Source organism: Wolffia australiana, chromosome 9 (assembly GCF_029677425.1).
Source record: "Wolffia australiana isolate 7733 chromosome 9, ASM2967742v1".
Classification (NCBI taxonomy): domain Eukaryota; kingdom Viridiplantae; phylum Streptophyta; class Magnoliopsida; order Alismatales; family Araceae; genus Wolffia; species Wolffia australiana.
Window position 1 is genome coordinate 2,087,470 of NC_135843.1, and position 65,031 is coordinate 2,152,500.

The window sequence follows — 65,031 nt, forward strand, 5'->3', positions numbered from 1 at the left end:
AGTCATTTGAGTTATGCCTGATAAATTCAGATATTAATTGAGAACTTTTCTCTGATATTTCACTACCTTGGTCAAGGACTTAATCACATCATCTCCCTTTAGATGTCACCTCTTATACCAAGGGTGGATGATCCCATGTTGACCACTCAATCGTCTTCGTGAACTTCTTGATGCACCCAAACTAAGACTATTTTGAATCCCATGATTAGGGGCACGTAGGTCATAGTCAATAGTCAAAATATAATTGTCAATCCAGAAGACGTCTTTGGTGTCTCAAGTCAAAGGACCAATTACACAACCGTGACATGAGTCAACCTGATTGATAGTTTGGTATAATACCATTCCGAGATTCATACATATCAATTCAGTGGACTCTTTCCACTAAAGAGTACCCACTATACATCATTAGTGTTTCCACACTAATGGCTACGAGAATGGCCATACTCATCATATGAGTAAGGCTAGATAGTGTTGTTCTATCTGGATACTTCGATGTCCTTCTCGTGTCTCCTTTCAATAGGAATATTTAGAGCACATGCTTAAAGACTAGTGATCTCTGTATTACAATCTCATCATAATTCACTAATTCTGATCATATATCCATGGACTTCATTATAAGCATCACATGTGCACTATAATGAATATGTTTAATTAATGAAGACAAAATGAGATGTGGAACGTGTGATTGGTTTGTCGGCTACATATATTTCCATAAACACCGCCATCTTGTCCCTTCTTGTCTTCCATTCTCCTATATTGCATAAAACCAAAATGTGGTAAGCCTTAAATCATTAAACACTAAATCAACTGTTTTAACTGTCATCTCACCTCACCATCACCGCTTCACACCTTCTTACACTTTAGTCCTACTATCTTGAGAACAATCCATTACCAGTACTATACTCGTCCCATCTTCTTAAGTTTCTATCTTTGCCCATTCAACTTCTCAAATTCACCCCATAGATAGAGCTCTTTCCCTAATATTTCTTCCCTGTGAAGACGACCCTTGCTCATCTTTAACGAATTAAATTATTTTATGAGTAAATGTTTAAAAATATTATTTATTAAATTAAATTTCATGAAGATGATATTTTACCCCTAATTTTAGGTTTCTATCTAATTGGTATCTGTAAGACGCCATGAACATGGAAAGACACCAAATAACCGGATAGAAACTTAAAAATTATTAACACAGATAAGATATATGTCAATTTTCAAGGAAAACAGGAAGCAACTCTTTCATGACTTTACATGGACAGGGGATGACTAAAAATATTTATCACCACATATAAACATTCATGTTTATGTAAATCTCCTTCATATGATATTGGAGAATGGTGCATATTGAACTAGGTCTTTGTCACAGTCCATATTGTTGAATATGTTTGTATAAAAAATAGATAGATAGAAAGCAGGAAAGAAAAAAGAAAGAAAGATAAATTCATAGTTAGATAGATTGACAGACAGACAAATAGATAGATAGGTACATATATAGATTCATGGAAAGGAATTGCAAAGTTAAGCATGGGAAAGTGGAATCCTGTGTGAATTTGTGAGGAGCACCTTGCAAGATTAAATAATCCTGGTTGAATAAGGGTGGGAGAAATTTCAGATGCTAGAGAGAGAGAGAGAGATGGAGAGAGAGAAAAAGAAAGCTGGAGGGAGAGAGAGCTAAATGGGGAGAGAGAGAAAAAGAAAGCTGGAGGGAGAGAGAGATAAATGAGGAGAGAGACATGGAGTGAGATAGAGATCTAGATGGAGAGAGAGATGGAGTGAGAGAGAGAGCTGGAGGGGAAAATAGAGCTAGATGGAGAGAGAGAGAGAGAGCTGAGAGAAATGAGAGCTAGATAAAGAGAGAGAGATGGAGGGAGAGAAAGAGCTAGAGGGAAAAGAGAGAGCTAGATGGAGAGAGAGAGAGAGAAAATGCGAGAGCGGAAAAGAGAGAGCTAAATGGAGAGAGAGAGAGAGATAACTGAGGGGAAAAGAGGAGAGAGAGAGAGATCTGGAGGAAAAAAGAGAGCGCTAGATCGAGAGAGAGCTGGAGGGAAAAAGAGAGAGCTAGATGGAGAGAGAGGGAGAGAGAGAGAGAGATATGGTGGGAGAGAGAGCTGGAGGGCGAAAAAGAGCTAGATGAAGAGAGAGTGATGGAGGGAGATAAAGACGAAGGAGAAGAGATAGAGCAAGTGATGGAGGACCATCCAGAAGACCGGGCAACAGTTCATGAGCAGCCGCCGCGTTAAACTAGAGCTGATGCCAAGAATCCAAACCTCAAGTGTATGGCCTAACGACAGGCCTTCGCAGTTTGATTTTATTTTCTGCATTTCGTTTTTACAAATTGTATGGAGGCCATTGTGTTTTGGGCCCTCAACGTTATCATCTTTTCTCTTGTATGTGTTGACTGGACCATTAGGGAAACGTCCTCGTCATTCTGGACATTTTCCCCTAACTCAGACCGTTTGGACAACCTCCATATCCTATATAAAGGGAGGCATGCCCAAAGGACCTTTCGAAGTTCATTTGAAAATTGAAAAGTTGAAGTTTCTTCATCTCAGGTCCCGCCTCCCCCCCTCTCAGGAGTTATCTTTACCATTTCCTAGATAGATTCGAGAAAGAAGCCCCACGTCTACCGCAACCGCTGTGTTCACCATTGTCGAACCGCTGCCTCCACCGGAAGAACAGCCAACCCTGTCGACCGCAACCACTTCTTGGTCATCCGAAGGAGTTCATGGAGCATCTTGTTGTCGTATCAAGAACATCTCTGTTCTTGGACGCCTGCCCTTCACCGCCTTTCCTGCACCATCAAGAAAGGTATCTACCATCGTCCACGCATGTGCTCGCCGCGTTCCAAGCAGCCTCCTTGCCACAACATCTGTGCTGCCCCACCAGTGCTACTGCACGCCCAGTGCTGCCACACGCGTGCCCCCCCCCCCTACGCAGCCATGCGTGTTGTTGCACGTCCCCATACAGTTGCGCATCCCCACGCACCTCCCTGCCCACAGAGCTGCGGCGGGCCTCTCACGCTCCCTGTGCGCCCCCACCTGCCACATGCCTTCCTCGTGCAGCCGCATGTGCTCCACGCAGCCATACACGCCCCGCGCGCTCCGCGCAGCCATGCACTCCATCGCAACTGAGTCCAAATGCAACTGCGATCCGCACCGCCATGCGCTCAAGCAGGCGTGTTCGTACTGTACGTCTGCACAACCGCACACACCCACCGAGTTGGTCTCTGCCACAATTGTGCGATCGCTTGCCCCGAGCAATTGCGCCCACACCGCTGTTGTCCAGCTTTCATCATCTTAGACGTCCAATTCATCAATGTTCTCGTCTTTGTCCAGCCATCGGGCCCCGACCATCAGGTCACACCATTTCCCCCTTAGTTTGCAGTATTGTTATGTCTTTCAGTGACGTCCTTCAACTGCTCTGTTGACGTTAAATTTTCTGAATGCATAGGATTAGCCACCTATTTTGTGAGAGAGAATTTACGTTGTAGGTATTGAATTAGGGTAATTCTCGAAGGAGGTTGCGTCCAACCATCCGTCCGATATCTGATATCGGACAACCGATATCTGATATCCGATAGAAAACCGGGATGGTGTCTGATATTGGATATCGGATATCGGTCGATATCCGTCCTTTAGATGTAGACGGATATCGATACCGGATATATGGGGGTTAGGACAAAAAAGGGTATCGGATACTCGATATCCGGATATCAGAACCGGTATCCGGATATCGATATCTGGTATCGACAGGAAAAAAGCTTTTTCATATCAATATGTGACTTACGTACATCAGCATCGAATGATTTTAATATATTTTCAATCTCAGTTAATATATAGGGTGAAAAATTTTTATTTTCTTCCACATAGGATAACATGATTCGAAGTTAATGTAAACTCAGAATCCCGTTATCCCACATGGGAAAAATTAGAAACCTTTCTCTGTATATAGTAAATGAGTCCGACTATACATTAAATGGTAGAATAATATTTTAATCTATACTCGCTATAGTTAATGGACCTCAAATTTGTTTATTAGTTAATATAATATCACATCGTCCAATAAATAGAAGTGAAAAGTTCTATTTTCTTCCCAATGGGATAAAGGGATTCAGAGTTTAACACCAAACCCAAATCATGTTATCCCATATGGGAGGAATTGGAAATATTTGGCTGTATATATTAAACGAGATGTGTAAGCAATCAAAAACCTCTCCTATTACTCACTTGCCCACGTTAATCGCTGAATATATATAAATTAATAATATTTTTAAGTATCCTTTCGATGTGGATGTTGAAATCCGATAATCACACCCGATATCCGATATCGTCATCCTCCCCCTGAGACGGAGGCGGATGACAACATCGAGACGGATATCGGTATCAGATATCGGCATTGTAGCAACTGATATCATATACCGTTATCCGGTATCCGGATATCGAAAAAAATGAATACCCGAAATTTCGTTTCCGGTATCCAATACAGCATCTGTCCCGATACTGGCATCCGGTACCAGTATCGGGACGGGCGAACACTACTGTCCACCACCCTAGACCACTTTGTTTTGTTATCAGGTCATCGCACTAGTCAATGGTATCCTCTCGTATTTCTTATTAAATTTCAAAGCTTCCGCATCATCTTAACCCATTTGCATTCAACTCGTACGTTTCTCCTTTGGTGTAACACGTGCCACTCGATCCCGGCCCATCGTGTTACATCAGCAAATGGAGAGAACGAAAGCTGGAGAGCTGGAGGGAGAGAAAAAGCTAGATGGAGAGAGAGATGGAGGGAGATAGATATGGAGGAGAAGAGAGAGAGTAAGGTGGAGAGAACGAGTGCTGAAGAGCTGGAGGGAGAGAGAGTGAGGGGGAGACAGAGAGAGTAGATAGAGAAGGAGAGAGAGAAAGAGAGAGAGAGAGAGGAGGAGACAGGGAGAGAGAGAGAGAGAGAGAAAGAGAGGGAGGGAGAGGGGGAGAGGGAAGGGAGAGTAGGGAGAGGGAGAGAATAGAGAGAGAGGGAGGGGGAGAGGGAAGGAAGAGAGACGGAGAGGGAGAGTAGAGACAGAGGGAGATAGTAGAGAGAGAGGGAGAGAGTAGAGAGAGGGGAGAGAGAAAGAGGGGGAGAGAGAGAGAGAGAGAGGGAGAGGGAGAGAGGGAGAGAGAGCGAGAGAGGGAGCATGATGTAAGATTTGGATCTTGCTTCAAGAGACTCAAGAAGAAGAAGAAGAAGAAGAATAGAATAGAGAAGGGAAGAGAGAGAAGGGAACACGGAGACAAGATTTAAGATTGTTGTATTCCCACGAAGTTGAAAGTTTAACAAGGTTGGTATTTTATACTATAAAGTAGTAACATACATAGTCCGTTATAATCATAGCCATTATAATTGTTTGTAACGGCTACGCTGGATTTAATATTAGCCATCTATTCCTGTCTGTTATTTAAGTGTTCTGTTATAATCGTAGCCATTATATTTTTTTATAACTGGCACTCTTGATCTAATATCGACCGTTCATTCCTATCTATGTTTAACTCTATCTATGTTGAATCCTCTCTATCTTTGAACTTATATGAACTCCTAACAATCTAATCTCTAACGGGTATAATTATAAAAGCCCATTTATTACTAATCTAATATTGTTAAAGGTCCCTATTCAGCCGCTTCCATCTCGCAAGTCTTCGACTCCCTTTACGTGAGAGAGAGGAGAGAGAGAGAGAGAGAGAGAGAGAGAGAGGGAGAGAGAAGGGGGGGAGAAAGAAAGAGAGAGAGAGAGAGAGAGAGAGAGAGAGAGAGAGAAGGGGGGGAGAAAGAAAGAGAGAGAGAGAGAGAGAGAGAGAGAGAGAGAGAGAGGGAGGGAGAGAGAGGGGAGAGAGAGAGGGAGAGAGAGAGAGAGAGAGAGAGAGAGAGAGAGAGAGAGAGAGAGAGATCCTTCAATACCCCTGGTCGTCTGTCGGGTCGACCATTCAACCCATTCCTCGGCTATCACTTTCTCACTTTCTACTTCTCACTGTAGCGTACTCTGACGTGCGTAGCGCATTGTACCAGTTTAAGTAGATTAACACATTAAATAAACAAGTGTCTAAATTCAACGGACTTACTTTTTACTTCGTTTGATCTTCACCAATATTATAGTTTCTACTCGGTCTTCGCTTGCTCTTCCCCACTTCCAATTCCGGCGATGGGATCTGGGCGTCGGATCTTCTTCAACGCTCTTCTCTCCTTCATCTTTCTCTTCTCGGCAAGATTTTCTCTTCTTGCTGAGTCGAAGATTCAGCGGAAATCTCGGTACATTTCTTTCTGATTGCTCTTTCGATCTTCGGATCCGAGTTGGGCTTCTTTCTCGCTGTTTTTCATGGGCTTTTCTTTTCATGATTGGAGTCGAAATAACTTTTTTTTAGGGGGATTCACCTCAAGCAAGTCACCCAGCTCTCTTTGCATCCTAGGTGAGTGCTCTTCCATTTCTACTTCTATCACCCGTGCTGAAAATCTTGCTGGGTTTCGGTAATTTAGATAAATCTTTAATGTCTAAAGACTATAATAACTCTTTAGTAACGAATGCAAGGGATTATATCTTTCTTCTGCAGAGTTTTTCTGTATGAAGGGTTTCTTTCTCACTGTTTCATGGGTTTTTCTTTCAATCATCGAAGTCAAAATCCTTTTTTTTTCTAGGGAGATTGACCTTAGGCGAGTCACCCAGCTCTCGTGGCATCCCAGGTGAGTGTCCTTCCACTTCTAGTTCTTTCACAAATGGAAGAATCCTGCCTGGTTTCTAATTAGATGAGCGCAAGTGGAAGTTGTTAAATCTTTTAAGCCTATGGAATATAAGAACTGACACTATTGGGAGAAGATTAGTTTCAGGAACTTTCAGGAACTTTCAGCTGTGCTTGATACCCATGATTATGTCTTTCTGTGTCATTTTTCCTCGGGTTTGGTTTGTTTTTTCTACAGGGCGTTTCTTTATGATGGGTTTCTTTCTTCTGCTGAATGCGACCATATCATCCAATTGGTGAGAGAGAAAGATACCGATTTGTCCACATGTTCTTACTTAATCGTCTGAATTTCTGAATTTGAGTGAATAGTAGCCTGGTCTGAGATCATCTTCTTCGATTGGAGCAGGCGAAGGATAAGCTGGAGAAGTCTATGGTGGCTGACAATGACTCAGGAGAGGGCGTTATGAGTGAAGTCAGGACCAGCTCCGGCATGTTCTTGAGCAAACACCAGGTATCCGACATGCTCATATCCCGATATTTGAATAATGATATTTATTTGTAAATGGAATCAGTAATATCATGACACAACAAGATCTGAAAGGGTTATCAATCGAAATAACGGAATGCACCCGCACCTTCTAGGTGGAGATTCGTCGCAATGCTAGATCGAGCTGCAGAGTGATCCTGTAAAGCGGCCTCTAGTGATGATCTCGGAATCTTGAGCTCTTTTATCCCTCTTGTTACCTGGATGAATGCAGCCTCCTACCTTGAGGGAAATTCCCCCCAACTGATTCTCGAAATCCCCTTCCAAAAACTGATCATAATACTTTCCCCTCCCTCTCCTTTTATCCTTATGCACCGGCCATTATCCTCTAATGGGCTTTCCCTTCATTTTCCTTCTTAACAGGTCTGACTTAGCCCTTTCATTCCTAGGTCGTCATGTGCTGATTCGTGTGACGATCTTTTGTGCCCTTTTATGTAGTCAACTTTGGGTCAGCCCTTGGTTGACCCGTGTTGTGACTGATGTTGACCACTGCCTCCTCATTTTGCATCTCACCTGGACGTCCCTTCCTCTGTCTCTTGTATATGAGGAAGAGGACCCTATCATATTATTTGGATCATGATTTCATTGTTGATAGAATTTGAGAATATTACACGGCCATCTGTGCAAGATGATACCGAAGTAATGAGACGAGGTGCAAAGTGCGCCGTTGAGTAGTAGTGCTCCAATGTATTGAGGCCAGCATCCCTGTGAACATGCCTACAGGTACCGCCGCTACATGGGTGCCCCCAGGCCTGGCGCTGTGTGGCCGTGGGTCATGGCCCTTGGCGCATCCGCCGGTCGGTCCTACCACACGCCATGACAGTCATCTGCCGCACCATGCCTTAGTCTCTTGGCAGCATACTTCCTGCCGGCAGCCTGCACCCACAGCCTGCACGGCGTGTAACGCCGCGGCCTGCGCGCAGCCTATTCAGCCGCGTGTGCACGTCATGCAGCACCAGTGCCTACACATCCTCGGCAACCTGTGTGCACAAGCCACGGGCGCTGCGCATGCAGCGTACCCTGATTCGCTGCACTTGTGCACTGGCGAGCACGAGTACCTTATGGGCCTTTGCTTTAAAGATCAGGGTCGGGCGTCACCACCCGTGATACGTGTGGTGTCCATGCCATGGACTTAGTTTCCAATCCCGAGACCAAGTATGCGGACATATCCTCGACAGTTAGCATGTAGTCCTCTGCGTCGGAATGCCACCTACTTTGGGCCCTTAAAAATAATCATAGATACATCACTGGCGGGTTTCTGAAGAAGTTCAAAGCTCCATTAAAAGTAGGGTGCGACTGAAAATATCTGTTATCAGATACTGTGATATATGTTATTTTTGGAAAGGGGTACACTACAGTAATTAATATTGATATTGGATAATGATGACAGATATCAAGAGCCTGGAATGGGCCCTAGGGAATGGCTTCATTAAGTTGATTATGATAATGATATTGATATCTATCCTGTAAATTTAGGTATATATTTAGCTTATTTTTCATAGAAGAATATCCGACATCAGGTATCCCTTAACTGATATTAGAACCTGAAAACAAGCCAAAATCCAAAACGTTCATAGATTATGTAAACAATAGTGGACATGGTAAATGATTATTTGCGTTGGCCTTATCTGTTATCTGATATCAGCTACAAGATACGGATAATGGTCTTGCCGACGCTGTCGGGATAGTGCACAATGCTCTCACTGTTGTCAAGATCCGTAACAAACTAGTATCTGAACGATGGCACTCTACATGGAAAGGCAAGGACACCTAAAGAAGAAAAGCAACCCGAATAATAAGCTTTGAATTCTCTACACTATCTCTACTTAAAGCTCATCTGGTACTATTTCTTTGCCACCCAAGGGTATCGTCGGTGCTGTAGACCATTATGGGCGTTTTGGTCATTTCCATCTTGTGCAATCCTTTTATAGAGGTTGTGAGCTCTTTGGGACAGTAGCAATGATTGAATAACTGAAGTTGGATCGTGGATCAACCCATCCTCATCCCCTGCACCCATGAATGTTCAGTGGACGGTTCCCCCATTCACTGTTCAGTAATTCCCTTCTCCCTTGAGATCGCCTCACGAGATGTTCTTCCTGTTAATCCCTGATGGTGTCATATATGCGTGTTTAAAATTTTCGATATTTCATTGTAAAGAAACTTGAAAATATTGTTTCATAGTTTTGTAATTCATTGTCAGAGATCTTAGTTCCTTTTTGTTTTGGTCATTTTATTTACCTCAATCTGTTCCTCACAGGACGCAGTGGTGGCAAGGATAGAGCGCAGGGTTGCATCCTGGACCTTTCTTCCTGAAGGTAAATGGATTCCTTGTTTTCCAACCGAGCAGATAATGAAACTGAATGTGAACTGAGAGTTATGGAATAGGTGCTGATGTATTTCTTGATTTTCAGAGAACGGGGAAGCTATGCAGATTCTACATTATGAGCTTGGGCAGAAGTATGAGCCTCATTATGATTACTTCCATGACAAGGTAAATCAGGAGATCGGCGGCCACAGGATTGCTACTGTCCTCATGTATCTTTCTGATGTTGTCAAGGGCGGTGAGACCGTCTTCCCTGATTATAAGGTATGTTTATGCCCATGTCTCTCTCTGTCTCTACTCCATTTTAGTAATGTTTCTCTGCCTCAATCTGGATCAGTATCCCTATCTCTGTATCTGCCTCTATCTGGATAAGTATCTCTATCTCTATGATTATTTATCTGTTTATTTATTTTGGTCTATATTTTTATCTGTCTATTCCTATCTGGCTCTTGTTGTATCTGTTTCTCTGTCCCTTGTGCTTCGTCCATGGGGATATTTGTCGTTCCATCTTTCTCTATCTCTATCTCTATTTTTTTCTCTATCTCTTTCTATGCCCTGATCTATATTTTTCTCTCTATTGTGTTCCCTAGTTCTTTCCATACCTTGATCTCTATCTTTCTGTCTATCGCTATATTGATTCATATCTTTATCTTGATTTCTTTCTCCATCTCTATCTTTATATCTAATTCTAATTCATTCTCTCAAACGATCTTTTTCTTTTTCTATGTCTCCATTGCCTCCAATATCTCTTCCGTTACATGTCTCTATCTCTGTTTTTGCGTCCATGTACATACTAGTGCCTATGTCTATGTCTATCTCTACTCTCTGTTCTTTCTATAAATCAATATATCCATAGGCACTTCTATCTGGTTAAGTATCTCTATCTCTATCACTTTCGTTATCTTCATCTTTTTGTTTATCAGGATCCGTATCTGCATCATTGATCTTTATTCCTTTTTAAAAAATCAATCTCTCGTTATGGATCTGTGTCCGTATCTTCATCTTTATTTCTATCTCTTTCCGATCCTATCTGTATCTGTCTATGTATCTCTCTCTACCTCATGCTCTTTCCCAACCCAGATCTCTGTATTTCTCTCTATCTCAATATTTTTCTTTATCTCTATCTTTATTTCTACTCCTACTTCACTCCATTTTATGATCTATTTCTTCTCAGTATCAGTTTCTTCTCGTAGATATCTCTCACATATCTGGCATACCATTCACCTCAATGTCTATGTCTATGTCCATGTCTATCTGAATTTATACTATCTCTACGTCTCTCTGGGTCGGGATCATTATCTCGATCTCTATATTTAACTCTTCGGGATCATTATCTCGATCTCTATATTTAACTCTATTTATCTCTTTATCTATCTGAATTTGTATGCGTCTCTTTTAGACTTTCTTTTTTTTCAACTTCTAGCTCTTCTCTTAAGCTATATCTTCTCTCTCTTTCTTTGCTTTAGCTGTTCTCTGCTAATCCACTTGAACTCCAGGGAACAAAGACCCAAGAGAAAGATGAGACCTGGTCTGATTGCGCCAAGAAGGGCTACGCAGGCAAGTCATTCACCTTGAGAGAGAAAGCCTGAATAGAAAGATGATAGAGAGATATATGCATAGATAGATAGATATGGGTTTTTAGAGAGTTATATCTGGAAAGATATGTACAATACAAAGATAGATACATAGATACATGTAGATAGAGAAATACTAACGAATGAATGGATTGCCTTAATGGACTTGGAAATAGAGAAAGTGAAGTGGGAGAGGGATCGATAGAGTACGTAGTTATGTATAATGTACAGAGATGAATAGGTAGAGAGAGAGAAAGAATGATGGATCGATGGATTACATAAGCTGTCAAAGAGAAAGAAGCATTTCTATCCAATTATGTAAAAGAGATTAGTTGATTGGTCCATCGATAGGGATAGGGAGATAGAAAAGAGTGAGATATGGATTATTTTATGTAGAGATTCATACAGTGTGATGTCGAGGTAGAGAAATATATAGGTGGATGGATGGATGGATGTATTGATGACTTGTATTAATGGATGGACAGATAGATGGATTGCATTAACTGTGATTGAGAAAGATGCATTTGTATACAAATATATGGATATTTTAATGGATTGATACATATATAGAGATGATCTTTTATAGAGATGCAAATAAAGCGATGTAATTTATAAAACGTGACATAAGTGGATGGATGAATACATTGAGCTTGATAAAAATAGAGAACAGAGATTGTAAATGATTGTTTTGATGAATGATGGGTCAGAGAGAGAGAGATCAAGTCCACAATATGAATCCTTATTTGCATGTGTTAATATTATTTATCGGTGGCAGTGAAGCCGAGAAAAGGAGACGCGCTGCTGTTCTTCAGCCTCTACCCAAATGCCACAATAGACAAATTCAGCCTCCACGGCAGCTGCCCCGTCATTGAGGGAGAGAAGTGGTCAGCAACCAAGTGGATCCATGTCAGATCTTTCGACCAAAAGCCTCTTATCATGTCAGATAGCTCTTGTATTGATGCCGACGAGTTCTGTGCCACGTGGGCTGCCACCGGTGAGTGCCACAAAAACCCTTCTTACATGGTTGGATCCAATGCCTATCCTGGCGCCTGCCGCAAGAGCTGCAACATCTGTTCATCCTAGTTGCCACGTCATCTGGTCATGTATAGGTCCTGGAACTGCTTCCTTATTTCCCATTTAAAAACCCCTCTTTTATGAGTTTGATACCTAAAGCTAATTTTAACTCATACTTTTTTTTGAGGTTGAAGCATAAGACTATGTAGCTAATATATCTGTTGCTTGAGAAAATTAGTGTTAGAAACTACTACCAGCATCAAAGCCCCCCAAAAAATGATATTACAATAGAATCCTTCTACTGTAGGGTGTTTCATGTTTTTTTTTGTTTTTCTGGGGTTTCAGTTGGTTGGAAACTACTCTTTATGAGCTAAGCCCACCCAAAGAAATTTCTATTGTTAACCGTAAGGAAAAGATTAAAGAATGAGATTGTATAATTGGTCTGACTATCATTTGGGAAAGTTAATTTTTGAAATTAAAAATCATCCAGGCACAAGAAAATTTTGGTAAAATAGAATCCTATACTGTCTGGGTTTTTGGTGTCGTTTAATTTTATGACATTTAAAATGGTCTTAAGTTATTATTTTTATGAATTTAATTAACAAAATGAATGTGAACTATTAACCAGTGAGTGTAAGGTTGATGAAATATTAAATATAGTTAGTTTGTCAAGTGTTTGTCTATCCTTTTTTGGATTATTTTATGCGCTGAAAAAGCTCCCGAAAGCCTCATCTAAAGGAAATGGAATAAAAAATAGAACCTACGGACTTAAATGAGAAAGATGAAAGTCTAGAGGAGGAGGTGACTTTACCACCACACGAAGATAATAAGAGGACGTATTTGAATGAATATTATGATACATTGGAGAGTCAATTGAATAGTAGAGTTAATGACACTACTGATGAGTTTGTGGAATTCAGGATTGATCTTCATATTCATATATACTTTGTCAAATTTGTATGGAAAGAAAAGAGAAAACATATGCACATTTAGAGTGAAAACGCAATGTCATGAAAATTTACGAATTAAAGGATAATATTTAATTTTATTTTTTCCCTTTTCATTGAAAGATATTGCAAAATAGTGTTTTAGAACCATATTTAATATGAGTCCTGGAATAAAATTGACACTTACAAATTGAAGATGTAACATTCAGTTGAAAACAACAATGCCTTAGGTGAAGAATTTCCTATTTCACCCCAGGACTTCATGAATCATTAAGTGTAGCTTAGAAAAAAAAATACTTGACACAAAGTTTGCCCATCATTGTATCCCTAATACATTGATATTGTAGTTTTCCTACGAAAGATAATGGTCAAGATAAGACCATGTTTGAATTAGTTAGACAAACAATTTTCGTATGTGTAAGGATCAAGATATTAATCCTTCAGTTATAGTATGCAGCAACTTATTCTGTGATCCCAAACAGGTTAGTTTAATTATACTATTTAATCCAACCACGAGGTCATCTCTCTATGTTATCTTATGAATCAATCTAACCGTTCTTACAATAAAATGATCATATTAATGGTGTATAGAACTGATGTAAATGTATTTTATAGACCTGATGAAGCTTACTGTTCTCAACATACACGATGTTTATGTTATAAATGAACACTTAAATACCTTTCATAGAACTAATGAAGATTACCATTATTGGAACACAGAGCAAAAATTTGACTGCCTAAAGTGGAATAAATGATCTGAAAATAAAATGATGAGTTTTCGAAAGAAGATTTAGTTTTATAACATTTCATCAAATTTGTAAAGTTGGAGTAAGAAGGGCGTAGGTTGGGCAGGTAACGAAATGGAAATGTTAGATGGTCAACATCCAGGTAGAGTAGAAAATGTTAGTTTACTGGATGAATGTCTAATGTGAATAAATGATAGAGGAAGTGTTAGGTTCTTCTATATCAACGTTCGAGACAAGATTGACGTGACAAAAAAGTTACAAATCGAATCAGATTTTTGAAAAACTAAAACCCAAACCTTTAAATGACCATTTCACCTAGAGCAGACTAAAATTTTCTATCACTTGGTTCATCAAATGACTTATTCCAATCTGTGAGTATATTTATCCTCTAGATGTGTCCACACAGTCCTTAACACGTTAGATCTTCTTAATTTGCATGTCCAGAGATATGTGAGGTATTTTCACCATTTGAATCATACATGAGTGGTGATGAACTCAAATTTAAGGTAATAATTTTGCAGTTGATATTTGAGTTAACAATAAAAAAGTATAAACATTCATTCATAAATGAATGGGACTAGTTAGTGATGATAACGGGTTTTATACAAAGGGAACATATTTTACGGATTCAAATGGCACTCTTTAAATGGTAATTGGAGGAAGAGAAGAAATTTTTCATAAAATAGAAAATGCGGAGAGATGAGAAGGATGATAAATAACAACAAATTCAAACATGATAATTAATATATAGCAGCGGGCATTATTAGATGTGAATGGAAAATACATGGATGGATGACGTGTAATGATGGATATATGTGGATGGATGTTGATGCATGTGAATGGGTGGGAAGTAGATGGATGATGTCGAGAGCAAGACGGTAAGTATATTCTGTGAGTATCAAGGCCATTTTATGACAACGGGAGAGCCCCTCCACTTCTCCTTTTTTCTGACTTCAATTGATGGTGAACACCAAGAAAACTTCATGGATTGGGCCACCACTTTTATGTCACTTAGTCTAATAAAGAAGAATCAATTCTAGGATGATTTTCACACAAATTAAGGGATCTATTAATAAATCCAAATGTATAGATGGTAAGAGGAAGGAAAGACAAAACTATGCTAAAAATTTCAGCCCAAAAGATCTTCTGGATGTTAAACTATTGTTACTTTAAGTTAAATCATTCTCAGCGCTCTAATTTTTTTCTCCTCCAATTTTCTCTCTCTAGAATAAGCGTGGCATGCAAATTTAAGAATTTTGAAAAAAATCATAAAATTTATTAAATGATTCCAAATTTATTATAATTCATAAGTTTTTAGAAATGTATTTTTCACTTTAAATTTTAATATCAGAAAAATTCAGATATATATATATATCAACTTACAGAACTATTTTATTCATGAATATGATGTAAGAAAAATCCACAAAAATGCCCAACATCCATAAAAATAATAATTTCATTTTAAAAAATAGATATAATCATTTTAATATTGACAACACACATATAACTTATTTAGTGCAAATAAAAACAGAAAATTATGATATTAATATATTATTAGCGTGCTATTTTGGGGTGGGTGATCAGGGGAAAGGGAGAAGAAGGAGGATTCCAAGGTGAAACTTGCATGGAGGCCTCGCAATTGGGATTTAAACTTATTTTATATATATGAAGTTTTTTTATAAAAGACCCTTTTGTTTTAAATTTATCATCTTATATCTAATGAATCTTATGGGTATGACCCTCTAAGTTCATCTACAAGTCAAAATTAATGACTTTTTTAGCCCAATAATTTGTATTGGTTAAACCAATAAACTGATTAAATATTCATTGATTTAAACATGCTATGTCACATGATACATGAAATGTTCTAAAAGTTAAATAAGAGTTTATCAACTCTTTCATGGAACTTGTATATAAGCAGTTCCCATGCACATATAATCTCCCGTTTGCATAACACTCCTAACATGACTTGGGATATAGTCAACTATCAGACTCAGGATGGTCATCTCTATTATTATTGATACATTAGGAGACCATCGAAAAATTTGTTGACCAATGAATTCATAGTATTTTTTTCTCATATTTTTTCCCTCTCATACTAAGGGTGGATGACCTGTCATTGACCACACAATCACTTTCATGGAATTGTCATGGAATTTTCACAATATATGAGGTAGGACTTTCTAGAATCCCATGACTAGGTACTTCAAGGTCATAATCAAAAGACTAGATTCAATCCACAATATGCCTCATGTATAAGGACCACTTACAGAATTATGTGATGTATCAAACAATTTGATAGTTATGTTCAATGTAGGGATGGGAAAAAAAGTTTCGTTCATTCGCAAACATGCGAACGAACGAACACGAACGCGACACGAACACAAAAATTTAGATAGGAACATGTTCGCGAACAGAAGAACCGTTCACGAACAGGTGGCATTCTCGAGGTAATAAAATAATTTATTTTGCAGAAGTCGACAAAATGTAGAGAAAGTGAGAGGGAGAAAGGGGATCTCCCTCTCACTCTCTCCCTGTCGGCCCGTCCTTCTCTCCCCCCTGGCTCATTCTCCCCCCTCCCTCTCCCGTGCCCTCACTCTACCGTGCGGCGTAGCCCCCCTCGACCGTGCGGCCGAGCCACCCCTCTCTCTCCCCTCCCCCTTTCTCCTCCCTATTCAGCCGAGCCACCCCTGTTGCCTCCGACGGTGAAAACGAAGACAAACGAAGGTTATTTCAGTGCTGGTAAGCTCTAGACCCAGGAATCCTCTTTTTTCATCAAATAGTTGAATAGTCGATAACTTTCTCTCCCAAGTTCTCTTGCCATAAACGCAACCCATCAATGTTGAAAGCTTACTGATAGGTTTTTACATGTTTTGCATGTAAATACGGTCCTTTTCTATGACTCTTCTTAACAATGTTTGTCTGTATAATATTTTTTCATTCATTTCTTTGACGGTTAAAACTCTTCTAGCAAATCACTTGGGATTCCTGAATCTATGAAGAATATGGGAACGAGAATCATAGATTCCCCATTCAAATCTTATTTTCATGAATTTCGAACAAAAAATCTCTGTACAGTTATCTGCATGCAAAAGCCCAAACTCTACTGGGAGGTCAAATGTTTCTGAGCTAAGTCTGTCACGTGATACTACTATACACAACTCAACACTATCTAAACAATAATTTGACCTCTCATTTTTATAAGACGTAGGTATTAAACACGATAGACTAATTAGTCTAAGATGCTTGCACGGCCTTTTGCTTCAGTTGATCAGTTGACGTGATCTCAAAGATCTTGTCTGCATTCCCAACCTCAAAGCCGTCACGTCTGTGTTTCTCTTCCACCTGTTCTGATGCGGAAACAATCCCTCTTGTCAAGCATAACTTTGACCCCCCCATTGAATGTATCTACAATTCTCAGTAGACGTTAGTTTCCCTGATGCCATGATAGTTTCATTGCTACGTAATTTTTACCTATTGGATCGACTGTCGATCTAGCAAGTGATCATTCATCATTTTTAGATATTGGATCAATTGATCAGTTTTGAGATTCAGAATGGACGAAAATCGTGAATAAAATTGAATCTTAGAATATTTTTTTAATTTTTGTAAGAAATTTTGATGGACTGATAAGTTTGGAAAAGAAAATGGAAGACGGAACAACCGGGTACATAATCGCTCTTAGTTTAGAGATATTTAAAATTGTATTTCGGAACTTGATATAGGGGGCAAATCGAAAAAGTTTGTCCACAATGTTTTGTTTGCTTCAAAAAGTCTGTAATATTTTCTTTTACAGATTACGAGAATATCTGATTTATTTTTAGTACTTGCTGTTCTGATGGTAGTGCATGTTCCAAATGATACACTGATTTGTTGAGAAATCTTAGTTATGAAATACATGAACAATTGCATTATTCTTTGTTCTTAGCGGAGACGTCTTGGAAAATATTTTCATCTATGAATGTTGATGAAGGTCAGACGGGCAGTAATTCAAATCAGATGAATGTAAATATTGAAATGGCACAAGAGCGTAGCCGTAAACGAGCGTCAAGCACAACTACTCTGATTACCTCGCAGAGAAAGCGTCGTGGTCGAGAATTAGAGGCTATGCATTATTTTGAAGAGATTGATGTAAACCAGTATGAATGTATTATATGCAAGGAGAACACCCCTCCACGAATTACAACTATTGAGAGAAATAATGAGGGAACGACAACAATGTTTTGGAGGCACTTGTAGAAGAGCCATAAGGAGCTGCATGATCGGCTCAAAGGTAAACAAGTGCTAGAGTCAAAGGAGGAGCCGACTTTTGGAGGTCAACGATCTATTATTGGAATATTGGGTTCACCCGACGGGCAGAAGACCTTCTTACTAGGTATCACATTTGAGAGAACAAAGGAGATGCTCACCAGATTTATATGTCTCACCGACCAAGAATGGTCCATAGTAGACGACAGAAGTTTCAGAGAGGTGTTGCTTTATTGTGCGCAACACAAGATTAGAATACCATGCTCGAAGACCATTCGTGAATACGCAAAGGTCTTCTTTGGGCGAGAGAAGCAAAAGCTGGTCCGCTCACTATCAAATGTTAGAAGTGTTTGCCCAACAGTAGATGCATGGACAAGTGAAAATATGATTCCTTTATTAGGAATCACTGTGCATTGGGTCACGGAGGAATGGAAACTTGAAGAATGAGTTCTGGCGGTAAAGAAAAATTGATGGTCCACATAGCGGGAGTCACCTCGCACAACTTCTTCTAGAGGTCTTGGTTGACTTTGGAATAGGTAAGAAAGTAGTTGCTATTACGATGGACAATGCAAGTAACAATAGATCGGTGATTACATCCTTGATGAATGCAGTACACAAAGTTAATCCCAACTTTGATCGAAACCGGCACATGCCTTATATTGCGCATGTGATAAACCTTGCGGTCCAGGATGGCTTGAAGGCACTGGGAATTCCACCGCCACTTACACCCGATGAGGCAGCAGCGGTGCTAGTGGACACTGAGTCCAAAGAAGACATGAAGGCGATGGGTTGCCCGATCTGCCTCTTTGGGAGATTTGGTTACGCGAGTGCGGCAAATTGTTGCAGCCGTTCGTTCTTCGGATGAAAGATGGAGGAGCTATGTCCAATGGTGTACTCAATTAAAGATGTCAAATACTATAAAATTAGTGTTGGATGTAAGACTAGATGGAACTCCACGCATGAAATGTTGCAAGTCACATATCAGAAGAGGAAGGTGTTGTATAAGATGGCAATTTTTGAGCTAGAGAGCACGACGGAGAAGAACTTTGTGATAGATGAATATGAGTGGCAAATGGTGGCACATTTTGCTCGAATTTTTAAGTTGTTCCGTGAAGCGTCAGATATTGTTTGCAGCTCCAAAAGTGTGACGGCGGCAACAGTTTTATCATTGCTCCAAGTCCTTGATCAACATCTTCAGGAACATATTGATGCCATAGACCAAGGACTCATTTTCCCAAACAGTGTTGTCCCCACGGTAAAACAACATGCCTCCATCCAAATCACGTGTAGAGCCATGAGAGCAAAATTGTCCAAGTACGAGGCTCGCGTTCGAGGAAACACTATCTTCTCGGTTGCATCAGTTGTGGACCCGCATATTAAATTAGACTCCATTGCTACGGAAGAACGTGACACCTTGGTGACATATGTGCAGAGACTTCTGAACGGTGTTAATGAGGATGCATTCACAAATTTGAGGGATGACGACAACAGTGGAGGTGAAGGAGTTAGTCGACAACAACGCATGAATCATGACGAGGAGACCGGGATGGATGAGAGCTACATACAGTCCATTAAGACAAGGCCTCCACAAGTGTTCCCACGACAAGAATATGTCAGTCCATCCGTGGACGACGAGTTACATAGTTATCTACAGATGTCTCATGTCTCGACTGATGCTCTCCTATGGTGGCAAGGCGATAGTTTCAAAAGATTCCCTAAGCTCTCTGTTGGGCACGAGATTTTCTTCCCATATGCGCATCCGGTGCACCCGTTGAACAATTCTTCTCCGCTGGACGTGGAATTTGCATGTATAAACGTTCACGACTTTCAGCAGAGAACATGTCCATAATGATGACTCTAAAATGTTGGTTGAGACAACAACAACCAGAAAGCGACATATCAGAGTCAGTGCCTGAGATTGAAGAGGTCGAATTAGTCGAAGAGGATTCATACGAAGAAAATGTAGATGAAGGATGCTAGTGCAGGGATTCCAGGTATATTTCATTTTTAATCATGCTTATTTTTTTAATTTACTTTTACTTTTACTTTTAAATTTCACATTAATCATGCACATTGATCGTTTACTTTTCAATTTCTTACCACGTACCGAATATCATCATAAGTCGCATTACGAAATTTTGGTATAAGCGACATTTGGATGTCATTGGTTTTAAGTAAAACTCAATCTGAACGTTATTTGACTGACTTGGAAAATCATTACTCACAGAGTATTTATGCAAAATCTAAAAAAAATAGGTACATTGACGGCCACACGGAGGCAATGGAGGGAGCAGGAGCCGGAAACAGGTGCACACCCTAGAGGTGTATGCGACTAGTCTGACGAAGATTGGTACAACAACCCCAAGACCCGACTCCTATTGTCATCAACTCAGGCACCGAACTAGACGATGACGACAACATGAAACACACAAATGATACAAAGGGAGGCAACAAAGAGCAATTTTGCCCAGTTTAAGACATACTCTTTGGGGCAAGTACCAAGCACATCCTTACAGAAATATTTCCTCTCAAGCAAATAGACTTCATATTAGAGTCCCAAAATCCTTCAACACATGGAAGACAAGTGGTGAGTACTCAGTGGAATGACAGCACATTTTGGGAGCGTCACAACTTCACTCCAGCAATGATTCTTGATGTCTAACATAATGTCAGTCGTTTTGGAAATCGACTCCTTTGATGTTTATGAAACTAAGTTGGCCGAACATTGTTTTCTGTTTTCAAATTTCACTGAGATTTCTCCATCTAATTAAGATTTACATAATATTTATGAAACCAACTCCTTTGATGTTTAAGAACTTTAAGCTTAAAAATTAAAGCAATGGACTTACTATTGAAATTGATAAAAGCGTGAATAATAATTGTGGATATAATTTCAGATGTATATAAATATGAGATGATGAACATGAATAATACGTGTTGATATACTTTCAGAAGCATATAAATATGAGATGATGAACATGAATAATACTTGCGCATAAAGTTATATATTTTCAGATACTAGACTTGTATGAACAGTAATTCTTCGTAAGCTCTTTTGACTAATAAAATTTTTTAAAAATTTGTGAGTTTTTATAAAAAATGTTAATACTAATAATTGTAAAAAATGGGTATAAAGTATAAAGGATTCTGATTTTAAACTCTGAAGCTTTATTTTTGGTACTAACCGACGTGGTTTTCCAATTAAAATTGCACATTATTTCTCAGCAGAATTGATCATAGTTATATTTTTCTGATCCTCGACAAATACACATTTTATCATCATTGCAGCTCAACCATGCAATGTAGATGCATCGCATTATTTTTCGGTGAATTTTTAGAACACAACATAGAAGGGCATAAAGCTGTAGTATGGTGATAACAGATTTAATGAAAGCTATTAGATTTTCATTATAATATAAACTGACCAATTTAAATTTTTTTTCCATCTGTTTAAAGATGTATTAATGTTTTATTGTATTTATTTTTTATACATATTTTACCCGTACCATTTTTCCCTGAATTTTGGAAATCACGTGTACAAATAATTGATTGCAATTAGTTAAGTAAATATTTTAGCTGATTATTTAATTCATGTGAGGCATAACAATGCATTTGATTAATCAAATCTTAGTGGACCAATCAACCTTTTATTAGTCATTTAAAGTTATCATCATGTTCGTGTTCGTTTGCGAACGAACACGAACGAACCAAACACGAACACGAACACGAACATGGATTTTTGTCCGTTCGTTTGTCAACGAACAGTGTTCGTTCGTGGAAGAAACACGAAATTCCCATCCATAGTTCAATGCAGTCCATGTATTCAAACATATCAATTCAACAAAAGTTTCCTCTAAAAATAGCCCATTGTCTCTCCTTAATGCCTCCACACAAATATTTATGAGATCAACCATCCCCATCATATAAGTAAGAGTGGGTAATATAATTCTACAGGTATATTGGTTTGTCATTTTTAAATATCCTAGGAATTATAGTCTTTTTATTACATGCTTAAAGATAATAATGCATTTTAGTATGATCTGATGATAATTCACTGCTCGTTGCACATATACTTCACCTTCATTATCAATAAGGCACATGAATACATTTTTATGTTTTAATTTAATGAAATATGCAATGTGACATGTATGCCATGTAGTTCCATCACAAAAATTGGTAGAATCAGATGCCCTCATGATTTGATGGTTTATAGTTACATTTTTGCTGATATTTGTTTATCCCATGATAATCCATCAGTATGATTTTTGACTCAAAACTTAGTTAAAAATATCAAAATTTATGTATATACGAGATTGAGGTTAAACATTGTTATTTTCAGCAAATCATTTTTTTGTACAGAACAGTTTTTTGGTGGTTCATAATATCTAATAGAAAAATCAAAATGAAATAGGTGATCAGAGGTATTTGGGAATACTATCTAAAAGATAATGATTCGATCACTTCGAGAATAGTATATTTATGATTATATGTTTCATACTTATAAGTATGATGTAAAGTTGGTGATTAGAGGATTAAAAACTGATAAATAAACATTCTTGTCTCTTGAAATTATTAAATACTTGACCTATATTGATTTTTCACAAGTTTTATGCTAGTCCGTATGGTTTGATCCCTACTTTATCTGGAGTTATATATAACTTGGAAGTCCATATCATATTCTATATCTCGTTCAGCAAGTTAATATCACATTCTATATCTCGTTCATCATTATAATGAAGTATAAGGATATGTCCATTTATATGTGAATTATGATAAAATCATAATACACTAAATACTTATCTTTAAACATCTACATTTACTCATTTGAGGATAATGGTCAATCTCATAACCAGTTGTGTGAACACATTACTAATAGGTAATGGATAGTCTTTAATGTAAAAATCACTAAATTTATTTGAATATAACTGTTGATGTTTTTATACTTCGCTGTCAACGAGGTTGGTCCATATCACAGTTGGCTAAGTAATCCTTTGACATGAGACACCAAAGATATATTGTGGATGGACAGTTGTGTTTCGACTATGACCTTTGAACGTTTATCATGGGATGTTGATAAACTAAAACTTGGGGTTGATATGTTGTTTAAGGATTCTAGTCTATGCAACAAAACATATAGAAATTTTATTACTAAGGACAACATAAGAGTCGAATTAATAGAGAGCAGGTATTGAAAAACTGAACTTTCTGTTAGTATATATATATATATATTATAAGTGTTATTGTATTTTGTTGAACTAAGAGGGGGTGAATTAGTTCTACTTCTTTTATTTATATAGATTCCTTCTTTAACTCTCTCTTACTTCACTCAAGGGACAATAAATTTTTACCCTGCTTCGAGGCACTAATGTGCCCTTACTGCAGCCGCGCCTCGCCCGAGGAGTCGCCCTGACTCCAGTAATCACTTTGGCAAATGCAAAGTGAGAAAAACTGTTCGCGATGTACAATCGCTCGCACTGATCTCAAGTAATCACACACTAAAAACACTTGCTCGGTGCCGACGTCTTCCTCGACCTCAATCAAGTGCCTTCTCAGCTTCCAGCAACGTTCTGAGCCTCTCCTCAGTCCACTCTGTGCTGACGAAGTCCTCACGTCTCAGGCCACCATCCCGTGTTCAAGTGGATGTGATCTTTCTCCTGTTAGTGCACTTCCCTGAAAAGCAATATAATGAAAATATCTTTGTTGACCTTAAGTCAACTTTTCTCCTAACCTAGTTTTCTCCTAAATTCTGTTTTTCCACTTTCAAGTCACAAATCGTGTATCAAATGTCAATTGATGTCAACTACCAATGGATATGATCAAATGTAGTCAAAATCTAAACTTATATCAACTGGTAATAATTCTTCTCAATTGTAATAAGATAATCCAATGAGATCAATTGATGTTTACTAATATCAGAAATATTCAAAGTAGACAATCAGATCAATCAATATTAATGAGCAATTGTCTTAACTCAAGTTAAATGTGATTTAACAAATATCAATTCAAATAAAGTAATTATAGTGAGTCTGATCGAATGTGATTTAGAAATCTCAAATTAAATCAAAAAATTTCACTGTGTAAATCCTGATCGAATGTGATTTAGAAAATATCAATTCAAATCAAATAGTTATATTTTAAGTAATGTTTTTCGTTTTGATTTAAGTTTTTCATTTAAAATTATATAGATACGAAAAACATTACAAATAATACTACTATAATATTCACTTGATTCGGACAAGAAATAATACTATAGAAATAATACTATATGTTTTTCGTAAAAAATATTCACTTGCACAGATGACAAGTGGCATCGTTAGGATAAAATAAAGGGAAACGGCACAATAAATTCACCATTATTCCTTTTTACCTTTTCTGCAGGTACATGTGGCGGTCAGCAATTGGGTGTGACATTTAAATAAAAAACTGCTAAATATTAGATTTCTTGTCAAAATAAGGCATACATAAGGGAATATATGAAGGATCCCTTAAAATGCAGATTCGGACAAGAAATCATTGGAAAGCCAAATGTTTGTGTGCAACATTGGCGATCTACAAGAGGGGAGATAAAATAAATAAATGACCTTTTTTAATCCAACTTCATATCGTGTTATGTAACGATCTTGTAGAAGGTTAGGGTTGAAATATTGTGGATAGTTCCACTTAAAGATCATCTACACATTCATACTTTGATCTATAAATAGATCCCCCTTTGTTGTAAAAACTCCACGCTTTGATTCTATTTCTAATTTTGACCAGTGGAGTGTTTTGCTCATAAAAAAATCTCTTTCGGGTCTCCTCTTGTGTTTTCATGGGAAAGGTTGATAGACTGATGATCTTATCAATACACATTAAGAAAAAGGACCACTCAACTCATTGGATATGTCACAATGACATTATTGCGATCTTTAAATATATTAAAAATCATTAAAAATAGAAATTAAAATTAAAATTCACGTTCAATACTTACTCCCTATGGGTTCATCCATTGTTCAGTACTCTAAGGAAAATTATAAGTACTGTTGAATAAATCAGAAACCCTAGACGTAAACTAAACTTAAATTCTGGTTTATCAATGTGCACCATCTCTGGTGTTGAATTATATTTTGCTTATTCAATCTCACATCTGTTTGAGAGCAGGATCAGGCAGAGAAGTTGTTCACTTTTTTTATTAATGTGTTCTTTGAAACTTCTTTGATAAACACAAGGAATAAGTTAGAATTTAAGAATAGACCCATCAAGAGGATATAGATCAACCTCAACAGGATTGAAAGAAGACCATTATTAAATGATCTAATCCAACAGGGCGCTTAAGGGAAACCAAGGTAAGAAGTCATTTAGATGACTTCTTATGATTCTAATGTCCCTAAATCTCACCTATTTTTTGTGGTTTTCTAATTTTTAGATGGTTTTGTATGCATTTTTTCCCTCATCATATTCCTGGATTAGCTACTGAAAGTTGTAAAAGGAAATATTTTCCTTGAATTTAAGAGAAAAAAGCTTGATATTGGTACTAAACCTCTGTAGTTTTTTATTCCTTGATATAAATGGAAAAAAATAGAGGAATAGGTTGTTGTTTAAGAAAAATTCTGACATTCCACAGATTATCAGCCTTCCATTCCATTTCTTACGGGCTCTTAAAATCACTGATTAATGTGGATATTAAGTTTCAAAAAGAGTAAATGTGTGTTAAAGTCATAATTAATGTGGAGCATGACACTGCGTTGTCATGTACCACGTCTACATGTTTTCTTTGTTTATCAGTTGACATGCGGCCTCATGTCATGGTTATAGTAAAAAGTTAGTAACCTTAATATTCTCTACCATTAGATGATTGATGTGGTGACATTGTTTGCGATGCAACATTTACATGTTTTTGTTATATCCCAATCAGATGATGCCATATGAAAGCTCTGTAATTCTTGCCATTGCCACTATTTACTGTTATTAAACCTCATATTTTTTAATGCTGACATGTGTACTTCTTTTGTCTTTCTATATAGTTGCATCAGGTAATCATTGGCCATTGTAATCTTGCAAGTTACAGTGCCATAATGACATCTTTTTGCAATGATTAGCTGTGTATATCATTGAGAAAAACTATGATTGATGGACATTTGATCAAACTGAATGGTGACATCTGGGGAGCATAATTTGATATATTAGATAGATTTGATTTAAATAAAATATAAAGCATAAAAATGTATAACATATAAATTTCAACTTAAATGACAACATAATTTTATTTTATCCTTCACAATATCTTTGAATATTTTTTGGATCTTTTTATTCACCTTGTGAACGAATCATTAAAGATCTAAACTGTACTTTTAAGTAAAAATATCTACATATAATACTAAGAACACGATAGCAAAGAATTAAATATTTAAATTGTACTTTTAATTACAAATATCTACATTTAATGCTAGAACACATGTAACTATCCCTCATGGTTTTAGGAAGAGCTGGTGGTCATGACAAGAGAAGCCTACTTCACATTGGGTATGATACTATAATCCTGGAGATCCTCTGAAGGAACAGGGGCTTAAAGAAGAAAAATAAAATAAGAATAGAAAATAAAAGAATAATAACATAAGAAAAATGAGGGATAAATAATAATAAAAAACTGAAAAATAAAAGAAGAAGGAAAATAAGGAGAAAAAAAATAAGAAAAGAATACCATAGGATAAAGAAGAATAAAAGAAAGGGAGAAGAAGGAGAAAACAAAAAGAAAAGAATAACATAGGATAAACGAAGAATAAAAGAAAGAGAGGAGGAGAAAACAAGAAGAAAATACAAATAGAAGAAAAAAGAACAGAAGATGGAAACAGAAATAAAAAAAGAGAAAAATAAAAGAAGAACGAAAGATGAAAAGAAGAGTAAGAGATGAAGAGAAGAAAAAAAGAACAAAACAAGAATGGAAGGAAAAAAAATTAAAAGAAGGAAAAAAGAAGAAAAAAGAAAAAAAAATGAAGATGATGAAAATAAGAGAAAAGAAGAGGGAGAGGGCAATACCTCTGCCCCTCAGTCTTGCCTGACCTTGCCCTGGTTGTGAGGAACACAACCCGAGGAAAGGGGAGAGAAAGTTGACCAACTGAATAATAATTTTTATTCATTAATTAGTGTCTGGTCCGAGTCTAGTTTGACCATCGGACCAGATTCGATCTGACTGGTTGTCCAACGTGAAACAGCAGATGGCCGTCCTGTGAGATGGTTTGGTCCCAAAAATAAACCCTAAGTGAGAGGGAGAGGGTGTATGTGTGTGTAAGTGAGTTAGAGGAGAGAGACAGAGAGAGACAGATTGATAGATAGATTGATGGACAGAGAGAGACAAATAGATAGATAGATAGAGACAGAGAGAATTATAGAAATATTTTTCTGGCTGGTCTTAAAATAACTTGGGTATCTCTCTTGGGTCTGAAATTTTTTGTTTATTAGTTTACATGCCATTATATGATGGGCAATCCTGTGTTATTATCTTCTAAAAATTAGGGATGTGTGATGAGATGGGAGATGTGAAGAACTTCTGGACACGCCGTGGCTTGTCACTTGTCATCAGTTCCTTACGACCCATCTGGGACGTGCTGAACCTGATCAAAGTTGGTTATGATATTGCGAGAAATTTTACGACTTTACAATAATTTTTTGCAGGATCATCTAATTTGACAGAGTGACTGGGCAGTATATTAGCCTAAGATCATATAATACTGATAAATGAAACTAATTCAATGAAATTATTATGTTTTTTTTCATTTCTGTTTTACTTCTTCACGCTCCTGCTCCTCGGCTGTGATAACAAAACTTGCCTTTGTATCCAAACATGGAACTTTTTTATTATTGAAAAATAAAATAAAATAACTCCATATTCTCTAATGACAAGTAGTACCGAGATTATGTCAGTTTGACAATAGTATAAATTGACTCCAAGGTGGACCCCACAAAGCAGCCACCGCTTGCATCTGAACAAGTCAGCCACAAAGATCCGTCAAGGCTTACTATGGGGTATTTACTAGGTCCGTTTTGTCTTTAGACTAGATCCGTTTGACATAGTCTTAGTGGGCCCATCTAGCAAGGCAGCTGATGACGTATCCCTCGGATGACGGCTCTGGTACGCTTTTCCTAGACCGTAACGAATGGAACGGTGAACACATCATCATCCGTCCACGACCTCAGTCCAAATATGAGCGCACTGACTTCCAAAACGAACCAATTAATAAGAGACGTAACACCAGATGTACGGTTTAAATGCGTATCAAACAATATCAGATGTATCCGATGGCGTAAATTAGTGGGCCCATAGAGCACTGACGTGGCAACGAAGTTTTCCAAAGAGGGATAGACCGAGCTCCGAAAGCAGCCAATAAAAAAGTGACATGATGAAACACACGGTGTCCATGTGTTGCAATTTTCACTAATATTCTCTCCTACCTGTCTTAACCATACCCGTTAACACCCATACTAGATCCTTTCCACGGAAGACGTAAAGTGGGCCCCAAAGAGTTCCTGACGTGGGTAAAAGAAGGTACAAATAGGAATACACAAAAACGAACCAATAAGAAAGAAATATTGATGAAATGCAATGTTTGAGTGCATAGCAATTTGTAATAACCTTTGCATTGGGCCTCTATGGGCTCATTGGTGGGCTCCTTGTGGATTGCTGATTGTGGCTAGGCTTGAGTGCCGCGGGTTCATTCACCTGTAGCTGGCTTGGGCGCTTCTGCGCCCTGGCTTAGCCCCCGTAGCCCACTTATAACTGCATTTTTTATTGTATTTATATATTTTCCTCTATCTCTCTCTTTTTTATTTCTTTCTTCAACTTTGACTTCCTCCCTGCAAAAGAATAGATTGACATACTAGACTCATTAAAGTTAAATTTTTTTAAACTCTTTTTTACTATGAAATGCTTGGACTTGTAAAATATGTAGCAATTATATTAAAATGAATTGTTTTAGTATTTGCTTTGTTAAGTGCATGGGATGAAAATTATTGTATAGATGAAGGTAATACTCATAAAAGGATCCCAAAATGGCTTTAAAATGTGTATAATTGTATGCTACATTTTGGGTGCATCAACAAGAGAGAGAATTATAAAAATATTTTTCTGTCTGGTATTATTAGAACTTGGGTATCTCTCTCAAGTCTTAAAATGCCTTTTTATTTGTTTATACACCGCTGATGTGATGTGTGACCCAATGTTAGTATCTTCAAAAAATTAGGGATGTGGGATGAGATGGGAGACATGAAAAACTTCTCGCGACACAATGACTTGTCACTTGTCATTAGTTCCATTCACCTCATCTGTGATGTGCTGAACCCGAGCATACATAATCTGATCAAAGTTGATTATGACCTAATGAGAAAATTTATGACTTCCTTACTATTTCATTTTGTGGGATCATCAATTTTGACAGTGATTGGGCAGTATAATACTGCAAAAAATGAAACTAAAGTCAATTAAAATTATTTACGTTTTCTTTCAGTTCTGATTTTCCTCTTAACACTCCTACTACTCGCCCTATGAAAACAAAATCAGCCTTGCGATGAGACGCGAGCATTACTCACGCTGAGTTCCCACCGGTCCACTCCAAGGTGGGGTTCGGGGAACATCTAAGCGAACTTTTAGACATTTGAAAAGTAAAATAAAATAACTCCTTATCTCTAATGAGTAGTAGTACCCAGATTATGTCAGTTTGACCATACTATAAATTGACTCAAAGGTGGACCCCACAAAGCCGCCACCACTTGCCTCTGAACAAGTCAGCCGCAAGGATCCGTCAAGGCTTACTATCGGGTATTTAGCAGACCCGTTTAGTCTTCAGACTAGATCCGTTTGACGCAGTCTTAGTGGGCCCAAAAGGGCTCATCCAGCAAGGCGGCTGATGACGTATCACCCGGATGACGGCTCTCTTACCATTTTTTTCTTGAACGTAACGGAAGGAACGGTTAACTTATCGTCATCCGTCCACGAGCTTTAGTCCAAATAAGAGCGCACTGACTTCCAAAATCAACCAATCAATAAGGGACGCATCAGAGACGTACGGTTTAAATGCGTATCGAATTATATCAAATGTACTAGGTTTATCTCCTGCCTGTCTTAACCATACCCGTTAAGACCCAGACTAGATCCGTTCCACGGCAGACATAAAGTGGGCCCCACCGAGTTCCTGACGTGGCTAATAGAAGGTGCAAATAGAAGTACATAGAGCACCAAACGAACCAATAAGAAAGAGGTATTGATGAAATGTACGGAGTGCGTGCGTAGCAACTTGTAGTAAGGGGGTTTCTTCGGTCGTAAGGACGGGGTAGCGCGTTGTGGGGGGGATGAAAAGAGGGGTTTTTTCTCGGAAGGAGACGACAAGACCGAGTCAAGATTAAAAAATCGAGGCGTGAGTTTATTATTTGGAGGACATGGAGAGATCGAGATTTCGGATTCTAGGTTTTTAGCGGCGGATCTGCGCGAATCCGAAGAGATTTCAGCGGCGAAGGTGGAATTTTGAGGCTGAAATCGGCGGATCTGCGTGAATTCGAAGAGATTTGACCTGCGGAGGTGGAGATTAGAGGTTAATAGCGGTGTATCTGCGTGAATCCGAAGAGATTTGAGCTGCGAAGGTGAAGATTAGAGGTTAATAGCTGTGTATCTGCGTGAATCGGAAGAGATTAGAGCTGCGAAGGCGAAGATTGAAGGTTAATAACGGCGCATCTGCGTGAATCGGAAGAGATTTGAACTGCGACGGTGGAGATTGGAGGTTAATAGCGTTGTATATGCGTGAATCCGAAGAGATTTGAGTTACGAAGGTGAAGATTGGAGGTTGATAGCGTTGTATCTGCGTGCATCCGAAGAGATTTGAGGAGCAAAAGGGAAGATTGAAGGTTGATATCGGCGGACCTGCGCGCATCAGCAGAGATTTGAGCTGCGAAGGTGAAGATCGGATGTTAATAGCGTTGTATCTGTGCGAATCCGAAGAGATTGGAGCAGCGAAGGCGAACAACAAAGGTTTCGAATCTGAAGAAATTTGAGTTGCAAAGGTGAAGATTAGAGGTTAATACCGGTGTATCTGTGCGAATCCGGAGGGACTGGAGCAGCGAAGGCGAATCCAAAGAGAGTTGAGCTTTGGAGGCGAAGATCAAAAGTTACTTGCGGTGTATTTGCAAGATTCCGAAGAGATTTGAGCGTCGAAGGCGAAGATCAGAGGTTGATATCTGCGGATCCGCGCGAATCCGAGGAAATTCGTGCTGCGAAGAGGAAGATGAGACTTTAATAGCGGCTTATCTGGGATAATCGGAAGAGATTTGAGCAGAGAGGGAGAAGATGAGAGGGGGATGGGAGAGAGTGAGAGGGACGACGGTGACGTTGGGAGGAGAGCAGCAGGGCAACGGGAGCAGAAGAGGGGCGCTGTCTACGGCGCCCTCGCAGACGATTAGACTGGGCAGAGTTCAACCGCAGGCGCCGGGGCATAGAACTGTGTACTGCAACGACCGCGAAGCCAATCTCCCGGTCAAATTCAAGGTGGGTTTGTTCCTGATTCAGTCACGAGCTTCTGATTTTGGCCTGTTCTTCATGTCGCGAAGGTTTCTTTTCTAATTTTGTTGATTGTTGATATCCTCGTCAGCGATTTCTAGTAAATGATTTGAGGATTTGTAGTTCTAGTTCTTTTCAAGAGTGGGATTGATGTGAGTTGCTTGTTCTGCTGACATGATCCTTGATGGTGGGAAGATTTGAGATAAGAGGATTTCAATCAGTAATAGTGGGATAAGAGGATTATAATTTGTAGATTTGAGTCAATTTTGAAATAATATAGATTTAGTAAAATTCCTACGGCAAACTATGGAACGGTGTTCTTCAGCGAGCGCGGCGCTAATCTTCCCGTCAAATTCAATGTGGGTTTTATCCCTTTTTGAAGATTAACGTCTAATGACGTGTGATTTATTATAATCTGTTTGGTTCTTCATGCTGGGGAATTTTTTATACTTTTAATGTTTAGAAGCACTTGAGGAATTCTAATCACTCGAATCTGAATCATTACTGAACTGGTCTTCAATGACACAAATACGTGTCGCTGTACTGTTTTGCACGACAAATAAAAAATGTGAAGAACTTGCTCTGCTTCAAGGGGTTGTGGAGGGAGACCTTTATTTTGGTGATTGGATGAGGATACAATCGTCTACTGTTCTTGCTGGCAGTGGTTAAAAGGATTTAAAATTTATAGACTTAAATTTTATTCGAATCAACACGAAATTAATGGATCCCACTGCAAACAAAAGAACAGTGGATGGTACGCACATGTTTCTGCAGATTTCAAATTAAGTCTGTTTCTTAATCCCTCAACCGTGTACTGTTCTCATATTTTGGCTCATGCTTCATTCCTCTACCTTCTTTCTACATTTACTATTCTTTCTTCTCACCTCTTTTCTAGTAGCACTGTTCATTTTCTCTCCATCAGTTTATGTTGATAGTTCTATCTTTTTATGGCTGTAAAATTGTACAGTTGAACTCTGTACATGGAGTAAAATTTCATGATCGCTGGTTCTCTCTTGTAATGTGTTTTCCTTTTGTATAATGTGCCATTTGGGCCATCCCGCAGGATATTATGTATTTAAATTAGCTTTTTTATTTTTTCCTATTCAGGGTAATTCGATATCAACGACTAAGTATAATCTGTTTACGTTCTTGCCAAAGGGGCTGTTTGAGCAGGTACAGTTGTTCAAAATAAATGTTACATGTTAACTCTTACCACTTTCCTCTTTATGACGTATGTTATCCTTTCCAAATGCAGTTCAGACGTGTGGCGAATTTATACTTTCTTATGATCTCAATTTTGTCCACGACTCCTATCAGGTTGCTCGAGACATCAAGTTTAACAGTTTGATTGGCTTCCCAGATTCCTTCTAGTTTACCACATTATTTTTCTGTGTTTTTCCCTTATTTGGGCAGCATTTTTTCTAAGGCTCAATCTTTTTGACAGTCCAGTTAGCCCTATTACCAATGTGGTTCCTCTATCTCTCGTACTTCTAGTTTCTCTTGTGAAGGAGGCCTTTGAGGACTGGGTTAGTGCTTCGATGACAACATTTTCTTTTTCTTCTGTTCTTTTTTCTCTTGAGCTATTTTTTGAAAAAGAGGACTTCGCAAGAGGGTTGAACTCTTATTTATTTGACTGCACGCATACACATATGTTATGATGTCTCCTTTTTTTCTTCGCAGAAAAGGATGCAAAATGATAGGGTGATAAATAACACACAAGTCGAGGTTTTGCTAGATGAAAGATGGGAAAGTATCCCTTGGAGGAGTCTTCAGGTTGGAGATATTGTGAAGGTAATCATTTTTTTGTTTGGCAGATTGAAAGATCCTCAACCCCTATTGGGATATTTTCCTCATATTTTCTTAGTACGGTTCCCTCTTAATACTTGTTGCCCTTATCTAAGTTTTGAATGAACTGTAAGATTCCCTCTAGAGGGTGTTCAATCGGTTGATCTAGACCTTCTCAAAAAATACAATGTTTGATTTTTAACTGTCCGGAGAAGAAAATCAGAACTCGCCTTTGGTTATCATCGAAATCAACCTTTTTTGTCAACCTATTTGGACAGATCTATTTTTTTTCTCAAACTGCTAAAACTCTCTTTATCCAGTTCTAAGAGTTTCAAAAAACGGAGAAAAGGGTTCTTTTCCTTTTTCTCTTCCTCTCTACCCTTCGGTGCTCATTTCCAATGGGGACGTTCTTCCTCGAATCCTTGTCTTCCTTTTGCCTGAGCGGTGATCTCTGTGTTCTCTCCTCCTATCTCCCCTTCTACCCCGATAAGAACCAGAATTGAAGTTGCATATGGCCAATCTTTTGTAGTTTATCTCTCTACTGTTCTTCTGTGCCATTGAACTGCTTTTTCCCTCTCGTTTCTGCACTGGCTTTCTTTATTCACCTATTGGCTAGATCTCTGGCCCTGTTGATCCTTGGTTGCCTTATCTCTTCGGGAAGACAAATTTGGGAAAACGGGTCCTTACTCACTTCATTTTATATATCCCGTACATATGGGTTAAAACTAGAAAATCCTAATGGATTGAGACTTTTATGTCCCATATGGGAGTACAATTCTCGTTAAATCTCATGAGGGCATCTATATAGGAACGGAAGAAACAAAGGTTAAGAATAAAGAGTATATCAAGTAAAATCTAAAATGATACAAGAAGGAAAAAAGATGTTGTAGGCTGGCATTTATATGTAATCTTTGAATTTCTCTGCAGGTCAAGCAAGATGGGTTCTTTCCTGCAGATTTGCTTTTTCTAGCAAGCACAAATCCAGATGGCGTATGCTATGTTGAGGTTGGTTTCTTGTTTATCCTCTTATCTTTAGTTTTTCCTTGATTAATTCCATGTCATGGATTGCCCGCTCACTACCGTTTTTATTTTTGCTTCATTGTTTGCATTAGAAAGAGATGATTGTCTGATTTTGTTACTGATTATCAGTTATGGTTATAGACTTCTAACTTGGACGGAGAGACAAATCTAAAGATAAGGAAGGCTTTAGAAAGGACTTGGGACTACATACTTCCGGGAAAGGCAGCTGAATTCAAAGGTTTGATTTTTCTCGTTGATTTTGGCCATTTATTAAAGAATAAAATTTCATTTAATTGTTTTCAATTTATGCAGGTGAAATAGAGTGTGAGCAACCGAATAATTCGTTGTACACTTTCACGGGCAACCTTATTATTCAAAAACAAACTTTGCCCCTTTCTCCTAATCAGATTCTTTTGAGGGTATTTATTTTGCCTTTTCGGTTCAAATCTTGTTGTTTTACATTTTGCTTACCTTTTTTTTTACTTTAGAGTGTAAATATGAGTGTCTTATCTGTTATATGTTTGTTGTGTCTTGCACAAGCTATATTTGCTGTTGTTGGTTGTAGATCGGTTGTCAATGTAACTGCATAGTTATGCAGAAGGTTATACCTTGCTCAAATTGTTTTACTCAAGGTTGCTTAGTTGCTTGCTATTTTACCTTATTGCTATGAGGAAGTGGTAGTGAACATTATCTTTGTGGGTTTATGAAATGAGCTCTACAGTGGAAGATTTTACTTTCTAATTTCCTGCAGAATTGGTGGGTTGGATCATGAGATGTATCATGTCCCACTCTTATTTGGTGCTGGTGAATGGGCTCCATAAGGGGGATATATTCAACTGCAAAGGGAGGTCAGACAGGGATGCGTACTATCACCTCTTCTGTTTGTCCGTGCAGTGGACTCCCTCGATATAAGCACAACCAAGGCATGTTTCTATGACCTGAAAGGGATTTGGGACCCCAAGTTTCCCAGCGGGCATCACTATATTGCAATATGCTGATGACACTATGTTATTTATGGATGTATCCAGATGTCTCGACTGTATGTGTGTTGTTCACGAGAGATGACGAAGATTGTGAGCATTTATTTTTTGGATGCCCTTTCGCACGCACAGTTTGGGCCACCCAAGCACAGTTGGTGGTGAACATGTCATCAGAGGAGGCTTTTTGGGAGTCCATGCAGAGGACCCGTCCAGACATAGAGAAGTGGGGGGAAGAGCACTGACAGTCCTCTGGGGAATCTGGCTACACAGAAATGAGGTGATCTTCCGAGGGGGGAAGGCCTCTACAGACGGGCTCGCCCATGAGATAGAAGGTCTCATAGCATCATGGTTTTCCTCGTGACAGGGATGAAGAGGGAAGAGGAAAATGTATACATGTAATAGAGTCCTTAGGCTTGAACCATGTACTTGTCAGGTGGTTACCGATTTGTTCGGGTGACCGCCTCATATGTTTTCCAAAAAAAAAACTATATTATTTATGAAGGAGTCAATGGAGGAGGCCAAGAACCTCTACACACTGCGGACCTTTTTGCTGACTGTTCCAGATTTCATATCAACAGTGCCAAATCTGCTTTTGTCAGGTCTGGGTTATTGCAAGTGGAGAATGTCCTATGCTCTAGGACCCTGGGGATGGAAATTGGGTCACTATCCATGTAGTATCTAGTCTATCCAATGAAGGGGGGTTGTATCAAGATCACTGACTGGCAACCCTTCATTGAGAAGGTGGAGTGGCTTAGGGGGCTGGTAGGTCAGAGTGCTGTTGAGGGGGATCTGCGTGATGTTTTTGCTGTCTCTGCTCTCAGTTCTCCCCATATTCTACCTTTGGTTGTTGAAGCTACCTGCAGGTGTTGTCAAGCACCTTGACGGCTTGATGAAGTGATTTCTATGGAAAAGCTCAGGGTTGTATGAAGGTCGGGGAAGGACATCACTATCTTGGAACATAGTTTTCAGGCCCACCAACCAGGGAGGAAGGTAGGGTTGTTGCATCTACAAGATATGATTCTTGCCCTGTTAGCCAAGTGGGTGGGCCGACTTTTGGGACTGGAGATTGAGATGGTTACAAAGGTCTTGAAGGACAATGGAGGACCATGGATGTAGCGAGAGAGCCTTTGTCACAGTGCCTTTGATGTTATGGCAGGGGCTGAGGCAAGTTTTACCTTAAGTCCAAGAATTTTTTGGTGCCATGCAGGAGTCAGTTTTGCATTTTGCATTTGGCTGGATGACTGATCGACTGGGGGACCTCTATGTGAAGAGTTTCCTCATCTATTTTCCCTTGCAGGGATTCCTCATGCTGTAGTTTGGGACTGTTGGGATGGCATGTGGAATCCACTTTTTCTTGGCAACTTCTTAGACCAGATGGTAGTGAACTATAGGAGGAGGTTGCAGACTAGACTACATCTGTGATCTTAAGGGGGTACAAGATTGTTGGATGTGGACATGCATATCCTTCTCTGTCGGGGACATATATGAACGGATCAGAAAGGCAACGAGAGGAAGATCCGACAATAATCAGGGCATGCCAAGTCATGTGGTACCAAGATGTTTGTTTGTTGGTTGCTCCTCAGGCGTAGACTCGTGACATGGGTCCTGATGAAGATATGTCTACCGGAGGTCTCAGTGGACTGCGATATGTGCACAAGGGCGAAGAAGACTACTCCATCTCTTCTTCAAATGCCCATTCACCCAGGCAGTATGTGCCAGCCAGCCAAGCACAGGGGTGGATGTCTCATCAGCCGCAACATTCTGGGACTCTGGGGGGGGAACATCTTTTTGTGGTGACCTGGGCTATATGGCTGAAACATGTTGAGGTTATTTTCAAGGGAAGGGAGATGTTGCTTTTCCCCTGGACGTGTAAGACATATTGGGCTATATGGATGGCATCGTACAAGACATAATGAGTCTGGACTTTGGGTCACAAACAGAGGGTACTTGAAGTGCCTTCCATTTTTATGTATAATCTTCACATATTCTTCGCTAATGAACTAATCAGTAGTCTCCGTATAGTCAAAAGGTTGAGTTCCCTTGTGAGACACCTTCTGTCTTAACAATGATCTAAGAGGTTGCCAAAAAATTAAGTGTTTCTGAAATTGGCGTTCTGATCTGCGTTAATAAGGGAATCTCTCTCGTTAGGAATGACTGGGTCATTCAGTACGTCTTACTTGTTGTCTGACCATCTCTTTGGTGATTGCATGTGACTAATAGGGGGTAGTTATTGGAATAATATATTATGAGACTATACATTGACAATTGACTTGTTCTATGATTTTTTTTTAACAATCAGTCTTAATCAGGTGAATGTTTTCTATTTTGCAGGGTTGTAGTCTTCGAAACACAGAGTTTATTGTTGGAGCTGTCATATTTACCGGGCATGAGACAAAGGTTGGTGCGTATGTATTTCGTGATTGCATTATGTTCTTTTCTAGGCGCATGATCTAATTTTTGTGTCTTATTTTTGCTTGCATCATTTTCAGGTTATGATGAATTCCATGAATGTCCCTTCAAAAAGAAGTACTCTGGAGAGGAAACTTGACAAACTTATACTTGCTCTTTTCGGTGTCCTATTCTGCATGTGCCTGATTGGAGCGATTGGAAGGTTCACAAGTTTTTTATCTTTCAATTTTCAAGGGTTGTCTTTACTTTATGAGATCCTAGTACTTAATGACAGAACTTGACATTATGGTTGTGGATGCATATTTCTTTTGGTTAAGTTCAATGCCAGGGGATACTGCAGTATCGTCCAATGTGCTTTTGTTTGACATCGTTATTCATGAATTGATATGTTCTTATAGTTTAGGACTGTGTAAATTTAATGGTCCTTTACCTAGGGCCCTTAAATTTTACTGTTAACTGACTTCATTTCGGTTTTTTTGTGCTCACAGCGGCATTTTTATCAATAAGAAGTATTTCTTCTTGAATCTCTATGGAAATGTAGTAAACCAGTTCGACCCTGGCAACAGATTTGTGGTATAATGATTTTCCGTTTGGAACAAATATTTTTGTGAATTTTTTAATTATCATTTATTAATTTCTTTACTTTATTCCAGGTTGGTATCCTGACAATGTTTACTTTATTAACTCTGTACTCAACCATCATTCCAATTTCTCTCTACGTTTCCATTGAGGTAGGGTCTAAAGTCTGTCTGATCGTGTATTTATTGGAAATATTTGTGTGGTGACCAACACTAATTTCTTATTGTTTTTGCCTTTTCTCCAGATGATCAAGTTCATCCAGTCTACCCAGTTCATCAACAAAGATCTCCATATGTACCATGCTGAAAGCAACACTTCTGCATTGGCTAGAACATCCAACCTGAATGAAGAACTTGGACAGGTATATTTTGATGCATTATACGCGTCAGTATTCTATCGAGAAGGTGGAATATGATTAGATTTCATTCAAGACCAGTCTACTTCACAACATCATATTTGAGATTGCTCACAAGTTCTACGTGGATGTCACAATAGAGATTCTGATTTGGCTGACGATGACTAAGATGAGGAAGATGACAATGAGGACGTGAGTTTCCATCATCATCAGATGATTAATGAAGATAATGATGACTCATTTTGTTCCTCGTCAGCTGAAAGAGTAAAACAGAGTGATGATACGTCCAATTCGTACAAAAATACTTGTTGACATGGCGAATCAAAAAGGATTTGCAAAGTCTCGAATTACAGATCATGATCGTAAACTTGAGAAACAAGAACGAAATGGTATCTCTTTCTTGAGATACCTCCCTCCCAGCTGTGGCTACTCCCGCTGCTCCAGACTCCTGGTCACAAGGGCTGATTCTCTGTTCACTTCTTGGAAACAACTGCTTCTTGCCTTTCTTTTCCCGCTGTGATTTTTCTAAAGGATCTCTCATTCGTCCAAGTTTATTTTCAGGTGTGCATAGCTGGCAACTTTCCTCTTATGCAACCTGCGATATGTTCTTGGAAACAATTTACCATGCGACAAGAGGATGATGTCAATAACCTGTCATCATTGTTGTTCGTACCAGCTAGGAAATGATGATGATGACAATATTGTCGTTCTTGTCGTCCTCCTGGCACAGGCAAATGAGGACTATGATGAGTTGTCATCCTCCCCTTGCCCTCATCATTAAGGATGTTAAACCCTAACTCATTATTGTCGATTCAACTCGTATTTGAGAGTATGAGAGACAAGAGATAACACAGAGTAAGAGAAACAAGCAAAACAACTCCAAACAGTTCGTGTACACTGAGTCCATATTTAAATATATGCCCGATTATGGGCCTACCCGATAAGGGTGACTTACCCAATCTGTCAATTGGACCGATCGGGTAATGGGCTGATTAACCCAATACAAAGGAGGCTTATTCATCAGCCTTACAACAAATATATTCAACAATTATAGCTTCTCAGAACCCCAATCGTTTGGACTAGCTCTGACATAATATTTTTTCTGGCTAGCATAATTTTTATGCCCCCAAATGACACTAATTACCCCAAAAAAATACGAATTACTTCAACCCTTTCTCTTTTTATAGACTGCAGTAGAATTGCACCCTCCCTTCTAATGCATTCCTTGGTATCCTATTCCGGATTAAAGCATTTGGGGAATGTGTCATCGTATACTTCATGGATTTTTTAATATTCAGCCTAATATTTTTTCTGCTTCTCAGTTTTCTTGTCTTGTCTTCTTCAATTCCAGTTATTGCATTTCTTTAATTCGTCTTTGGTCGTACAGTTTTGTTTTCAAGGCATGTGAGAGATGGATTCTAGACCTTAGCTTCTGATAGATACCAGATAGGGAATTTGTCAGTGATCTAGTACATATACAAAGGAATGGGGAATAGAGGCAAGAAAAGGAGGAATATGATGTCAAGAACTGCCAAATACATCATTCTTGATCCTCCTGTCAAGCCAGTGCTGTTCCTTGATATCGAGTTACATCTAATGTCATTTGTTAGTCTGGATAAATCTGTGCCATTCATAATTTTATGTTTCATGAAACGGTTAAGTGCAGATAAATTGCTAACCGGGGGCTTTGAGCAGGCTCTTTGGGCCTCTTCTGATCAGTCCTATTGGAACTTTATTAAGTTCCAATAAAAAGTAACACTTAGAAAAACGATCTCAGATTTCAGGATATATGTTTGTCTTTTATTTCGTCATACATCCTAATATATTTTCTTTGATTTGTGTAGGTTGAATATATTTTCTCTGATAAAACTGGTACTCTAACGAGAAACTTAATGGAGTTCTTCAAGTGCTCCATTGGTGGAGTTATGTATGGCAATGGAATTACAGAAACAGAGAGAGGTCAGGCTCAGAGAAATGGTATAAAACTTAGTGAGGTATGTTTCCTTGTAAAACTGTTCTCGAATGAGTTCGATAGTGCGTAAACTTACCATCTTCTCCTCATGAATTTAGGACATGAAGTCAAATAGCCATTTCCAAGAGAAGGGATTTAACTTCGATGACCCCAGGATTCTCCGTGGTGCTTGGCGGAATGAGAACAATCTTGATATTTTTAAGGTACTTTTATTGCCTCTTTATCCTTATATATCACTCTCTGTTCAATAATCTCTTATGTCGGAATGAGATGTAAACTTATCAGATTTATAGATGCATTTATGTAAACTTATGATATATGGGGTATGCACCCATTTCTACATAGATAGCTTAGGTTTCAAATTCATTAATATATTGATACTTCTACACTTTGCTCGTTTTTCTTTCTCAAATATAGTCAATGATGAAGTTTTCTTAAACACTCATATGGTGATTTTGGAACTATTCTGGTCTTTTGTTTATTTTGTATTTGGTATGCTGCTGATTAGATTCTGAACAGAATTAAGGTGGTATTTGTTTACCTAGTCCATCTCAGAAGGTGGCTGCCCCTGCTATGGCAGGGATCTTGTCGGGGTCTGGCTTCATCATTTCAGCCTGATAGGGGCATTTTCACTGTATATTTCCCTATAAACAGCAAAGCCCTTCCTTCTGGAAGACAGGGAAGGAAATATATCAAATTCTTACACCTGGTCGGTTCTCTCGCCACGGCTCTTGATGAAGAAGAAGGATTGGCTTCAAGCTTGGAGTTCATTGCCTGTAGTTGTTGCATAATTCCAACAAGAATTTCAGCTGGAACTGGAATCTCATCGTTTCTGGCCTTGACTCTGTCCTCTTGATCAAACATGTCAATGATCTTGGAGGGATCTCGAATCCTTTCCCGACCAGATTGTTAGCTCTGATACCAGTTGATACGGTAAGAGACACATCAATTGAAATCTGGATATAGTTCCAATCACAATATCACGAAGATACACGGAATTCCAATGACACTGTTTTTATAAGGAAACCGCGAGCAGATAGACGACTTCGCTCTCCGGTCAGGCTCCTTTCCGATCAGATCTGGCGGCTTCAATTTCCCTTAGAGAAGCTCCTCCCGATCGGATCTGGACGTCCTTTGCCGCGATTCGAAGTTCCTTCCCGATCCAAGCTCGTATTGGCCTCTTCTCACTCTCCAGAAGGTCGGAGCTAGTTCCTGCCTCTGGCCTCTACCGACAAACCGTCAGACTTTTTCTCCAAGAAATGATCCTCCTCTACCTGGTCTCCTCGACTCTTATTTATAGGTGTACGTACCTTCCCTTTGTCTGAATCAACAGTTACTGGTCAACGGCGGTCGTTGACCCCTCTCTCCTTGTTCTTCCTGGCATATTTCCTTGAATAGAATTTATCAATTAGTTGATACGGTATATTTCCTTGAATAGAATTCTTTTCTTCCTGGCATATTTCCTTGTCCGACAGAAACTTCTGTCTGCAACTTCTTTCACAGGGAGAAACCCTAGAACCAGGGTTCACGAGTTGGAAGAACGTGACATTTCATTAGGTCTTTCTGGTTTTAAATACCAGAGAGCATAACTTACAAGTACTGGGCTGCTTAATGGGCCCATTAGACATAAAGGGAAAAACAAGAATAGAAATAACAAAAATAACTAACAGAATAGAAATAACAAAGGCGTCTCTGGCTGACACCCCCCCTCAAGCTGGTAGGTAGATGTTCTGCATCCCCAGCTTGGAATACAGCCGGTGAAATACTCCTCCTGGAACACCCTTGGTAAGAAGATCTGCCCCTTGGTGAGCTGACTGAATATACTTGATTTGAATTACTTTGGAATCAATCTTCTCACGAATGAAGTGTCGATCAATCTCTACATGCTTTGTTCTGTCATGTTGAACTGGATTATGAGCTATGTCTATAGCTGACTTGCTGTCACAATACAATACAGTGGCATCTCTTTGTGATATTGTAAGGTCTTGTAGAATACCTCTGATCCACAGAACCTCGCAAATTCCTTTTGCTACTGCTCTAAATTCTGCTTCTGCACTGGATCTTGCCACAACCTTTTGCTTCTTACTTCGCCAGGTAATTAAACTACCTCCAAGAAAGGTACAATATCCTCTAGTCGATTGACGATCCACGACGGACCCACCATAATCTGCATCTGTGTATACTTCAAGTTTCAATTCTTTACCTCTCTGAAATATTAAACCATGTCCTGCAGTTCCTTTCAAATACGCCAGGACTTTAAAGGCGGCCTGCATATGTGGTTCCTTTGGACAATGCATGAATTGACTCAAAAGTCCCACTGCAAAAGCAATATCTGGCCTTGAATGCTGGAGATAGATGAGTTTGTCAATTAATTTTTGATATTGTACCCGATCCACTGGAGCAGCTTCTTCACACATTCCAAGCTTCAAGTTAGCATCGAGAGGTATTGATGACGGCTTGCAGTTGCTCATGCCCATATCTTTCAAAATATCCAGAACATATTTTCTTTGAGAAATGGATATACCACTAGGAGAATATGCAATTTAAAGACCAAGGAAATAACGTAGCAGTCCCAAGAACTTGATATCAAATGCTTGAGCAAGTTTCTGGCCCAAGACTGTTATCTCATCTTCATCATTACCAGTAACCACAATATCATCTACATACACAATCAAAGCAGCCACTCTGCCAGCTTCGCTAGTCTTAACGAACAGAGTGTCGATATCCCATACAGTTCATGGCTTGGGAGAACTTTCCAAACCAAGCTCTGGGGGACTGTTTCAGTCCATACAGTGCCTTCTTCAACTTGCACACTTGTCCTTTGAATCGTGACTGGTAGTATCCAGGAGGAAGTTCCATATAGATCTCCTCATCTAGATCCCCATGCAGAAATGCATTTTTAATATCATACTGATACAATTTCCAATTTAAGTTGGCTGCAACTGCAATTAGGATACGTCTGGTGTTTAATTTCGCTGCAGGAGCAAATGTCTCACCATAGTCAATCCCATATGATTGAGTGTACCCCTTGGCTACTAATTGAGCTTTATACCTTTCTAGGGTGCCATCTGCGGTATACTTGACAGTATATACCCATCTGCATCCCACAGCTTTCTTCCCAGGTGGCAAGGTGGACACCTCCCAGGTGTCATTCTTGATGAGTGCATCCATCTCCACATCCATAGCTTCCTTCCATTTCAAATTTTTTACAGCTTCTTCCACTGTCCTGCGTGTAGATATTGCATCAATATTAGCAATAAGAGTTTGAAAGGATGTAGACAGATGTGAGTAATGAATGAAGTTCGACATGGGGTATAGTGGAAACTGGGTGCACCTCCTCTTCCCCTTTCTCAAGGCAATGGGCCAGCCCTGATCATCCTCAGGCTGTGACAATTCTGTTTCTGCTACACACTCATCTGTGTCTGTTCGTATCTCACTTTCAACATCATTATCATTAGCATTCCTTAGCACTGCTGTGGGCTTCCTTCTCCAAGAGCTGGTTCTTGACCATCAGGTAATTCAATGTTAGTACTTGATGGTTGGTCCTCTCTTTCATTAGTATTCTCTGTTGCAACTGGTAATGGCACAAAAGCAAATTCTCGTTCAACTTCTGCTTCGGTTTTCTGCTCAGCAGTCCCATTGCATGATTCAAAGTATTTCTCTGACTCATTGAAGGTAACATCAAGTGAGATGAACATTTTCTTGGACGGCGGATGAAAGCATTTATACCCCTTTTGAGTGGATGTATATCCCACAAACACACACTTAAGTGCTCTTGCACTGAGTTTGCTGAGAGGATGATGATCATGAACAAACACTGTGCACCCAAAAATTCTGGGTTTCAGGCCTGTTCTCATTCTGACAGAAGGGAAGAATTGAATCATCAGGTCCAAAGGACTTTTATAATCCAGAACCTTTGACGGCAGACGATTAATAAGATGCGTAGCTGTAAGTAATGCTTCTCCCCACAGAAAGTTTGGCACTCCTTGGTGAATAAGCAATGCTCTAGTTGTCTCAACAACATGTCCAATTTTCCTTTCTGCTACACCATTCTGTTGTGGTGTGTTGACACAAGAAGACTCATGGATAATCCTATGAGTTTGAAAATATGCAGTTAACGTTGTATTGAAGTAATCTCTGGCATTATCTGTTCTGAACTTCTTCACCTGTACACCATATTGAGTCTGCACCTGAACAATGAAGTATTTAATAATATCTGTCGTCTCAGACTTCTGCTTTAGAAGGTACACCCATGTCAGTCGAGTGCAGTCATCAACAATTATAAGGAACCACCTAGCCCCAGACAGACAAAAAGGCACATGGTCCCCATATATCGCTGTGCACTAGGTCAAAAGGCTTGTCACTTCTCTCATTCTTTCTTTTATATGAGGATCTTTTATGTTTAGCAAACTGACAAGCATCACATATAAGCTTGGATAAGTTCATATTACGAGCAAAGACTGGGAACATTCTCCCCAAAAGTTCAAAGGACGGATGTCCAAGACGACAATGAAACAATTTAACTTGATCGACTAGAGAAAGATGTGATTAATGGAAAGAGAAAAAAGAAGAGAGAAGAATTTGGGGCAAGAAGGAATAATTTTTATTGCTGAACTGGGCCCCCTTTTATAGAAGAAAAACTTCACTTGTTAGAAAGGGAATATTCCTAAGGAATATTCCCTGTTTCCAACGGTCATATATTTTGAATATATGACTGTTTGAAACAGAGAGGTCCAGCTGCTTTTAAAGCAGCTGGACTCTCCAACGGCTGGGTTTCAGCCGTTGGAGAGTTGGGCCTGACTGTGGTCAGGCCCAACATATATTAGGCCCTACTGGGCCTAATATATGGGCCCTACTGGGCCTACACTAATGGGCCCTTAATGGGCCCTTAGTGGGAAGTTAGGCGGCCCATGTTGGGCCTGAAGTAGTTATTTTTATTAATATCTCCTAGGGTTAGGCTATTACAGAGTACAAGGCCTCGGCCCATTAGTTAGCTTAAACCCTACTAAGTATCCTCCATGACCTAACACCCCCGCAAGTTGGGTATAGATGTTGATCATGCCCAACTTGGACACCAACACCTGGAATTGTGGGCCGGGATGCCCTTCGTGAAGATGTCCGCGTCTGTTCCAACGTAGGAACATATTGCGGGACTATGTGTCCTTCGTCAATGTTCTGCTTGATGTAATGCCTGGCCACTCGTGCGTGTTTCAGGCGCTCATGTTGGACGGGTTCTTCGCCATCGCGATGGCTGGTTTGCTGTCTGACTGCAAAATCATACCTTTACCGGCATATAGGCGTAGGTCCTTCGGGGTGCCTTGGAGCCACATGCCCTCGCAGACTCCCTTCTTCAAGGCTCAAGCTCTGCTTCGCACTTGAGAGGGAAACTTCCTTTTGCTTCTTGCTGCGCCATGTAACAAGGTTGCCACCGAGGAAGCTACAGTACCCGGAGGTAGAGCGGCTGTCTTCAAAGGACCCTGCATAATCAGAGTCAGTGTATAAAGTAACACTAGGCTCACCTCCTGTCCGGAAGTACAGTCCCTGTCCAATAGTTCCCTTCAGGTAGGCTAAAATTCTGTCTGCTGCGCCTTGATGAGACTCCCGTGGATCGTTCATGAACTGACTCAGGGAGTTAACTGCAAACGCAATATCAGGTCTCGTATGATTGAGGTATAGGAGTTTACCAATGAGCCTCTGAAACGAGGTCCTGTCCACCGGAGCATCCTTCTCATGCTGTTGTGCCTTCAGTTTGACATTAATGTCGACTGGTGTGGCGGTTGGACGACAGTCCAGCTTACCGGTTTCTTTCAACAAATCTAGAATGTACTTGTGCTGAGACAGTACAATCCCAGTCCCTGAGTATGCCACTTCAATTCCTAAAAAATACGTTAGAAGTCCAAGCGATTTAATATCAAATGATGAAGACAGGTACCTTTCAAGGTTCTGAATTTCTTCGTCATCGTTCCCTGTTATGATTATGTCATCCACATAAACAATTAATATTGCTACCTTACCTTCCTTACCGTGCTTTATGAAAAGTGTATGGTCTCCTTCGCTCTGGAAGTATCCTGCTGTCAACATGGCCCGAGAGAACTTACCGAACCATGCTCTGGGGGACTGCTTAAGTCCGTATAGGGACTTTCTGAGGCGGCAGACGTCGCTGGGTTTGTCGCTTACCTGATATCCAGGAGGTTGTGCCATATATACCTCCTCTTCAAGTTCTCCATGTAGGAAAGCATTCTTCACGTTGTACTGGTGTAGTTTCCATTTGTAGATTGCTGCTAGTGCAATCAGGATTCTGACCGTGTTTAGTTTTGCGACCGGGGCAAACGTCTCATTGTAGTCAATCCCATATGATTGCGTATACCCCTGGGCCACCAATCTGGCTTTGTGTCTTGCAATTGACCCATCTGAATGGTACTTAACCGTAAAGACCCATCTACAACCTACTACCTTTTTTCCCATAGGGAGAGGGCCTACTTCCCAGGTGCCGTTCTTCTTAAGTGCTTCCATCTCCTCGTCCATTGCCTCTCTCCATTCTAAGGATGTCAGAGCTTCTCTGACGTTCTTTGGGAGAGACATAGCTATCATAGCCTGCACAACCTGAGTGTATTCTGGGGAAAAACGACTGTAGGAGACATAGTTGCTTACCGGATAGATTTTGGTCTTCGTACACTTCCGGGTTCCTTTACTAACCGCAATCGGCCATCCATAGTTGCTTCGGTTTGGTTCTTCTGCTGGTATTTGTTCTTCACTTATGGCGTCGGCTATCGGGCGTGGTCCCTCATTTTCCACAAATCCGCACAGTGCCCTCTTCAAGTTCCTCTGCACTATCCCTATGGGAAAAACAACTAAACTCCATACCTTCGGCATCTCCTTCCTCTGATTCCAAGTAGTCCCCGGATCTGTCTGTTGTCTCATAAAACATCCTGACCTCGTCGAATCTTACATCTGCAGAGATGTACACTTTCCTTGACTCCGGATGGTAGCACTTATACCCTTTCTGCATGGTAGAGTAGCCCAAAAATACGCACTTTACTGCCTGATGATCCAATTTACCTGCATTGTGGACATAAACATACACAACACAGCCAAATACTTTGGCCGGCAGGTTAGTCTTTAATGTTATGTTAGGAAATTCAGCGGATAATAGGTCGATTGGGGCCTTGAGTCCCAATGTCTTTGACGCTGTCCTATTTATGAGGTGTGTGGCTGTAGCTACTGCCTCAGTCCAGAGATGTTTAGGGCAATTTCCCTGAAATAGGAGTGCCCTGGCCGATGTCATAATATGGCCAATTTTCCTTTCAGCAAGCCCATTTTGCTGAGGAGTATTCACACATGAAGATTGATGAACAATTCCCTTCATTTCCATGTAGTTATTTACTTCTCCACAGAAGTATTCCTTGGCGTTGTCTGATCTCAAACATTTAATCCTTTTCCCAAACTGATTTTGAATCATTTCGCAAAATAACAGAATAATAGATGGTACTTCTGCCTTGGATTTCATTAGATATACCCATGTATACCTTGTGAAATCATCTACGAAGAGAACAAACCATTTCTGGTGGGATAAACCAGATATGGAGCAGGGGCCCCATACATCACTATGAACACACTCGAAGGCCGAGGAGGCTCTGTGGTTCGTACTGACGTATGGGGATCGTTTGAGTTTCGCGAATTGGCAACTCTCACAAATTAAATTTTCAAAAGGAATTCCTTTAAACATATGAGGATGCAACTGTTTTAAGATATGAAATGAGGGGTGTCCTAGTCTCCTATGAAGAAGGATGACCCGCTCCTCGTTCTGGGCAGTATAGACCATCGACTGCCCTTCTCCTTCCCGTGATTCATCTAGCATGAGAAGACCACCTCTCCGGTTAACAGATGAAATCTTCTGTCCGGTGTCCTTTACATAAAAACAGCAGTCAGAATCCAAGGAGAATCACACGGTATTCTCCACTAGCTGAATTAGAGACAAAAGATTTGCCTTTAATTCAGGAACGTGAAGAACACCCTGCAAGATTTTTCCTTTAATGAGGATTGTTCCTCTTCCTTCTACCCGTAGGACTCCACCATTGGCGGTAAAAACTTTAAGATTCCCCTTCTCAGACTCATAAGTCTGAAATAAGGACCTGTGGGGTGACATGTGATCTGTCGCCCCTGAATCCAACACCCATGATACTGAAATTGATTTAGTATTTGTAAAAGTGGTAAATGCGAAACACTTACCAGACTGCACGAGGGATGTTGAGCTCATCTTCTGCAGGATTTTGCTTATTTCCGCTTGAATAAGCTTCTGAATGTCGCCTGATTCCTCCTTCTCGGTGGAGGGTGGTTGGTCGCCTTCGCTGGCCACGTAGGCCTTCTTCTGCTGACCTGGGTTCCAGGTCCCTTTCTTGATCTGCTCCTCCTTCCACGCCAGCCTTCGGCAGTCCCGCTTGATGTGCCCTGGCTTTCTGCAGTACCCACAGATCAGTTCTGAGGTGTTACCTTCCTTTGGAGGGGCTTTGGCTTGCTGAGAAGATGGTGCCACAGGCTGTGGTGGTGCCCCAGGTTGAGACTCCTTTTTCGCTAAGTGAGCAGCAACGGTAGGTTTGGAGGTTTCCCCTCCCTTGCTACCCAATTTCTTCCTGCTTTCTGCTCCTTGGAGCTTTGAAATTGCCTCTGCTAGCGTGGGAAATCTTTCCCGGTGTAGCAGCTGACTTCGGAGGGTCTCGTACTCGGAATTGAGGCCCATCAGAAACTGCAGAGTTCTGAATTTTACTTCACGGAGGTATGAGGGGGAATTTTTATCACCTGTGGGCCACAGGAGATCTAATTCCCGCCAAATTGCCTTCAGCCTGGCTGAATAGGTGGAGATCGTCAGATTTCCCTGCTTTAGCGTTCGCTCTTGCTCGCGGAGATCATAGACCCGAAAATCGCTGTGCATTTCTGCACATGACTTGTTGACTTCTAACCAGAGGTCCTTGACGCCGTCGATCAGAAGGTAGTCATCCTTCTGTTCGTCTTCCATATTCTTCAACATCCAATTCATAATGAGAGCCTCTTCCGACTCCCATACTTCCCAACCGGCTTCGTCTTCTGACGGAGCTTCTTCAGTCAGGTGTCTCCCAAGGTAGGCTGCCTTGAGAGCCCTCTGTACCATAGTGATCCATTTTTGGCCATTTAGGCCATTGTACTTCATGTCCAGGTCGGGTAGGACAGGCCTTCCCTGGACTGGTGTGGTGAACTGCATGGCGGCAGGGGCTGCTGGGGCAGCAGCTGGAGTGGAGGCAGCTTGGGAAGCCAGCTCCTCAGCCTCCTTTTCTGCTTTGGCTGTGGCTCTGGTTCTTCTGGTGGGCTTCAAACAGTGCTTCAGAAATGCCTCGAACAGGGCTTCAAACAGTGCTTCAGGAATGCTTCGAACAGAGCTCTAATGGAGACTTCAATCAGGGCTTCATAGGGCTTCAATCAGGGCTGCACTAGGTTCAGAGCAAAGCTGGCTCGGATGCCATGTGAGTGATGGGGAGAGAAAAAAGGAGAGAGAAGAATTTGGGGCAAGAAGGAATAATTTTTATTGCTGAACTGGGCCCCCTTTTATAGAAGAAAAACTTCACTTGTTAGAAAGGGAATATTCCTAAGGAATATTCCCTGTTTCCAACGGTCATATATTTTGAATATATGACTGTTTGAAACAGAGAGGTCCAGCTGCTTTTAAAGCAGCTGGACTCTCCAACGGCTGGGTTTCAGCCGTTGGAGAGTTGGGCCTGACTGTGGTCAGGCCCAACATATATTAGGCCCTACTGGGCCTAATATATGGGCCCTACTGGGCCTACACTAATGGGCCCTTAATGGGCCCTTAGTGGGAAGTTAGGCGGCCCATGTTGGGCCTGAAGTAGTTATTTTTATTAATATCTCCTAGGGTTAGGCTATTACAGAGTACAAGGCCTCGGGCCCATTAGTTAGCTTAAACCCTACTAAGTATCCTCCATGACCTAACAAAAGATTATTTTCTTCAATATGATGTCTTCCTTTCACCATCAGCACTTCCGCCGCACCATCTTCCAAGCTCAGCAAGCCATTCTTCTCCTCAATTTGTTCAATCCTTCGGTTCTGCTTCTTCTCATATACAAAACAACCAGCAGAATCAAGAGTTAGAGAAACAAAGGAATCCTTAACCAATCTTTGGGGAGAGATTAGCTGGGCTTTGAGCATAGGAACATGCAGAACATGTTTCAACAATCCCAGATGTCTTATTCTGACAGTTCCTATACCCGACACTGGAAGGATTTCCCCCCTTGCAGTCAATACATGACAACTACCAGGACAGGTAGAATACTCCATAAATTTAGACAAGAAGGGTGTCATGTGATCGGTTGTGCCAGAATCAACAATCGACCGTGAGTTCTGATATGGTTTATGGACATCAAGGGAAGTAGAATGCATACCAGTGCAGATCATTGAAGTAGTGGCTGGACATACAAGATTCTTCAATTTTTCCAGCTCTTCCTTAAGAGCATGGATCTCTTGGAGTGTTTGGATCGGAGTATCATCCCCACCATTAGACAAGTCTCCGCATGAGTTTGTATCTTGACCTTTTACCACATTAGCTTAAGCCGGCTTGGGTGGCTTGCCATGGAGATCCCAACAGGTTTCCCTTTTATGCCCCTTCCTCTTGCAATAAGTGCAGATAATTGTTTCTCTGGCTTGCCATGTAGGCCTCCCCCTTTTTTGCTTCTGATCATTCCCTTTACTTGAATAAGACTTGGAAGGTTGGTTTTTTGTGGCAGCAACAAGTCCTGAGCCAATCTCAATTTCAGCAACAGGCCTATAAAGGTCCATCTCATCCCAGAGAGCCTGGAGCTCACACACATCTTCTTGAACTGTCTTGCTCCCTTGTTGAAGTAAGGTCGCTTTGGTGACAAGCTCATGGATACGCCAATCATTATTGGACTTCAGAACCCTTTTATGTATCTTATCCCAGATTTGTTTTGCTGTAGGAAGTAGAAGATATTTAGGGAAAAGGTCTCCTATCATACTCCCAAGGAGCCAGGTCTTGACAGTTGAATCGACAGACTTCCACACTGCATAGTTAGGACTAGTTGGTTTCACCTCTTCAATCAAGTGATGTTGCAACCTTCGCCCTTCAAGAACCATTTCAACAAATTTTCTCCAGTGGAGGAGATTAAGTCCAGTATATTTCATTGACTCAGGTATTACATGGTTGATGATAGAAGAGAAACCCTGATCTTGCTGGACGATTTGAAGATCGTTAGACTCCACTTTCTCAGCTGCCATTGCCTAGATAATATTTTCAGGATCGCAGTTTCTGGTGAACTAAGGATCTCCTTCACAAGAAAAAAAACGAAATAACAACTGCTGAACAACTTACGCTCAGGCTTCAGCAGTACAACGACGGGAGGACTCCACAACCCCATCGTACCAGACCGTTTTAGGGTTTCTTCCTGACTCTGTCGTCAAACTAACCTCAGTTTGACGCTTGGTGCTCTGACTTCACGAAGGTCAGCACCACACGGCACACGGCACTGGAGACGAATGAGGACACACCACACGGCACAGGAGAGACGGTAATCTTCTAACTTTGCTCTGATACCATGTCCGACAGAAACTTCTGTCTGCAACTTCTTTCACAGGGAGAAACCCTAGAACCAGGGTTCACGAGTTGGAAGAACGTGACATTTCATTAGGTCTTTCTGGTTTTAAATACCAGAGCATAATTTACAAGTACTGGGCTGCTTAATGGGCCCATTAGACATAAAGGGAAAAACAAGAATAGAAATAACAAAAATAATTAACAGAATAGAAATAACAAAGGCGTCTCTGGCTGACACCTTCTATATGAACCCCCTGGTCCCGTGCCTTTTCCATGTAGCTAAGATCTCTCCTGCCACAACTGCACAATGGATCGACAATCTTCCTGGTATAAATGCTGATTAGAAGGTTCCTACGAGCTCCCTGATCACCTCCCTCAACCTATTCGCCAATACGTTTGCAATAATGAGGTAAATGGGGTTGGACAACAAAATTGGTCTGAAATCCTCAACTCTGTCAGCTCTGTGATGCATCGTAGGAGGAACAGCCAGTGCATCGCCTTGTTCGGCACGGTGCCGTATCCATTGTGTGGCCAGAGATTCCAGCTTGGGCTGCACTCGCCATCCAGTTGCCATTTCAACTCCCTCATCTTCTCAATGGTGGCACCCTCACTGCGTCAGCCAGGGTTTCTGCCTCGCATCACCCGTGCCCTTGCGTCATCCTCACCCTCATGTTGCCCTCACCCCTGTGTCACCCACCTTTTTTGCCCTTGACGTCTTGACGCCCTTGCCCCTGCCATAGCCTCAACTTGAATCTTTCTTTTCTATTGGTTTCTGCCTATGCCTTCGCCTTTTCAGCGCTCACTGTTATCTTTCAGCTTTTGTTACACTTATATGGGGTCGCTTTCCTGTTCAGGAATTCTTCAGATGCCTCGCTATTTGTCACACTGTGCTTCCTGAAGGGGATGAAAGCCCAGAAAAGATTGTCTACCAAGCTGCTTCTCCAGATGAGGCTGCCTTGGTAACTGCGGCAAAAAACTTTGGGTTTTTTTTCTACAGGTATGAAAGATGGATATTCATATTGCTTTTTTATCATCGTTTGCGTTTGTTGATGTCATTTTGGTTATCAAAAAGGACGGAAGCAAGACAGTACATTTGAAATGGGGAAGAGAGGCTTTTTGGAGTACTGAATCCTGTTGTCTTTTCATCTTTTCAATATAAAATTTTCTACAAATGTGTCAGATTTCTTTGCTTTTTTCTAGTAGATCGGCGCTCTTTGGCATCTTTCTGCCTGGTGACTTCCTAACTGTTTATAATACAATCCTTTACCCTAGGCAGGGGCGTTTTAGTCGTTATCTTCTCCTTGGTATTTTTTTAATTAGTGAAGCTCCCACTTTGGAATTCAAGAAGTTAATTGAGTTATTCCTCTAAAAAAGGAAGTTTGTTGAGTTAGCTGTCCTCTCCTCCCTTTCCTCTCTTTTTCCGATCCTCTCTCACTCGCAGTCTGAGGTCATTCCCTCATTTTTCTGGCCAAAGTTCCTCTATTTCTTTATTTCCAATCTTAAAAGAGGAAATTGAAGCGCCGTGGATGACATGAAACTAGTGTATTCAAATCTAGTTGTCAAACTTCCCTGATCTTGTCGATGATTTGCTTCAGCAGTGATGGCGTTATTAATCTTTGTCAGTTAATTTTCTTTATTTCTTTAAGGCGCACCCCAACTTTGATTAAAGTCCGGGAATCACACGTTGAAAGGATGGGTAAAATAGATGACGTCTCTTACGAGATTCTGAATGTTCTGGAGTTCAATAGGTAATTTTATTTTTTTCGTTTTCTTACAATTTTAGCCAGTCACTATAGCGGAAGTTGTTCTTACCTACTTTTAATATTTTGAAAGTACGAGGAAGCGGCAGTCTGTTATTTGTCGCTATCCGAATGGAAGGCTTGTTCTCTACTGTAAGGTAAAAACTGGTTGAGTTTTTTGTTTATTTTTTAATTCTTATTTTGTCTTTAACTAAACAATCATGTTGGAAACTTCTTCGTAGGGTGCTGACACTGTTATTTATGAACGACTGGCGGATTCAAATACCGATATCCGCAAGATAACTCGGGAGCACCTCGAACAATTCGGTTCATCGGGTTTACGCACTCTATGTCTGGCTTACAGAGATCTGAGCCCTGAGATGTATGAAAATTGGAATGAAAAGTTTATTCAGGCCAAGTCATCCTTGCGCGATCGCGAAAAGAAGCTAGATGAGGTGTGTGTATCTTTCTGATAGGCTTTGTAAGCAAAATATTTTGCCCATGTGCTTTTGGCTCCCATCATGATTTTACTTATCGTTTTCTTAGTTGTCAATCCCATTCGTGATGTTCGGAAACTTATCGCGTTTTCTGAGAACTAGGTCCCTGATGGGACGCGGTCACTAGGGACATTTTATCATATCAATAAACCATCAACTGATCGGCCATTTGATAGTTCAAACCTGATATCTGATCCCCCCAACCAAACTGTCCTGATTATCGAATGGGCCTGTCATTGGTATTGGATATCTGATCGATCATCTGAACATGCTTGGTAGTTGATTGATGGATTAACGGGGGCCACCCTTCATAGCTATCTTTCCCTTCCTGACTCTGGCTGACTCTCTCTCTCTCTCTCTCTCTCGCATCCTCTCTTTCTCTCTAGGGGGGACTCATACAGTCCTCAGGCAGCTAGCAATATGCCCTCCATCGGCAGCCCTCACAGGATGTGCAGGCTTAGCATCCCTGTCTCCATCGTGACCACCATCCATGTCCACGCAGACTCAGGTTTTGCCTCTGTTGCCACCATCCGTTCTCATTGATCCATCAGATCTCTTCAATTGTAGCCGATGCAATCTGATTGCCAAGCACTAGTGTGCCACAATCATAAACCCAAGCATTTAAGAATATAAGTTATTTTATCTTTTTTTTCTGCCAGAGGTTTCATGTATGTGTTTAGAAACTTCCATGCATTATCTTCTTAATTGAATCAGGCTTAACGATTATGACCACTTTCTAATTTTTCTCTATGATATTTTCCAGACACATTTTATGTGTTTCAGTTACAGAAGTGACATCCTGGATTTTAAATTCTTATTCATTCCAAGCTCCATGCAGGTTGCAGAGCTGATTGAAAAGAAGCTCATATTGATTGGATGCACTGCTATAGAGGATAAGCTTCAAGAAGGCGTTCCTGCTTGCATAGAAACCCTAGCGAGAGCAGGAATAAAGATCTGGGTGTTGACCGGAGATAAGCTGGAGACTGCCATTAATATTGCCTATGGTATCAGTGCGATATTTCTATTTCTTTTGCCATCTTTTCAGTAACTTGAAACGATATTTTACCTTTTACATCTCATCTTTTTAACTCAGCCTGTAACTTGATCAACAATCAAATGAAACAATTTATCATCAGCTCAGAGACGGACGAAATTAGAGAAGTTGAGGATAGGGTGAGCCTTCTCATCTTAATTTCTTAAATAACATGGAAATATTTTGTCGGGTGCCTATTTTAATTTATCCCAGCTGTCCTCTTTTTGTTATTAGGGCGATCAAGTAGAAATCGCTGGGTTTACTAGGGACTTTGTTAAAGAACAGATCGACAAATGTCTCGAGGAAGCAGAAAGCTTCACGAATCTCGTAGTAGCACCTAAAAGAGCGCTCATAATTGATGGAAAGTGCCTGATGTATGCCTTAGACCCCGTCTTACGCGGCAAACTGTTGAGATTGAGTCTAAATTGTGATGCAGTTGTTTGCTGCCGAGTTTCTCCACTGCAAAAGGCCCAGGTTTGATTTTCTCTCTTGGTTCAACCCTGTTATTCGAACAAACTTTGAATTATTGTAGATTGTTGAATAAGTTCTCTTTTTTATCGTTTTAAGGTGACGAGTTTAGTAAAGAAAGGGGCCAAAAAGATTACGCTGAGCATAGGTGATGGTGCAAATGACGTCAGCATGATTCAGGCGGCCCATGTTGGTGTGGGCATTAGTGGGCTTGAAGGAATGCAAGCCGTCATGGCTGCTGATTTTGCTATTGCCCAGTTCCGCTTTCTCACTGATCTGCTTCTCGTGCACGGCAGATGGTCGTACCTTAGATTATGCAAGGTTTTTGTCTGCAAATCTTTCTCAAATCATTTTTTGGTTTTTTTTATTTCTAATTAACTTCTTTGACTTTTTCTGTTTTAGGTTATAATGTACTTCTTCTACAAGAACTTCACCTTCACGTTGACGCAGTTCTGGTTCACCTTTCAAACTGGATTTTCTGGGCAACGATTCTATGACGATTGGTTCCAATCTCTCTACAACGTGATCTTCACAGCTCTGCCAGTGATTTTTGTCGGACTTTTTGATAAGGTGCTCGCTGAATTTTCGATCTCTAAATTTGAAAGCAGTATTATTTTTTGTTGAACTTTAATAGCTGCTGCCCTGGTAGTGAGGGAATAAACCCTTAGAAAGCAACCAGATGAATAGAGACATACACTTTTACATAAAAATTCCCAAATAATTTGGGGAGTGACATTTTAACCCTGCAGTATAACGTATGCTAAACAAAACACCTGAAAATTTGCATTTTTTTAATTTTTTGTCAGGACGTCAGCACTGCACTTTCCAAGAAATACCCGGAATTATATAAAGAAGGGATGAGGAACATCTTCTTCAAGTGGAGGGTGGTGGCAGTCTGGGGTTTCTTCTCAATCTATCAGTCACTGATTTTCTACTACTTCACCGCCTCGGCCAGTCGCATGGGTCACAATAGCTCTGGAAAAATATTTGGTCTGTGGGACGTCAGCACGATGGCCTTCAGTTGCGTTGTAGTGACAGTCAACATTCGCCTACTCTTAACGTGCAATTCGATCACAAGGTGGCATTATCTGAGCGTTGGTGGGAGTATCCTGGCGTGGTTCGTCTTCATCTTTGTGTACTCTGGTGTCATGACTCCCTGGGATCGACAGGTATGAGTCTGGTAGTAGGGTACGATTTTCCCTGATGACGTTGACGAGAGGACACTAACTAGTTGTCCTCGTCATTGGTCTGTGTCAAGGATGACGATGATGATTTTATCATCTTCGTGGTCCTCCGTAGTCTTGACTCTACTTTCTCTGTGCCATGTCAAATCTCCACTCATTTCTGCCAAGACTCTTTCTTGTATGCCAGCAGGTGATCCTCTCTCTCTCTCTCATGAGTCCCTCTCTTTCTCTCTCTTCCTTCTCTCCATATCTCTCCTCTCTCTCTCTCTCATGAGTCCCTCTCTTTCTCTCTCTTCCTTCTCTCCATATCTCTCCTCTCTCTCTCTCTCATGAGTCCCTCTCTTTCTCTCTCTTCCTTCTCTCCCTATCTCTCCTCTCTCTCTCTCTCTCCCTCACCCCTGAATCTCGTCTCTGTCTCTCTCTCCTCCTTTCTCTCCTTATCTCTCCTGTTTTACTGTCTGTTGTTCTCTCCCCCCTTCTATCCATTACTCTCCTCTCTCTCTCTCTCTCTCCCTCGTCCCTGAATCTCGTCTGTCTTTCTCTCCATAGCTCTCTCTCTCCTGCTCTCCATATCCCTTCTCTCTCTCGCCCCTTCTCTTCTCCTCTCTCTCTCTCTCTCTCCATATCTCTCCTCTATCTTTCCAGCCCCCGTCTCTCCATATCTCTCCTCTCTCTTTCCCGCTCCCTTCCCAGTATCTCTCTTCTCTCTTTCCCGCTCCCTTCTCTCCATATCTCTCTTTCTCTGTCTTTCTCTCTGCGGCTCCATATCCCCTCCTTCCCATGCATCCCGACTCTCTCTCTACCCCCCCTTGTCTTTCCCATGAGTCCCATCTCTTGCTCTTTCTCCCTCCCCTCTCTTTCCCCCGAGTCCCTTCTCTCTCCCTCCCCCTCTCTTTTCCATGAGTCCCTTTTCTCTCCCTCCTCTCTCTCTCTCTCTCTCTCACCCGATCTTTCCCAGAAGTCCTGTCTCCCTCGGTCCTCTCTCTCTCCCCCTCTCCTTCCCATGAGTCCCGTCTCTCTCTCTTTCTCCCTTCCCTCTCTTTCCCATTAGTCCCTTCTCTCTCCTTCCCCTCTCTTCCTCCCCCTCTCCCATGAGATCCTTTTCTCTCTCTAATCTCTTTCTCTCCCCCTCTCTTTCCCATGAGTCCCATCTCTCTACCTCCTCTCTGTCCCCCCTCTCTCCCCCTCTCTTTCCCCATGAGTCCTGTCTCTCTCTACCTCCTCTCTCTCTCCCACTCTTTCCCCGAGAGTCACATCTCTCTCCTCTTCTCTTTCCCCCTCTCCGTCCCATGAGTCCCATCGCTCTCCCTCCTGTCCTCTCTCTCTCACACAAATTTTCATTCATTCATCATCTCATCGTCGCCATTCAATATTCGCTAGAAAAGTGTCATCGTCATACACAGTTGCGGCAATGACAACTTTTGGATGACAATGACAGCTTCGTTTCAGGACAGCAAACCCTAATGGTGGATACTTTTGGCCATTTTTTTTCGGAGCCAAGTTTTCATGTTTTGGCTTGTGAGCTCAATTCAGAGGTTTTGTTTCTTTTTCAGGAAAATATATACTTTGTAATTTATGTGCTGATGAGCACCTTCTACTTCTATCTTACTCTATTGCTGGTGCCTGTTGTTGCCCTCCTCGGAGACTTTGCGTATCTCGGGTGAGTGGAATCTAGTAATTTTCGATTTTCTTCTTCCCCTTGCGCATATACATTTCCATGAAGTCACATGATATCTCTCTCTCTCTTTAGCTTTTTATGGGCTTTCATGAAATACCAAGACGTCACAGTCTTCCAAGAAGCCATTCCAATTTATTCCTTTAGTTATGCGTTTTTCGTTCATTCATTGAACGAATTAAGATAAAGTCCCACAATTATTCAGAATTGTGATTATGGATTTTACTTTTCCTCAATTTATGTTTTGGCAAAAACCTACGTGGGCCAACGTCATGCACAACATTCACGTCATCAGTACTTTTTAAACTGCTTTCATCATCCGCTGTTCATGAGCTATTCATATTTCTTGGTTAGAATTTTAATGTCATCATGTACTTCCTTGAATATATTACTTGAGAATGCGGTCATCGTGTGCTCTTTGTCAACTATTCAGATTGTTTCTTGTGAAAATTTATGTCATGTTCACTTTAATGATGCTGTTACATGAAATTACCCTCATTACCTGTGCATCATCAGATATTCAGATTTCTTCTGAAAGATATTATAATGTTCTTCAGCAATGTTATTATATAAAAATGCTATCATCATATCCTGGTCTTTACTGTTCCGATTATTCATTAATGACATGTACGTCATGATGCACTTTTATGACGTCATGCATAAAACGACCGTCATCCGTTGTTCATGAACCACTCGTTATGTTTAGTACAACATCATCGACTTTCATGATGTTTTTCGATGAAATGGCCCCCCATATTTGCTGTTCATCCACCATACAAATTATTCGTCAATGATCCATACGTCATTAGCCACTTTTGCAAAGTTGTACATTAAACTGCGGTCATCATCCTCTGTCCATCAAATATTCGACTGAATATTTTTTATTTTTGTAAAATTATTCAAACTGAATATTATTTACACCCACGTCATCATGCTCTTGCAAGAAGTTTTTACATCAAACCCCCTCTTTATCCTGCATTTCATCAATTATCTAAGATAATTTCTAAATGCGTCTTATCTCAATTAAGCCCTTCCATCCACCTACTTGTAGAAAAATATCTTAATTTATCCGCCCATTTATCCTGCTATTCAGATTGCAGAGATGGTTCGCCCCATACGACTATCAGATCATCCAGGAGATGCATCGGCACGAGCCAGAACCAACGAGTCGGACCGAACTGCTGGAGATCGGCAACCATCTGACCCCGGAGGAAGCTCGGAGCTACGCCATATCCCGGTTGCCCAGAGAGAACTCGAGACACACGGGCTTTGCCTTCGACTCACCGGGTTATGAATCCTTCTTCGCCCTCCAGCAAGGGGTGCTCGCTCCTCAGAAGGCGTGGGACGTCGTTCGACGAGCCAGCATGAAGACCAAATCCAAGCCTCCCAAACCCCCCAAGCACTAAAAAAAACATCCTCCGACAACCAAGGTTATAATCCGACTCGATTCTTTTTTTCTTGATGATGTTGATCATGATTTTTATTTCTTTTTCAATTGTTTGATCTTCGGCTGTTTCTCTCAGGAGTCTGCTGCTCGGTCTTAGGATGAAGATGATGATGATGATCTTGTTTGTCCATTCAAGGGAGGATCTAGGTTTGTATAGTTTATCACTGTTCTTTTTTTTCACTATTTCTATTGGTTGATCCCATGGGGTGATATTTGTAAAGGATTTATCGTACCACGAACAAGAACAAGGTATGATCTTTGAAGAAATTTTTGTTTTAGTGGAACCCATTTTTTGAGTGAATTTACGGTCTTTTAGTTTTTGGTACTCTTTATGATCTTGGTTAGGATGATGATGATGGTGATGGTGTTATTATTCATCTGCCCATGGAACAGTTAGTTTTTGTATAATTTCTCAATGTCCTTTTTACTATTTTTTATAGACCCATGAATTATCCTTTGTGGGACTAGATCAGTTTGCTCATGGAAATGCCATTAACATCAGTGATATGATGAAGGAAGAGATACTGCGATGTAAATCATTTATTCCTTGGATTATAGGTGTTGCTGTGTCTTGACATTCTCATCGCCATGATTTCATTGCATCACAAGGAATGATTGGGACGAGGATCTTTTTAGAACAAGAAAAATCATTTGATTCATTCTTTCTTCTCTGCTCCCATTATAATAGAGAGATTGTTCATTTACTCAACATATTGACAAGTTAGGTGTTGCGTGGTAGTAAGTTTGGAAATCATTCCTTTTCGCATGTGTTGATTGGTTAGAGAGAGAACTGGGCGATCACATGGATTACAATTTTTTAAGTTCTACATGTACTGAAAGGAGAAATATTCTGCTGTAAGGTTTGGATTATGAAATTAATCTAAAAATGAGAAGTCTGGAGAATGGAAAAACTGGGATGTAGGAAATATAAAACTTGAATTGAAAGGGTAGAAATATCTTCTCCAGTAAATAAATTCCTGCGGTAAATGATACTATTAAAAGCTAGATTGGAGTATAGGTTATTCTCAAGCATGCAACAAGATTAAGCCAGCATTGACATAGTTTGTCAGACAATATGTCAGTAATGGGTCAACTCACACTGTCATTGGAATACTCATGTCTAGGGTAAGGCATTTAGGACTGAAGACTGGTTTGACCGGACCGAACTGGTGCCGTAGGTCCTCTATTTGAGGGTGGACTGGCTAGTCAAGCAGGTTTAGATTCAAGGGCTACACCGGACTGGAACCGGAAGTATATTATTTCATAGTTATTTAATGTTTTTTGCAAAATTCCAAAAATATCAAATCCAACTCGATGGAGAGGCTTATATTGAGCTCATCGTAGACACCATATATTTGACCATCTGTGGGCCAATATAACATTAGTAGTTAACATTGACTATGTTGACTTTGACATTGACTAGTCAACATGACCAGACCAGGACCGGTCTGGATCAGACCAAGACCGAACAAGAACGGACCGGAACCGGACCGAAATTTAGGTAAGGTTTAGGTCTGTGCTAAAAACCCGAACCGGACCAAAGCGTCAAACCCTACTCATGTCTACATCAGCTGTTTTGATTGGTAGACTTAATTGTTAAGGAATATGAGTCAGCAAATTTGCCGTGTCGTCAGCCCTGCCAGTAGGAGGACCTTTAGGGATTTAAATGAAGATTAGCTAGTAGCAATACGATACATATCCTATACTTATTTTTTATTTTTTTTTATAAGCAAAAAACACGGTGCCGGGTACGTCCAACCCCACGGTTGTGCCCGTAGACCGATCCATCCGTGCCCTGGACGTCACCCAGGGGGATTTTATTTATAAAGTGGAGTGTTTATAGGCGTGGAGCGAGTATAAATATCCCAATTACACTCGGATCCCACTCGTCCACGCCCATGTTAAGAAAAAGAAAAGATACATAAAAGATATCGTGCAGGCACTCGGGAGATGTGCACGTTGTCGTTCCACTAGAGCAGCCCTCGATGACGATGGAGTTCAGTGATGATGGGCTTGGAGAGGTCTCTAGTCGAAGCGGGCGCTGTCTGCCGCGGTTCCTATACTTTTTAAAGAGAAGTAGCGGCCGGAGGTTCAAACATATATAGGACTAAAGATAGAGGGCATCATTTACGTAGAATTAAGCCCTAGATTGGAAACACTTCAACGGACAGGATTTATTCCAATATAGCTGTTATAATAAGTCTGAACGCCTAATATTAAAACAGAAACTTTCCAGGCTTTACACTACTATACTGTACTATAAATACAAACCAATGTTAATGAGACAAGAGTTGAATAACAATGATCTTAACCAATTTCTGGTGTCTCTCTTCTCTTTCCCTCTCTCTCTCCCCTATTATGTTCTCTCTCTCCTCCTCCTTGATCCCCATTCTTGTTCTTGATCTCTAGAGCTCAAAATCTTTTCAATAATAAGATAAGAGATGCACCAGCTAAGGAACATCAGTTATTTGATGCTTAAGTTAATCATTATGCCAAACTATAAAAGTGAAATTGACTAAATTTCCTAGTTTAAGTTGCCTGACAGACACACCTTGAAATACGGGTCAGTTTGGATTTGATGTGTACTTATTTGCGTGTATCATGGAGTTGATCTTGAGAAGAGCTGTGTTGGACTATACTTAAGAAAAGAAATAGAAAATTACACAAATTTGCTGAAAAAATAAGTCCTCAACATTACAAAAGTGCAACTGAAATTCATATTAAAAAATATGACTAATTAAAGTGTTATTGCACTTAAAAAAATATTTCAACAAGAGTAAGATGTATCAATTACTTTTGGGTCTTAACCCATTTTTATACCCTCATCCTCAATACCACCAATGGCATAAGTATGGGATTTCTTTTGAATGATCATGTCTATTCGTTCGAAAATAATGGCCATTTCTAATTGATTTAGATATATTGATTTATGCATCCATGGAGATCATCCATGTGTGGATTCACTGCTTAATTGATAATTTCCTTGAAACTTATGAAAATTATATAATACATTCATTGATGAAATAATACTGCACTGCAGGAAACCACACTTGCCTGACGTTAGGCAACTTAATAGTCATATCAGGTTGAAATAGGAACACCAAAATTCACTTAGACAATGCGGAAGCATCTTCTTTAACCCTAGCTTAAGTTAAGCAAGAAATCTATTGGGAGTGTTAGATTTGGAAAGAGGACTCCTCATTAAAGGGAATACTATCATTTTATATAGAATCAACAAATCATTACTATTTACTAAATAAAATCCATCCCATATTTTTTCAATGTTAGTCATTGCCTTGAACTTGTTTTTTTGAATCTAGTGTGCAGTGGTGGAAGCCAATAATTAAAACAAGTTGATTTCAAACTAATTAATCTATTTCATGATAAACAGGATGTCCAGGGGACATCAGATGATAGTAGAATAATATTTAATCTTTTTGTTGTTAAACATTTTTCTATGATTCTATTTAAATGTTATATAAAACGTCCAAATTTACAATCATTTCTGCGATGTGAAAAGGAAAATTCTGAGAGTGAGCGAGTGAGTGAGAGAAGGAGAGAGATAGTGAGAGTGAGAATGAGATTGAGAGGGAAAGTGAGAGTGTGAGATAGAAAGGGATAGAGAGAGATAGTGAGAGTGAGAGAGTAAGAGAGAGAGAGAGGGAGAGAGACAGCGTGAGCAAGAGAGAGAGATTGAGAGAAGGAGAGAGGGATTGAGAGAGAGAGAGAGGGATAGATAGAAAAGGAGGGAGGGAGGGAGGGAGAGGGAGAGAGAGACGGAAGGAGGCAGAGATAAAGAGAGGGAGAGGAAGGGAGGCAGAGATAAAGAGAGAGAGAGGGAGGGAGGGAGAGATAAAGAGAGAGGGAGGAAGGGAGGCAGCGATAGAGAGACAGAGAAGGGGAGAGAAGAGCGGGAGGGAGAGAGGTAGAGAGATAGTGAGAAAGAGATGGGGGGAGAGAGAGATGGAGGGAGAGAGAGAGAGTGAAAGTGACAGTGAGAGTGATAGTGTGTGAGAGAGAGGGAGGGAGAGATAGAAAGAGGGGGAGAAAGAGAAAGAGGGAGAGAGAAAGAGAGATAGTGAGAAACAGTGGGAGAGAGAGGGGGAGAGGAAGGGAGGGAGAGGTGGGAGAGAGAGGGAGGGAGAGGGAAAGAGAGATAGTGAGAGTGACAGATAGATAGATAGATAGGAGAGAGAGAGGGAGAGAGAAAGAGAGATAGTGAGAGTGACAGTGAGAGAGATAGAGATAGATAGATAGAAAAGAGAGAGGGAGGGAGAGAGAAAGAGAGATAGTGAGAGTGACAGTGAGAGAGATAGAAATAGATAGAAGGGAGAGAGAGAGGGAGAGAGGGAAGGAGGGAGAGAGAAAGAGAGATAGTGAGAGTGACCGTGAGAGAGAGAGATAGATAGATAGAAGAGAGAGAGAGGAGGGGAGAGAGGGAGGGAGAGAGAAAGAGAGATAGTGAGAGTAACAGTGAGAGAGATAGAGATAGATAGAAAGAAGAGAGAGAGAGGGAGAGAGAGAAGGAGGGAGAGAGAAAGAGAGATAGTGAGAGTGACAGCGAGAGAGATAGAAATAGATAGATAGAAGGGAGAGAGAGAGGGAGAGAGAGAGAAGGAGGGAGAGAGAAAGAGAGATAGTGAGAGTGACCGTGAGAGAGATAGAGATAGATAGAT

General features: G+C 40.3%; 2 protein-coding genes across 3 annotated transcripts; both read left to right on the top strand.

Annotated features, from left to right (window-relative positions):
* The first annotated feature begins 6,108 nt into the window (after positions 1 to 6,108).
* On the top strand, positions 6,109 to 12,377 carry LOC144707655 (putative prolyl 4-hydroxylase 6). Its single transcript, XM_078580879.1, has 9 exons — positions 6,109 to 6,282; positions 6,396 to 6,440; positions 6,667 to 6,711; positions 6,946 to 7,003; positions 7,114 to 7,218; positions 9,509 to 9,566; positions 9,663 to 9,838; positions 11,071 to 11,131; positions 11,924 to 12,377. The coding sequence occupies exons 1-9, from the start codon at positions 6,176 to 6,178 to the stop codon at positions 12,229 to 12,231; spliced, it is 963 nt and encodes a 320-aa protein (XP_078437005.1). The 5' UTR covers positions 6,109 to 6,175; the 3' UTR covers positions 12,232 to 12,377.
* Positions 12,378 to 30,467: 18,090 nt separating this feature from the next.
* On the top strand, positions 30,468 to 60,656 carry ALA3 (aminophospholipid ATPase 3). 2 transcript variants are annotated; one of them, XM_078580672.1, is made up of 28 exons: positions 30,468 to 31,607; positions 32,727 to 32,792; positions 32,875 to 32,936; positions 33,064 to 33,145; positions 33,300 to 33,410; positions 34,332 to 34,409; positions 34,566 to 34,662; positions 34,737 to 34,843; positions 37,736 to 37,801; positions 37,894 to 38,015; positions 38,302 to 38,386; positions 38,467 to 38,544; positions 38,637 to 38,753; positions 40,592 to 40,741; positions 40,818 to 40,922; positions 53,167 to 53,309; positions 53,959 to 54,060; positions 54,146 to 54,209; positions 54,294 to 54,506; positions 55,387 to 55,552; positions 55,642 to 55,721; positions 55,816 to 56,055; positions 56,149 to 56,370; positions 56,452 to 56,619; positions 56,856 to 57,218; positions 58,787 to 58,893; positions 60,002 to 60,338; positions 60,432 to 60,656. In XM_078580672.1, exons 1-27 carry the CDS (start codon positions 31,410 to 31,412, stop codon positions 60,312 to 60,314), a joined length of 3,705 nt encoding a protein of 1,234 aa, XP_078436798.1. In that variant the 5' UTR covers positions 30,468 to 31,409; the 3' UTR covers positions 60,315 to 60,338; positions 60,432 to 60,656. The 2 variants fall into 2 exon arrangements, with proteins under 2 accessions (XP_078436798.1, XP_078436799.1); XM_078580673.1 differs by lacking the exon at positions 30,468 to 31,607 and having other exon boundaries at positions 33,069 to 33,145.
* Positions 60,657 to 65,031: the final 4,375 nt, after the last annotated feature.

What these genes read in the sequence shown, in the direction of transcription:
- ALA3 (XM_078580672.1), top strand. Translation starts at nt 31,410, where the DNA reads ATGAGAGGGGGATGGGAGAGAGTGAGAGGGACGACGGTGACGTTGGGA. An exon ending in GCGAAAAGAAGCTAGATGAG is followed by an intron (nt 54,507 to 55,386) that starts GTGTGTGTATCT and finishes AGCTCCATGCAG; the next exon opens with GTTGCAGAGCTGATTGAAAA. An exon ending in TGCCATTAATATTGCCTATG is followed by an intron (nt 55,553 to 55,641) that starts GTATCAGTGCGA and finishes TTTTTAACTCAG; the next exon opens with CCTGTAACTTGATCAACAAT.
- LOC144707655 (XM_078580879.1), top strand. Translation starts at nt 6,176, where the DNA reads ATGGGATCTGGGCGTCGGATCTTCTTCAACGCTCTTCTCTCCTTCATC. An exon ending in AAGATTCAGCGGAAATCTCG is followed by an intron (nt 6,283 to 6,395) that starts GTACATTTCTTT and finishes ACTTTTTTTTAG; the next exon opens with GGGGATTCACCTCAAGCAAG. An exon ending in GCGACCATATCATCCAATTG is followed by an intron (nt 7,004 to 7,113) that starts GTGAGAGAGAAA and finishes CGATTGGAGCAG; the next exon opens with GCGAAGGATAAGCTGGAGAA.